Source organism: Puma concolor, chromosome C1 (assembly GCF_028749965.1).
Source record: "Puma concolor isolate L17-30 chromosome C1, mPumCon1.1.hap2, whole genome shotgun sequence".
Taxonomy (NCBI): domain Eukaryota; kingdom Metazoa; phylum Chordata; class Mammalia; order Carnivora; family Felidae; genus Puma; species Puma concolor.
Window position 1 is genome coordinate 142,505,307 of NC_141674.1, and position 72,089 is coordinate 142,577,395.

A 72,089-nucleotide genomic window follows, 5' to 3' on the forward strand; every position below is an offset into this window, starting at 1 on the left:
CAGTTCGTGGGTTCAAGCCCCACGTCAGGCTCTGCGCTGACAGCTGAGAGCGTGAAGCCTGCTTCGGATTCTGTGTGTGTGTGTGTGTCTCTCTCTCTCTGCCCCTCTCCCGCTCATGATCTGTCTCTCAAAAATAAATAAACATTAACAAAATAATGAAAATAATGACATTTCTGGGGGGGTGCCTGGGTGGCTCAGTCATTTAAGCATCCAACTTCGGCTCAGGTCATGATCTAACAGTTCATGAGTTTGAACCCTGCGTTGGGCTCTGTGTAGAAGATGTTATCACTGTTCTTATCTAATCTAAAAAAAAATCTCATTTTATAGCTGAGAAAATGAAGGACCAGAGACACTAAACAATTTACTTAGGTCCCGCAGCCTGATATCTTTCCTCAGTACCCTGCTGAACTGTCAGAAGATAATTCTGTTTTTATTGATTCATACCTAAACCTCACCCATTGTCCTGAAATCTATAAACTACCAAACAGTTAAAAATAATTTTGTTTCCCCATGATATGTTCAAAAACTGTCACCATAGTATTGTTCGTGAATACAATGATGATTTCCTCAATAATTGAATTCAGAAGAGAGTTTTGGACATCTTATATTTTATAGTTATGAAAGTACATATCAATGTTATTGAAATGTAGAATCTAAGAAATCAATTGTGGAAAATAAATTGTGCTGTTGCCTCTCTGTGGCTCATAATTGTGTTCTTTTTATGTATGCTAATTGCTTGATCACCTATTGTAGCGTGGCCCTAATTTTATTCATAGTTTTTTGTCCTTCCTCTGGGAAATGTATGGATGGCTCTGGCATGCGTCTTCCTCTCTTTTGAAATCCCTGAGACCAATAATCCATTTAATTATTTTTAGTAATGACTTTGGTGAATGCATTAGGCATTGTGCTGTTTTACAGCTCACTCTGGATTTGGATGTTTTGCTAGTGCTAAGTTACACACTGTACCCAGCCTCATCTTTTGGTAGTGCTTGAAAGACAACTGGGGATTTGTGGAGATGCATTTTGGTTTCCTTTTGCCATTTCAAACAGTTTGCATGGCTTCTTCTCCATTTTAGCCTGGAGGTTACAACCTTGAGAGAACCAGAGGTTGACCTGGCACATGGAAATGCAAACAGAAACGTGTTTTAGGTATCTTTCCTCATGCTGATTTCCCCCATCTCCTTCATTTTGGTTCTTCCTTTTTCAGTGACCCACCCAGAACTTCTCCCTTATTTCCTAATGCCCATGATAAATTTTTCCTTACCTCTGTAAATTATTCTCTTAGAGTTAATATAGGTAATAAACCTAATTAAATAACAATATTATAAAGCATTTAGAACAGTCCCTAACACATAGTAAATGACATGTAATATTTATTAAAAATAAACCAATTAATCTTATTTATTTTATATAGACTCTTCCTTAAGAATATTTGTATTAGGGTTCCTGGGTGGCTCAGTCGATTGAGCATCCGACTTCAGCTCCAGTCATGATCTCACGGTTTGTGAGTTCGAGCCCCACGTCCAGCTCTGTGCTGACAGCTCAGAGCCTAGAGCCTGCTTAGGATTCTCTGCTCGTGCTCTGTCTCTCTCTCAAATATAAATTAAACAAAATAAAAAAAAAAAAGAATATGTTTGTATTAAAACAAGGAGTTTTGGTTTTCTTTTTTTTTTTCCAAATTTCCGCTTACAAGGTGTTTTAATGACATAGCCTAAAAGGTAGGAATTTTTATACTAAGACCATAAACTGGACATTTTGGTAATCATAAAAACACATTTTACAGAAGCTACTTACTCCATTTATTTTAGTCCGAGGTTATACCCCTCACATTCAGAAAGAATGTACAACCTGGAAGAAATCCATTTCTCGATCTGTTCACTATGCATTTCTGCTGCCCCAAACTCCTACATTTCTCTAGTTTAATTGAGCCTGACTATGAAACTTTATGAGACTTGTCCTCATCTCTATCCTTGCTCTCTTAAATACAATAAGGATGACTTCAAATAATGCCAGTTATATGATGATGCATGTCTGCATGTGACACAGGTGCAAACAGCAATGAAATCCTTGTGTGTGACAGGGTCTTAACTTTTCTATAATGGGATCTACAATCTCAGTGACAGTCCTCTTACTAAAATATGTGCTCTCTCATGTACAGTTTTCTTTTGAGGTTTTAGATGGACTGTCTTATCCCTTCTTCTCTTCCCCATCTCAGTAATAGAGGTAGAAAGAGTATCATCAACTATAGCCTATATACATTGAAGTTCTTGGAATCCGGTCACTAAAAAGGCTTACCAGGAAAGCTATCACAACCACAATGCTCTTTTCTTTAGGTGAAGCAAGAAAGAAGGAGAAACTCTTGTCATAATCTCATGGAACATTTCCAACCTCTTCTCTGCCCATCCACGTATTTCCTTTCTTCTCTCCAAGCAGGTAGACTTCCCCACCTCTGTGAAGCCTTTGATGAGATGTCACACCCACACCAAGCACTTCTTTCCTCTACATCACCTGCTCACCTGCACAAGCTAATTGGGAGGAAGAGCTTAAGCCGGGAATAAGAAGACTGGCTGCCAGTAAGTTCACTTAAGTATATCGGCCCTTCTGTGACTCCATGATTATCATCCTCAACTAAATGAGGATAAATTTAGTCCCAGGAGTTGTTTGTAGGAAACTCGTATGTCAATGTAAGATATAAATTCAGTATTTTTGACCAGATTGAAATTTAGTTCATTTCTATCAGGCTCAATATTTAATTAAGTCACTGAATGTTAGAGCTGCCAGGAACCCTAAAAGACATCTTGAGAAATAACATCTTCAATTTATAGGTAGGAAATAGGAAGCCTAAAAGATTAAATAAATGTCCTTATATTCCACCATGAGCAAGTGGCAAAAGGCATTAGTCTCTGTGTGTAAATACATATGAAGGTGAGAAAATGCAGTTCCTCCCATAAAGAAGCTTTAGGTCCGGGATGTGGGTCTGCCGAGAATTTAGCTAAGCTACTCCGTGGTATAGCTGCCTTGGCATCCATGCTGTTTGGTTCAGCGGTCTGCATGGACCTTAAATTGACACCAGCCCCTCATACAAGCACAGGCCCTAGGGCAACAGCCCGCAGAGTTATAAGCAAGTATAAGTCCCTGGGATAACTTCCCCAATAGCCCTTGTGATCAAGAGTCCCCACCACCCAGCACCTTCTCCTCGTGCATACCTTAGATAAGATCGCCATGGGGCTTACCAAGTCCTGCTCTTTTAATCTGAACTGACCAATCCATTCTTAATCCAGGAATCCCAAAGACTCCACCCACAGACCCTAATAAAGGGATGTGACTCAAGTCTTATTAATCTCCCCATGTGCACTTCACCTTGACCTCCTGTGTGCCCCCCACCTTCCCGTGTGCTCCCCCTGTGTGCGTGCTGGGGACTTCCTCCAGGACCTGTGAGTAACAAACTTCTCTATTTCATTCTCTCTGTGGTCTCTTTTTGAACTATGGCTCAACGTACAGTACCATGTGCTCCACTTAATAACTGTTAACGTGGCAGATGCATTACAAGGACTTTCCTTGAGTTCCCACTATCATTCAGTTCAGGGAATAGTTGTGGATGTTGACCATCCTTCATTTCTTCACCTGTGAGCTAGGGCTGTAAACATAATTATGACAACTCCCTTATCTTAGTCTATTAAGAAAGGAAAGAACAATTTACAGTATATTAAGTGTCTGTATATGCGTCTAAGTGCTATGTCAAAGGCATATACAAAATATTGTAGAAGCAGTATAAAGGGAAGGATTGTTTCTACCTGTATGGATTCAAGGTAGGATTTAAATGGAAGATATTTGAGTTGAACCTTGAAGAAGTCAGACCCCAATGCCAGTTTGGGGACTTCCTATCTAGAGAAAATTTTCAGTCTGTAAGTTAGGTTTCAGAAAGGGCTTAGGGTAAGCAGTATACTGGCCACTCCAAAAATGTCCACATCCTAATCCCTAGAACTTGCGAATGTGTTCTGTTACACAGCAAATAGGAATTAAGGTTGCTAATCAGTTGATCTTAAGATAGGGAGATTATTCTCAGTTATACTAGTGGGCCAATGTAATTACAGAGTCCTTAAAAATGGGAGAGGGGGGCAGAAGAGGCCAGAATAATGTGATGTGAGAAGGACTCAGCCATCAGTGCTAACTTTGAGGATAAAAGAAAGAACACCCAAGCAAAAAAAAAAAAAAAAAAAAAAAAAATGTAGGAACCCCCTAGAAGCTGGAAAAGGCAAGAAAACAATTCTCCCTAGAGCTTTTTTCAGCTCTGCCGAAACCCTGACTTTAGCCTAGTAACACCCATCAGACCTCTGACCTACAGAACTGTGAGATAAAACTGTTGTTTTAATCCACAATGTTTGCGGTGATTTGTTACAGCAGAAACAGAGAACTAATTCAGGACTCTACAGTTATTTGATAACTGAAATAACAGCCACATCCCCTTTGCAATGCCACTAGGGTAGGATTTATACTTGTGGCAGAGAAAACAAGAAGAAAGTGAAAGGTGATCTCTCATTCTTTTTTTTTTTTTTTTAATTTTTTTTTTTTATTTTCAACGATTATTTTTGGGAGAGAGAGAGACTGAGCATGAACGGGGGAGGGGCAGAGAGAGAGAGGGAGACACAGAATCGGAAACAGGCTCCAGGCTCTGAGCCATCAGCCCAGAGCCCGACGCGGGGCTCGAACTCCCGGACCGCGAGATCGTGACCTGGCTGAAGTCGGACGCTTAACCGACTGCGCCACCCAGGCGCCCCTGATCTCTCATTCTTAAGTTTCCTCACTTTTAGAAGTCATCTTTTGCTCCAAGCATTTATCCCATTCAAGTCCAAGCTACAAGAGTAAACACTGTACTTCCCTTTTCTTTGGCAATGGGAAGACTCTGCCAGGTGGATAGACTAAATAATGTCTCTAAGGGATTTTCCTGACACAGGCTTTGTTCCCACCCATGCAGCCGCTGCAAGGTTTCTAGTTCAGAGATTGAAAGGACCCTAAAAGACCGTCCTAGAAGTCTACATTCTTTTTTCCTTCAGGCCCAGGGTACTAGCTTCAAAACATGCACTACCTGGCTGGTTTTTATCTCCCTGCCATTTCCTTGCAGTCTGGAGAACACATTCCCTGAGTCCTCACTTCTGTGTTTTCAGTCATTGCTTCAACGTGACTTCTAGAATGGAACTGTCACAGCCTAGGTTCCCCACAAAGCCCAGCCTGAGACAAGAGCTTGAGTGCAGGTAGTGATCCCAAGGATGGGAGCTGGGGCTTGGGGCAGGTGAAGCCGGGAAGGTGGGAAAGCCAGTGCAAGGTCACGGTGCCAAGCTGGTAGTAAGTCAGGAAGCACAAGTCCCAGTTCCAGAGAGGACTCAAAGACCGAAGGGGGTGCTCCAGAGCTGTAAACTGCTGCACACTGCCAGGTTTGTGCAGGCTGCCTGGTCCCCCACAGAGGTCCGCCTGAACAGAACATGAGCTGACTAGTGATACGGCGGAGGCCAGGAGCCCCCAAGTCACACCCACTGCAGCCAGGCTGAAGCAACTGCTGGAAGAAAGAGGAAAGCCGAGGGGATGAGAGGCAGGCAGAGAGTTTTCTGATACAAGAGGCCTGCAGCTTCATGCCTGCTGTCCCCAGACTTGCATTTTTTATGTTGCCGGATTCTCCCAGATAGGTTTCCAGCCTTGTCTTGAACACCACTGCCCTCCATGGCCTCAAGGCCTCCTGATAGGTCCTCTCCAAACATGGCTCTCAACCAGGTGCCCAAAACACAACAGAACACAGGAGACAGGGTCCTGGACCATGAGAACCAAATATACTATTTGCTAGATATTCAGAGTGTTGGTAACTCACAAGCACACACATGCTTCTAAGGCACCACTTCCTGCAAGTCAAGAAAATGATGAACATCACTGTCTCTCAGTACAGTAAACAGGTAAGCAAAGCTTGGCATTTTTCAGTGTGCACTTTCACGAGACTGCATTGTTCTCTGTTTCTTTATTGTTCTCAATGAGAACTTGGTAACTGATGCCAAGAGAGAGGAAGAAGGCAGGGTATCCTTGCTCGAAGCTGGTGGCCCCTCTGAGCCTTACTGAAATGATCAAACAGGTCCAACTTGAAGAATCAATTTTAACATTTTTTTCCCCTAAACATTCTTTACAGCTAACCAACATTTAAGGGTCTTAGCACAGGCTCACAGCAGTGAACTGAGAGTTAACGCAGGCTTCGTGACACACAGTTCTTCAAATGAGTAGCACGTTTGAACTAGATTCCATGACCATTCTCTTATTTGAAAAAAACAACTTTCTTCCCTTAGAGTCCCCTTCGAGGGTTTCCCTACGAATGCCTTGAGCAGCAGCCACGAGCAGCAGCCACGTCCTCCGGCACCGAAATGGTGGCAAAGCTGCGGGCTCCCCCAGAGAAGGCTGCTGCCATCCGCCGCCTTTGATCTCTCAACTCATGCCAGACCATGTGCAAAGCTGCTATGCTAATGCCTCTCCTCAGAGCATTCTCTATCCCCAGTGGCAGACACTATACAATGTTCAGAAGCCTTTTCTTTAACTGGCACACGAAGCTCAGAAGATTACTGTTAATTGCATGGTACATATTGATTACCCTTGCTCCCGGACTTCACAATTTTGCATACTGCAAGTCAAACGAGGCATATCCTGACTCCTCATAAAGGACCTGCCTCCTTTATATTTTTCAGTTCATTTTTCTTCCTTTCTTCTTTCTTCCTTTCTCTCCCCGTGCTCCCTCTCTCTTTTTCTCTCCTTCCTTCTCTTCCCCTCTCGCTCCTTCCCTACCCCTGTCTTTCTCTTTCTATTCCCTGTGTTCTCCCTCACTGCCTTGCTCCTTCTCTCCCTTCCCTCCTCCCCTCCTTTCATCTTTCTTCCTTCCCCTCTCTTTCTCTCATGCACACCATATGCACATATACACGAAACTCAAAATGCTCTCCCCCTCTTCCTCATTCACACACGAATGAAAAACTTCCTAGTGATTAAGAGAAGCCTACTTAAAAAGCAGACATCAGATTCATCTTACACACTTAAACGTCACTTCTAAAAGTCATCAAGCATTAAACTGGGTTTTATTTTTAAATACATGTTTTAGAGAGAAGAAAGAATTATTACTTATCAATTAATTAGCTGCCTGGTGTGTTGAAGAAGAGTGGTGGAACATTCATGTGTAAATCTGTAAAGGAAAAATCCTTGGAGAAGCTCATGTGCTATGTAATTAGAGTTAATTAACACATTTGCTAATTGACTATTATTTAGCACTCCAGCTGCTGAGGAAAAATCCATAGGCCCATTAAATATTAATTAGCAAAAGTCTATTGTCTGATCCTGTCAGATCCTGTATTGATGAGATTTTTACAAGCACAGCTTTGTTAGGCCGAGTACAGAGTAACACACAGTACTCGGCTATTGAGGAATAAAAAAAGGAGAGTCTCATAATAAATACATAAGCCCTGTATTTCAGTCAATTATTTTTCTCCTTCAACTGATTGCATTGTCCAAAATGCTAGAAATAAAGTGTCTCATCTGTGTTCGCATAGGTACCTACCACCTTGAGATTTATGTGGTTCCTGTTATATCAAAGTCTTGGTGTTTACTGAGTAGCCTGTGTGACAAACCCTTTGGAAAACTAAAGTAAAATGAACTTACAACTGCAGGAGAAGAGTGCTCTCCATAGCTTTTTTGAAGAGCTTTACGGATATCTAATTCACACAGTATGCTATTGCCCCTAAGTGTCTGTAACTCGATGGCTTTTGGTTTATTATGTTATTAATTTTTTTTAATTTATGAATTAATTTAATGTAAAAAATATATGCAACATAAAATTTGCCACTTAAACCTTTTTTTGAGAGAGAGAGAGAGAGAGAGAGAGTGCACGCACATGCATTGTGGGGAGAGGCTGAGGGAGAGGGAGAAAGAGAATCTCAAGCAGGCTCCATGCCCAGTGCAGAGCCGATGCAGGGCTTGATCCCACAACAGTGAGATCCTGACCTGAGCCCAAATCAAAGAGTCAGATGTTTAACCCACTAGACACCCAGGCTCACCCATTTAAACCATTTTTAAGTGTACGACTCAATTACATTCACACTGCTATGCAATGTCATAGTTTTTATTAGGTCAGTTTATTTTATGCCTCCTGTGACTAAAGGTACAATCTGAGAAAAGATCCATCTGCCCACCCTTCTCTAAAAAGCTTGCTTCCGTGTGGCTAAAATATTTCACTATTCACTCGCTCACTCGGCAGCGCTGACCCCCATGAAAACTGTTCTTTGATTGGAAACTGCTCTGTACAATGCCTATCTTGTTTTCTCCTTTCTTGCTTGCCTCTGCCTCCAATGTGCACAGCTGGCCAAGCAACTGTACTGAACAGGAGCCATGTGCCCTTGTGTCTGGCTCCCAGATGGGAGTCCCCCTGGCAATGCCAGCTTAAGCAAACAGAAGCATCTCCAGGTATCCCAAGACTTCACTTGACCTGTACCACTTTTTCTCTCCTATCGCCTGCCACACAATCCCGTCCTCATCCTTTATGCAGAGGAAGTCTGCTAAGGCAACAGTCCCATCAATGGGATCACAATGAATATAATAGTTTAATTTATAAGCAATGCAGCATTCTTTTCCCAGTCGTCCTGCACAAGTTCACCAGGTAATTAACCTGATGGAAAACTGCTCTCTTTCTTCCTTTAGCCATCCTGGAAATACCAAAAACAGGGCACAGAAAAGATGGCAGTTTCCTCAGAATCCTATTAACATGTTTAATTTGTATTAAAACAAAACAACTTCTTGCAGTATCAATTTGTAGTCATAATATGAGGCTAGAATAATAATAGCTACGGTTGATCTTTGAACAATGGCAGGAGTTAAGGGCGCCACCCCCTGCATTGTTGAATATGCATGTATAACCTTCAACTCCCCCAAAACTTAACTACAAATAGCCTACTGTTGACTGAAAACCTTACTGATAACATAAACAGCCAATTAACACATATTTTGTACATTATATGTATTATATACTGTATTCTTGTAATAGAGGAAGCTAGAGAAGAGGTAGTTTTATTAAGAAAATCATAAGGAAGAGAAAATACATTTACAATACGGTATTTATTGAAAAAAAATCCCACATGTAAATGGACCCATGCAGTTCAAACCTGGGTTGCTCAAGTATCAACTGTAATAGTTATTTTTTAAATTGTGGAAAATTTCTGTCAGGTACTAAACTAAGTGCTTCACTTTATATCTCACTTAACTTACAAGAGATTCTAGGGGTTATAGATTATGACACAGCTGTTAAGAATGTTGGTGCCACACGGATCTGAGTTTGATTTCTGGTTCCCCAGAAAAATAAAGCCATTGTCCTACAAAAGGTTTACTAGGAAATGTCCTTTGGTGCCACCCAGAAATTCCAGGCAAAAGAGTCTGTGGGTACACAATCTCCATTCTAACAACATTAAACAGAGAGGCATTGGGCAACCAGTGCAACTCTCTCATGCACTGGGAGAGGGATTTATGAGGTAACATGAGAGTGACCTCACATGGAATAAACATGTTGGTTCAAGTCCAAATTATCTGAGCTCAAGGCCATCTGTTTAGAGAAGTGCCAGGAAATGCCAGCTGCCCACTTCCCTAGTACCTGGAGTTCGTGGTCCCGGTGGGGAATTAAGTCTATGAAGAATGCTCCTCACTTAGGGAAAGAGAAGCTTCTAGTCTCAGCCAGCTTGCTGGGAAAACAAAAACAAAATCAAACACCACAAAGAGCTCCCAGGGTAACTTCTCCGACAGTACTGTCTGTCACCACAGCTGGGTAACCTCAGGTCACACCTCAGCCTGCTCACGGTTCAAGTGGACATAATAACAGTACTTTGCTAGAAGTGTGCTTGTCAAATAAAATTACATAGTAAAGCACTTAGTCCTGAGCTTGGTACACTCTAAATATGAAATAAATGTTGGTTCCTTTGTAATTCCCACTTGACTGTTGAGGAAATGAGACTCTGAGAAATTTAATAAGGTGACCTCAGTCACACAACTCGTCAATGGTGTCAAACCCAAGTCTGTCCAAGGGTTGGCTTTTATCTCTATGCTCTATTGTCTACCCTTCTCACCAAGCTGCCAAATTCCTGATGAAGTCACCCCATTCATGACCCTGATATGTGAGGACTCTTCATTTGGAAAGCCTTGATGCTGTGGTCAGACGCAGGGTCACTTCCTCCCAGACAACTGCAGTTATATGCTCCTGTAATCAGACTGGAGGGCCAGTCAATAATTCCTGGCCACCCCCAGCTACCTGCCACCTAAGCCATACCCTGTTTTATTTTTATCTATGTCTTCTGACATCATATTATTTACATTTTATTATAATCTGCCCTTATTGGGCAGTAAACTCCATGAGATCCCACTCTATTTCAAGTACCTAGAATAGAACCTGGAACATAGTAAGTCCATACTAAATCTCTGTGTAATGAATAAATGAATTTAAACCCCCAATACTAATAAGCCAATTCTGAAATTATTTATTCTGTCATTATGGAAATATTTTCTACATCAAATGCTTGTTTTCCCTTAATTCTGTTGCCAAGATCAGATGGTCGAAGTAGAGAGGGGTACAATGATAAATTTATCCTCCATGCTAGCAACTCATATATCTTGAGTCAGCTTTGTGGATGGGACAGCTACACTGAGGAAGTTAAATTCCATGTGGCAAGTCAGGGGTGAGTTTAAGATCCTTAATAAAATTTCTGCAAGGCAATTTTAGAAATTCTTTATTAAATTAAAAGAATAGAGCTGAGCATCTCTTTTTTGGGGCCTAGTGGTCGAAGCTCATAGTTTATTCAAAAGTAATTGATATATCCATAATGAAAAAGATAATATTGAGAACCCCAGGATTCATGTACCATAGGTCATTTGATTGGTAATTAAATGAGAGGTCTAATGGACTGATGTGGCAAAAAAAAAAAAAAAATGGTTATGAAACTGGCCAGTATTTAAGTTTGCAAAAAAAAAATCAGAAAAAAAAAAGCCAAAGACAGTGTTGGTTTTACCCTTGGAAGAAGACTAAGACTAATCACAAATATGAGCATAGTAAAAATGTTCATCTAAGGTGAATTTTGGCATATCAGAAGGGACCATTGGCTAATCAGGACCCCCCTATTCTCCCACTGGTTTATGCATGAGCTTTTACTTGAGAAAGTGTTATTATAATCACCATAGAATCATGATATAATAGTTAATCAGCAAAGCATCAAGAAGAACATCTGAAATCTCAAATCCTACTTGCGCTGGGGACAAGGAGGCAGGATAAATGGACGAAATGTGGGGTAGAATTGTTTTGGGGATAAGGCTCATTCACAAGAGACCTCTCTCCCTTTAATGACCTAAGATGCTTTTTAATGACTTCACATCTGGTTCAGTACTGCTGTGAAAATAATAAATATAAATGTACATTATTGTGTCTAAAGATTATAAAGATCAAAGATATGTTTATTAATTGGGGCGCCTGGGTGGTTCAGTTGGTTAAGCATCTGACTTCGGCTCAGGTCATGATCTCACAGTTCGTGAGTTCAAGCCCCGCCTCAGGATCTGTGCAGACAGCTCAGAGCCTGGAGCCTGCTTTGCTTTCTGTGTCTCCCACTCTCTGCCCCTCTTCCTCTCTCTCTCTCTCTCTCTCTCTCTCTCTCTCTCTCTCTCTCAAAAATAAACACTAAAGAAAATTTTAAAAGGCATGTTTATTAATCAAAATAATATATTATAAAAATATAAATCCCCCCAAATTAATTTAGAATAGGCAAAAAAAAAAAATTAGCTAAGAATGTTAGAGCTTAAATAGAAAGTCTGCACCCAGACGAAAAACATCTTTAATACTAATATTTATACCTCAAACTAGGATGCAAAACACCATAGAAGGTAGATGACATATCTCCATGGAGCAGATGGAGTCCAGAAACCTCAGCCTGGTAAATGCCTGGCAGCTAGAACTCATCATCCCAGCTTCTGTCATCACTGTCTCATCACAAATACCATCATCAGTTGAATGAGAAACGCTTCATGTCAGCTGTCCAAAATGTAACAAAGACCCAAACCACTCTCCAAAACAGAACCCTCTAGGAGTGGCTCTGCTATGTCCTCACCCTCTCACCAGCCTCAATACTCTGACATGTCACATCTACTCAGAGGGCACTCATTTCTTTGCCAGTATCAAGTGAACTGGAATCAAATGACAACTTCCCCATCCTTCCTCCCTCTCCTCCCCATCTCTCTTCCTTTCCTTGAGTCTAAAATAGAAGAAGAAGAGGAACTGAAATGTCTACATGCTACTGTTTTATTTGCTTTAAGTTCTATCTCAGAGAAACATGGTTAACAATAACCCTGGAAAAAAGAAAAGTTAAGAAAACTTAAAAATGGGTTGAACCTAATTCTCTCCATACCCCATACAACACTGGTTGCATAACAAACTTGTGCAACCACGAACAATGAAGGAAAAGAACAAAAGTAGAGATACTATTTGGGAAAATACAGTAAGGATAGAGAAACATGGATCCAGAGAACACTGCCTTGTAAAACCTAGTTACCTTCTGTGACTGCACTTCAAATTAAGAATAACTTATTAATTTAAAAGTACAACTATCCTTTATGAGAGATGATGGATAAATAATCTATGACATACCCAGACAATGGAATATTATTCAGCACTAAAAAGAAATGAGCTACGAAACCATGAAAGGACATGGAGAAACTTTAAGTGCATCTTTCTAACTAAAAAAAGCCCCTTTGGTTAGATTTATTCCTAGGTATTTTATGGGTTTTGATGCAACTGTAAATGGAATCGATTCCTTGATTTCTATTCGTTGCTTCATTGTTGGTGTATAGGAATGCAACCGATTTCTGTGCGTTGATTTTTATATCCTGCAATGTTGCTGAATTCATGAATCAATTCTAGCAGTTTTTTGGTGGAATCTTTTGGGTTTTCCATATAGGGTATCATGTCATCTGCGAAGAGTGAAAGTTTGACCTCCTCCTGGCCAATTTGGAAGTGTTTTATTTCTTTGTGTTGTCTGATTGCAGAGGCTAAGACTTGCAATACTATGTTGAATAACAGTGGCAAGAGTGGACATCCCTGTCTCGTTCCTGACCTTAGAGGGAAAGCTCTCAGTTTTTTTCCCCATTGAGGATTATATTAGCATTGTGTCATTCATATATAGCTTTTATGATCTCGAGGTATGCTCCTTCTATCCCTACTTTCTTGAGGATTTTTTTTTTTAATTTTTTTTTTTCAACGTTTTTTTATTTTATTTTTGGGACAGAGAGAGACAGAGCATGAACGGGGGAGGGGCAGAGAGAGAGGGAGACACAGAATCGGAAACAGGCTCCAGGCTCCGAGCCATCAGCCCAGAGCCTGATGCGGGGCTCGAACTCACGGACCGCGAGATCGTGACCTGGCTGAAGTCGGACGCTTAACCGACTGCGCCACCCAGGCGCCCCTGAGGATTTTTATCAAGAAAGGATGCTGTATTTTGTCAAATGCTTTCTCTGCATCTATTGAGATGATCATATGGTTCTTGTTCTTTATTTTACTGATATGATGAATCATGTTACTTGTTTTGCAGATATTGACCCAACCCTGCATCTGAGGTATAAATCCCACTTGGTTGTGGTAAATAATTTCCTTCCTGGATAGGAAGAACAAATATTGCTAAAATGTTGATACTACCCAAAGCAATCTACATATTCAATGCAATCCCTATCAAAATAACACCAATATTCTTCTCAGAGCTGGAACAAACAATCATAAAATTTGTATGGAACCAGAAAAGACCCCGAATAGCCAACGCAATCCTGAAAAAGAAAACCAAAGCTGGAGGCATCACAATCCCAGACTTCAAGCTACACTACAAAGCTGTAATCATCAAGACAGTATGGTACTGGCACAAGAACAGACACTCAGATCAATGGAACAGAATGGAGAACCCAGAAATGGACCCACAAATGTATGGCCAACTAATCATTGACAAAGCAGGAAAGAATATCCAACGGAATAGACAATCTTTTCAGCAAGAGGTGCTGGGAAAACTGGACAGCAACATGCAGAAGAATGAACCTGGACCACTTTCTTACACCATACACAAAAATAAACTCAAAATGGATGAAAGACCTCAATGTAAGACAGGAAGCCATCAAAATCCTTGAGGAGAAAGCAGGCAAAAACCTCTTTGATCTTGGCCGCAGCAACTTCTTACTCAACATGTCTCCAGAGGCAAGAGAAACAAAAGCAAAAATGAACTACTGGGGCCTCATCAAAATAAGAACCTTCTGCACAGTGAAGGAAACAATCAGCAAAACTAAAAGGCAACCAACAGAATGGGAGAATATATTTGCAAATGACATATCAGATAAAGGGTTAGTATCCAAAATCTACAAAGAACTTATCAAAGTCAACACCCAAAAAACAAATAATCCAGTGAAGAAATGGGCAAAAAACATGAAGAGACACTTCTCCAAAGAAGACATGCAGATAGCCAACCGACACATGAAAAAATGCTCAACATCACTCATCATCAGGGAAATACAAATCAAAACCACAATGAGATACCACCTTACACCCATCAGAATGGCTAACATTAACAACTCAGGCAACAACAGATGTTGGCAAGGATGCAGAGAAAGAGGATCTCTTTTGCATTGTTGGTGGGAATGCAAGCTGGTGCAGCCACTCTGGAAAACAATATGGAGGTTTCTCAAAAAACTAAAAATAGAACTACCCTATGACCTAGCAATTGCACTACTAGGCATTTATCCAAGGAATACAGGTGTGCTGTTTCGAAGGGACACATGCACCCCAATGTTTATAGCAGCACTATCAACAATAGCCAACGTATGGAAAGAGCCCAAATGTCCATCAATGGATGAACGGATAAAGAAGAAGTGGTATATATATACAATGGACTATTACTCAGCAATCAAAAAGAATGGAATCTTGCCATTTGCAACTACGTGGATGGAACTAGAGGGTATTATGCTAAGCGAAAGTAGTCAGTGAGAGAAAGACAAAAATCATATGACTTCACTCATATGAGGACTTTAAGAGACAAAACAGATGAACATAAGGGAAGGGAAACAAAAATAATATAAAAACAGGGAGGGGCACAAAACAGAAGAGACTCATAAATATGGAGAACAAACAGAGGGGTACTGGAGGGGTTGTGGGAAGGGGGATGGGCTAAATGGGTAAGGGGCACTAAGGAATCTACTCCTGAAATCATTGTTGCACTATATGCTAATTAATTTAGATGTAAATTTTAAAAAAGAATTAAAAAAAGAAAAAAAAGTCCATCTAAAAAGGCTACAAAATATATGATTTCAACTGTATGACATTCTGCAAAATGCAAAACTATGGAGACAATAAAAAGATCAGACAATAAAAAGATAGCACAGGGACTTTTAGGTCAATAAAAATACTCTGTATGATAATGGTGGACACATGTCATTATACATTTGTCCAAACCCACACAATGTGGGTTCCCAAGAGCGAAACCTAACATAAACTATAGACTTTGGGTAATAATGATGTGTCCATGTAGGCTCATCAATTATGACACATGCATTACTGTTGAGAGAGATGTTGATAATGGGGTATATGGAAAACCTCTAGTCCATCCACTCAATTTTGCTGTGAACCTAAAACTGGTGTAAAATAGAAAGTCTATTAAAAATAATAAAAAATAAAACTCCAAAAATGTACATCCTTGGGGTGTCTGGGTGGCTCAGTCAGTTGAGCATCTAACATCAGCTCAGGTTGTGATCTCACAGCTAGTGAGTCGGAGCCTCGCATTGGGCTCTGAGCTGTCAGCATAGTGGTGCTGACAGCTCAGAGCCTGGAGATTTGGATCCTGCTTTGGATTCTGTATCTCCCTCTTTCTCTGCCCCTCCCCTGTTCGTGCTCTGTCTGGCTCTGTCTCTGTCTTTCTCTCTCAAAAACAAACATTAAAAAAAAAAGTTTTTGGTTTTTTGTTGGTTTGTTGGCTTTTTGGGTTTTTGTTTTTTGGTTTTTGTTTTTTGATACACAGAAGCTCTGGAAGGCAAAAAGTATTTTTTTTCTGTGCCCTGGAGTAATATGAGAAGCAATTATTATAGAATTGGTCTTAGGGAACTCTGGCCAGGAGACTAAGACAACTCTCCCCTCTCCATGTGTCTACTGACAGCATGAGTATCACGAGTGCTAGGAAGGCTTCTGGGATAAACAAACTGTGCATAGGTGGTGTTGAGACCCGAATAACAGCCTAGGGAGATTATTGTAAAAGAGGAATTGGAGAGGGAGCAATGGGGAGACTGAAAGAGAGCTCACCAGAAAGAAAGATGAAATTGCAGAGTGAACTAAAACTGCAATAACTTAAACAGTGGACGATAACAGATGCTTCTGGTTGGATGGGAGCATGTTCCATTTCTACCCAGGGGTATGCACTGTGGAAGGCAGCGACGGTATGTCCACTGAGAGAACGGTCTCACTAAGCCTGCAAATGATTAAGAGCAAAATCAACCTTGCAATGGCATTTCCCTGTCCTTACTCCCCAGTGAGCAGGGACACAGGATTGCCCTTCTCACCTCACAGGATCTCTGCGGCTGGGCGCCGATGACCAGTTCCAATGGTACTGAGATAACGGTCATGGCTGCTGAAATATGCCAAAGGCTCTTTGAGCCTCGGGCAAGGATGGCAAAGTCTCAGGGTGACCTTCCATGACAGTTAAGGAAGGCAAGGGCTCATTTGTGGACTCAGGTTTTCTCTTGTGTTTACTCCAAGAAGTGCTCGGGGAGGGTTTCTCTGCAAAAGCCTAAACACACAGCCAGGCAAGTGGAAATCAGAAGCCACTTACGTTTAGGCTTTTATGTACTTTGTGCTTACCAGTTAATAAAACCCATGACAAGGATGGAGGAAAATGGATCCTGAGAAAACTGCCTTAACGAATCCACATTACCTTCAGGGACTCGGCAAGATGGCAGGAATGTATTTAGAAATGCTCAAAGGTGTGGGGAGAAAAAAAAAAAAAAAAAAAAAACCTTCAAACTTAACTGCTGTCTAAATTATTACTCCAAAGGCCAAGTGTTGCTTAAGTTTCATACCCATGCTTAGCATCATGCGTGAGTTTACAAGCTGTAAACAAGCCGCAACTTAATCATAGCATTTTTTGTTGTTTGTAAAGCTTACTGCCAAAGGTCTTGGTATTATTTTATTCATCAAGCTTCCTTTTCCCTTTTGAAGTCGGAGTACACCCAGGGAGAGAGTTACTATTGTTGCAGTAATCTTTTATTCAAATAATCAGATAAATATTTCAATGATACAGAGTGATAAAGGAAGCACTTCATTACCTTCAGGCTGAAGATTCTCAGAGGGATAAAAGGAACAGGGAAAAAAAGTAGCGAACGTGCTGCTGTTGAAAATCCAACACTACCCACATGACTGGGCAGCTCTACTGCCAAGAGCCGTTCTTGCCCCTCATTATAGGAATGGTCATTAATGTTTCATACCTGCTGGAAGAGAGAGGGGCTTTGTGAGCTATGGGCTCGGAGACTGGTATTGTCTTCTTCCCTGGTATTTATGGAGCTTCAGGGCTCGAGTGACATTTCCATCCCCCTGGTCGAGTTCTCCCCACGGCTGATTTCTTAAAGGCAGAGGAGCAGGTTGCTTTTCCCATCTGCCTCTTCCTCTGATCTCCAGGCTTGGCAAATTAGTTTTCAGACAAATAAAAAATATTTTGATAGTAAATCCTTGTTTGTAATATCCCCCTGGGGAGGGAGTAATCAGCCTTAGAATATCAGGCAGGCCATCAGTTTAACCACAATTTGAGTCCTGCAATCTGGTGAAACATAATTTCCTCTCTCTTTGTTGCTGAATATTTTTTTATTTTTCTGCTTTTTGTTCTCTTCAAAATCCCGTTGTCCAAATAATAATATTTTGGAGGATTAATCATCATGAAGTAACCATAACCACTGGAAAAATCACGTCCTTGTTTTTTTCTCACTTATATCAGAAAATAAGTTTGAATTCATAAGCCAATAGTGTTACCTTTTGGAGCCCTGTAAAAACATGAAATCTACATATCTGGGTGAGACTGTACCTTTGTGACTGTTAAATAAACATGTACACAAAACTCCACAAATACAAAATCAGTTCTCTTAACTTATTAAAAAGGAACAGCTAGCAAATGACTAAGAATTATTTTTTTTAGTTTATTTATTTTTAGAAGAGACAGCACAAGCAGGGGAAGCACAGAGAGAGAGGGAGAGAGAGGATCCCAAGCAGACTCTGCACCATCAGCACAGAGCCCAATGTGGGGCTGGAACCCATGAACCTTGAGATCATGACCTGAGCCAAAATCAACAGCTGGACGTTTAACCAACTGAACCACCCATGCACCCCACAAATGACTAAGAATTATTTAGAACCATCCTAAACCAACCTAAATATCAATTTTTTATGAATTAAATGGTAGTGATACTGACTTACCTCTGACTATAATTAAACAAACTAAACCAACAAACTATTCCCAGTGTACTAGTAGGTCTTTTACATTTTGGAGAAATTTGCTTTCAGAATATGGGAAGGCAGATAAAGGCAGTGGACGGAAAACTACTTGCACAGAGACCCATGAAGGACAGGAATTTATACATTAAGGAGAAAAAATATAAGCAGTAAGAAAGAAAAAAAAGATGGTAATGAATCAAGCAATGAAATAAATAATAGCATGGCTGTGAAAAGAAAGTAAGTATGTACCTCCCATTCTCCATTCATACTTTTCAAAGCATTCCTGAAGGCATGAACCACAGATTCCAAAAACAAACAAATAAACAAACAAAATCCAGTAGAGGGCATGGTCTGAATAGTGGAGTCACTGAGAAAAGCTGGTGATGATCCCAACAACTGAAACCAGGAAACGTGACTCAAGTAAGCCATTGTTCTGTAAGAGAGATGTGCAGAGATCAGACGGTGGGTAGAGTTGGAAATATTGGCTTCCTGTATAGATATTAACTTGTAAAAATATATTAGTTTTAAATGTTGACTTAATGAATATTCCAACATTAATATTCCAACAGTTTGTGATTAAGAAGGAAGAAATCAAAGGAAACAAACAAACAAGAACCCCACAAAATCTTACCCATATTTTAAATTTACTATTGGGTGCTTGGGAGTGGGGGTTGGGAGGAGAATTGATCATCAAAAACCAAATTCTGTTAAAGTAATTACCCAAAGAATTCCTTGAGAAAACAACAGAAACAACAAAACAGAAGAATTGATATAGGTATTATATAATAAGTGGGCTATTTTCAAGTGATACATCAGCAACAATGTACACAGGTTGGAATAAAAAGAGCATTGGTACAGAGCAACCATTTTGGAGAATGTAGCTGATGAGAAAAGAAATATAAGGGAAGAGATACACGTGAGTCAATTTAGAGGACAAATCCTCAGAGTTAAATATGGAGGCTAAGAAAAGAAAGCCAAGATTTTCCTAGTAAATGTGTTATTTAGTAACTCTTATGGAAATGACCCTTACTCCTATCATATTTCTGGGAAGCAGTATTTCTGCAGAGGTCCTAGGATAGCCCTATGGATATATATGACACATTTCCCCTTCTTTCCAAGTGTATAGGTAGCTTGTATTTATTTACAAATGAAAGCCACTTTTCTTGGCTAAATGAGCTAGAGAGTGAAAACTAAATTAGTAACTTTAGGTAGTAAAAAATAACCCAAGTGAGCCCTCAGATTTAGAAGCTTGCCAAAATTGAGGATGACTCTATTTTTAGGGTTTGGCTTTATTTTAATTCTCTGAAAATAAGCAATGAACATGTATGAAGCAACATATGTAAAGGTTATTTATCAAAAGCACTGTATATACCAGTAAAAATTGGAAGTAATCCAGCTTCCCATCATTAAGGAACTGCTTAAATAGATTACTGTACATGCATGCCATGAGAAATACTATAAAACTGTAAGAAAAAAAAGGCAAAGCACTTGAAGTATGGGTAAGAAAAGATCTTCAAGAGGTATAGTTAGGTGAAAATAGAAAAATACAGAGCAGTCTATAGTGTGCTACATTTTATGGAAGAAAGAGTGGAAATAATATATATCTGCATTTCCTTGGTCTTGCATAAAGACATTCTGGAAGAATACTCAGTAATTAATAATATGGTGACCTGCTGGTGACAGAAAAAAGTGGGGCTGATGAGGGTTAAAGTGATAGATAACCTTTTTACTGCACTTTGTATTATATATTTAATCATGTAAAAATACTCCCTATTCAATTTTGTTAAAGAAAACAAAATGAAAAATTAAATACAAACTTCAGTACACAGAGACTATTCAAAGGTATTATATTTTATAATTTCATGGTTATTGTTTTCCTGGCACATTATCCTTCACTAAGAATATCACCGTTTACTTCTTGGTTTTGGTTCTCTAGTTGGGTAGAGAACTACTACCCAACTCTACTGCTTTCAAATGTCTACTCACATTTTGGGGGTAGACACAGAAAGTTTATTCCATAAGCTGATGATGTTTCAAAGAAAGAAAGTGTTCTGATCTTAGTAAGAAACTGCCTCTGCTGGAATTGAAATATTGGCCATGGTGAGACCCCGTTCTGAGTCCATTCTGCCAATTCAGGGAATTCAGCGAGAAGTAGCAACAATTGAGAACAAGGTACTTACTCTTAAAGGGAAACCTCACAATTTTGCAAGCGTTATAAGTTCTATTTGTTGTTATCTACAACCTGTTTGTCATAGTTTTCTTAATTTCAATTATTTTCTAGTGAAAAAACTGCATGATTAATCAGGAAAAAAAAATCCAGTATTTTAGACCGTTTATCACTTCATGACTCCTTGTGCCTCCCCCCAACCCTTCTCTTCAGAAATCTTTGTTTATATATTTTCAAACAGGTATTGTTTTGAAAAGTGTAAATTCTTCACTTATCCTTGAAAAAATCATTTGAATCTTATTAGTTGTATAGTAGTCTTACATAGTTCTTATTTGGCATCCACCTATTTTTATGTCTTGCCTCTTGAGTGGTTTTCTTCCTTTGTCATCATTGATCTGGCTAGTGACTTTTAGGACCTTATAGCCTAAATTACTTGGGCTGGCTTCAAGGTTACTTCAGATGTCTGTTGTAGGAAAACGAAGTGGAATTTATGGTATGATACATAAAGCAATTTGTTTGCTTTGGCTGCAAGTAGCAGAAAACTGAACTAAAATTAGCTTAAGCAAATATATTGATTCACTTAAATAAAAAAGTCAGCTGTAGGGATCTACAGCTGACTTTTTTATTTAAGTGAATCAGCCATGAGCCAAGGGTATGTGACATCATCAGAATTCCATCTGCCTTTCTCTGTGATTTCCTGGACTCTGCTTCCTTCTTATGTCAGCTTTGCCATTAGGCTGCCTCATGAGGCAAAAATGGCTGCAGCTCTTCCAAGCCTCACCTCCATACCCTACCATTTATGCTAAGTTATGTTGCAGAAAAAAACAACTCCCACATTTCAATGTCTCACATCAACAAAAAAAAGTATTTTTCATTTACTATTCATTTCCATTATAGGTCAACTATGACTCTATTTCACACAGCCCATATTCCAGGACCCAGGCTGATAGAGCAACCCTGATGTGGGACGTTACCAGTACTATATGAGGGGGCAGGCATGGTGCAAACACTATGCGGGCACTTAAAGCTCCAACTTAGACATGCCACACACTACTTCTTATATATCATTGACCGCAGTTAAGTTGTATGCCCTAATCTGAAGTCAGTGGGGGCTGGGAAATAGAATCCTATGTTAACTAAATGAACAGAAGTGCCTTTCCCCTGGCATTCCAAACTAAGTCTTGGGACTCATACTGATTAGACAAACTAAGGTTGCATGCTCAATTGTTGAACTAATCATTGTACCAGAGGAACAGAAAGATGATTGGCTCCACCTACATCACATGACACACCATTGAAACTGGGGTTAAATTTTGCTTCCCTGGACACAAATAGATCCTCTCCAAAAACGTGGAGGTCTCTGTGGCAAGACAGGGGACATGGTTGCAGGGGATGAAACCTGGCACCCAGTATATAGATCATATTTAACAATGTTTATATCAAATTTCTTAAAGGTAATTCAATGATTACTAGAAACTAAAACAAAGGAGAATTATATCATACCATCTCTCCAAATCTGAAGTCATCCTGTCAGGGTTTGTCTCCCCAAATTGATAAAAAGAATATGGGTTTGGGGATTAGACAGACCTGTGTCTCTATGAGAAAGACCACTATATCTCTGTTACTTATTGGCTTTGTGATGGTGGATATGAAAAAATCCTCTCCTTAGCCTCATCTATAAAACAAGTTAGTAATACTTAAAAGTGAGCACAATAAACAACATAATAATAATACTTAATAGTGCTATATTAAAAGAGACAACATATACAAAGTGAGAGAAAAACACAATGAGTGCTCCAAAAAATTGTTGTCTTCCCACTCAAGGCCTGATAGAAGGTGCTAATGAACTGCAAATGGTGGTCAAGGGAGTCTTCTTTTTTATTATTATTTTTTAAATTTATTTTAGAGAGTGCACGAGCAGGGAGAGGGACAGAGGGAGAGAGAGAGATAGAGATAGAGATAGAGATAGAGAGAGAGAGAGAGAGAGAGAGAGATAGAGGGAGAGATAGAGGGAAAGACAGAGAGAGAGAGGGAGAGAGAGAGGGAGGGAGGGAGAGAGAGAGAGGGAGGGAGGGAGAGAGAGAGAGAGAGGGAGAGAGAGAGGGAGAGAGAGAGAATCTCAAGCAGGCTTCACACTCATCATGGAGCCTGACAGAGGGCTCAACCCCACAACCCTGGGATCATGACCTGGGCTGAAGTCAAGAGTCAGACACTCAACCGGCTGAGCCACCCAAGCACCCCAAGGGAGCCTTCTTTTAGCAAGGAAAAATTAACTAAATTTCATAAACAGTGCTTCAGCTGCCCTTTCTTAACCTAAACAAAACAAACAAACAAACAAAAAACACTCAGTGTTTTGCTGTTGATAATACCATTCCATTAAAAAAAAAAAAGGGCAAAACTCACATTCTTTTTCAAACTGAGATTGGAGACAAGACAGTGGAAGGAATTTAGAGACCTCTTTATCATTGATAATATATATTTATGAAAAGAAATGGAAATATATAAATGGTAAACACACTGTTAAGCACATTCTTATATATCTGTCAGTATGCAATTTCCCCTAGAGAAGGTCATATGTCAATTATATTATGTATATGACTTGGTTTTAAGCGAAGCCTACTCATCTGCAATTATTATTTTACACATAGTGCTTAAAGATCATTAAATAAAGTGTGAAAGAACTTCAAGGCTTAAGAATGACTCTTAATTATACATGGATATCTACTTAAACTTCACCAAGGACAGGCTGATGTGATTTCATCTTAATTGCTATTTGAAAACTGGTGCATATAATGTGTATGTATGTGAATCAGTGGTTCTTGTATTCTCTTTGTGGAGGATGCAGCAATGCAGCTAATAACTCCCTAATTTCGGTTCAAGCCACAGGATGAATGGTCGCAAAGTCCAGGGAAAAATTATAATTACAGATTCATTCACCTTATGATCTGTCCATCCTGATTGTATAAAACTTTGTCCACCCATCCCCCAATGAACAGTATTCCCAAGGAAAAGTCCTATTTAGGACAAGGCACCGTAGATTAAAATGCGAATATTAAAGAAAATGAATTGCAGTGTCGGTTATATAATGAAGCCACTGTCACCTTGAAAGCTTCTCTTCCCACGTGAACACAAAGCAGAGAAATCAGCAGCTTTGGTAGCTGTGGCAACCGCACCGCCAAGCCTGGAGAGCGAACTGTGTCCTACGCAGGTTTTGTGCCCCTCTGGCACTTTGTAGATTTTGCTAATGTTAAGGCCTCTCAGATTCTCAACTTGGTGCATTCACCCAGCTGGGAAAATTAGAGCTGTGATCAGGAGACAAAAGGAGGCTTGCTTTGTGTCTGACAAAGGTAGGAAAACACCCTTCAGTTGAAGCTCCTAATGACCACCCACAACAGCATCACAAATAGCAAATATTTATCATGCATATTCTTTGTTTAAATTCTGGGAAGAATACAAAGCCAGTTTACTTGGGTTAGACAAACCACTGGATTAATTGCCCCCAAAGTCTGCAAATTTATGATGAATGTCAAAAAAATCTGCATGTCACGCAGACCCAGAAGTGTGTGCCATGGTGAAGAGTAATTACTAGACATTTGTTGAATGTTCTAACCCTGTAGTGTAAGCATCACAATCCAGCTACACCTATATAATTGTTTTCTTCAACAGAACAAAACGGTGTTCACAAATGAACAAGTTTCACATTTATTTTTATCTTCTGTAGTTGTTTAAAATTTTTTATCTCTTTGTACATATTTCTTGTATGAGAGTGATGAGTATGAGATAAAGTAAAAAAGAAATCGTCTTCCTGACCGCAGGGAACATCCCGATTTGTCAAACATTTACAGTTTACTTATGTCACCACTGATCAGGAAAGCAAAGCAGACACTTGCTGTGTCCCTGCAGCTACAGTGAATGGGGAGCCTCACATTTATGCATGCATCACATGGACTGAGAGGGGCCCACAGTAGCCATCTTCCTTCATTCCCTATTAACAGTATCCCTAGATTTGGGGGAGCAGTGATGTGAATGTCTCAAAGATTACATTTCCCTTGCAGAAGACGGTGACCTTTCAATGGGTACCACTTCCAGAAAAGCTTTTCAAAATAGCCTGACCACCTACTCCACTTCTTTCCTCTTGACTGAGCTACTGCAGCATTTTGTATCTTTTCAAGTTGTGGACCAGACCTGAGGAACTGAAGAACGGAAAGCTACAAGGGGCCACTGTAGCAACTGTGAACTCCCTACCTCCTGACACTTCATTACATGAGAATGAGTATCTGTCATATTCAGGCCACCATAGTCAGGTCTCTTATAAGTAGCCAAGTGTACCTCCTAACCTATACAGAATGAAATAACCATAGGAAGCTAAAAGGGTTAAATTATGTGTTACAGACTCTCAATTTGCTGTTAGAATTGAGATAGAAAAGGTTGTGGGATGAAGATTTAATTATTAAAGAAGATTTCACAGAGGAGATGTGAGTAGGCTAAAACTTGAGCAGAATGGGATTTATCTTAATAAAATGTAAGACGGCTTAAAGATAACAGGTGGCTGCAGAAAGGCTGGGGAGCACTACAGAGTTTAGACTGACTGGAGCACAGACGTCACGGCAAGACTTGATGCACAAGAGCTTATTTGTTTGTTTGTTTTAATGTTTATTTATTTATTTTGAGAGAGGGGGAGAGAGAGAGAGACAGAGAGACAGAGAGACAGAGAAAGAGAGAGAGAGAGAGAGAGAGAGAGAGAATCCCAAGCAGGCTCCCTGCTCAGCAGAGGGCTCAATCCCACCAACCGTGAGCTGAAAATCCAGAGTCAGAAGTTGAACCAACTGAGCCACCTGGTGCCCCAAGAACTTGTTTTATATTTGATGAGTAACCAAGAACAATTATGGTCATTGGAAAGTGACATAATGGAAGAAATATTTTGGGAAAAATAATGTGTTAGGAAGATGCGACAAAGAAGAAAGCAAAGAGGGAAGAGGAGAACATTCTGAAGGCAGTGACAACAATTCTGGAAGGAGGAGCTGAGATCTGGGCTACCGCAGTGGTGCTGGCAGGCAGTGTTGCTCAGGGACTGGATACACACCCAGAGGAAGTGATGTCGTCAGGGTCCAGCATTAATGGAGTGGGAGAAGCCACTGGCTTCAGAGGAATGTGGACAGAGAGTTCACCCGGAATTATGGGGAGACAGATAAATTAAGACTGAGGAATTTGCACCAAGATACATTTCCAAAAGTGAGGTGAACCAACTGTGGTTGGAGTTTGCCCAAATAGAAGGAAGTCAAAACAGAGACAGAATTGCTTATGCTCTACTCCCAGAGTTCCTGGCAGCGGGATTCCCACTGATGCTAATAAAAGTAAATAATCCACATACAAATAAAGCAAATGGTAATCAGAGGTAGAATATCAAGTGGTCTAGTTATCCACACCTTGGAGAAAAGACAGGAAGAGTTTGGGAGGGTTCTCTTAGGCACATCAAGACGTACTGACAGAAATAATTCTAGTGATATATCAAAGGTTTGCCATGAGCCTGCACACCTGAGAAGTTGTCTGGGTCCTACTGATACAGAAGTTCTCCCATAACAATTGACAGTCAGTTGAGGAATAAATGACATAGCTGCACATTCTCTCCACCTAGTCCACACCTCAACGTCACTGCCTGGGGCTGGGAAAAGGCAGAAGTGTACTCTGAGTACCCTCTAAGAGGTGGGCTGCTCTTCCTCTTTCCCCAGGAGGACGGGCCCACCTAGCATAAGGAGAAGAGCAAGATGTCACCCATTGCTCTAGTAAACAGTGTTTAGTATAGGGAAACAAGCAAACAAACAAAAAGTAATGTAGAAAAGGGTTAGTAACAATATTAAAAAAATACGTCAAACATTTAGTAGTTTTGCCACTAAATCGATACTACATAAATGTTGAGGTAGCTAAAAAAAAAAAAAATAGAGTAATCTGAGACCTGCTCTTGCCCTATATCACAGAATTTTAATTGTCTGCAATGCCCATTATCAACAGAAAAACTAGATATCAGCTAAATCAAGTAGAAAGGGAAACATTTTATGTAAATATATACCAGCCATAAAGAGATCACAGCCTAAAACTTGCACTCTTAGTTGGACAAATAAGACAAAAAAGAATGTCAGAAGTCATGCCCACATGCTAGTAGGTATAGAGAGGATATGCATCACTGAAGTCAGGAAGATTTAAAACAAGCAGGGGAGGGGCAGACAGAGGGGGGGAAAGAGAATCCCAAGCAGGCTCTGTGCTGTCAGTGCAGAGGCTGATGGGGAGCTTTAACTCATGAACCATAAGATCATGACCTCATGATCCAGGAGTTGGATGCTTAACCGACTGAGGCACCCAGGCTCCCCTCAAATAAAATTTTCATTAAATACAAAATAGTATAAAATGGAATATCATGAACTACATGCAGAACCCAAAGGCAATTCTAAAACCATGAAAGCCATTATTATTTGTAATAGCAGAATTCACTGCATATGTGTAAAGATTCTTCAGTCTGGATCATATCCATTTAAGAGACTCAAAAGAAAGCTATCCTTGGCTTTCAATCTTTTCTCACATTTCAGTCACTGAGTGACTGACTAGTGAAACTCCTCTCCCAGATGGCCCATGTGGGCTGGGTCAAACTTCATGTAGTCAAATATTAATTCCCTTGAGGCAATATGCAAATGAACCAAGTATATATGCAAGTCAAAGCCATAGTGAATAATTCCAGCAACATTTTTTTTTCTCAACTATGCCAAGTAAACTACCATAAAAATCTTCCATTCCATTAAAATTAGTGAGTTATTAATGGGTAGAACATCAGAAATATAAACAATTATTTTTGAAAATATATATTTAACTTTCTACTCTCAAATGCAACATAGTAACACAGACACAGACATACCCACACCACATCCACACCCCCACCACACACACACACACACACCATTTAAAGGAATAATTCTAGTTGTATGAATATAAGTTACATGCCTAATCTGATCACAAGTTTCTTCTGAGCAGGAAGCACATTATACATACCATTTTCTGCGCTCACAGAAACTAGTTCATTTATGAATGCAAATCATTATCCACTAAAAAACTGATGAATTGTCAGTTTAAAAATATGCTAAATAATTTTTCAAGTGATTAAAGGCAATTTTATTACAAGAAAATAAATAAAAGAATAATTCTAAAGTAATCAAGAAGAAATTTAAAATAAAAGTAAACAATGGGGAAACAAAAAAACCAAAGCAATACCAGAACTTTAACTGACTGTGCAGTTTATATTTTTAGTTTAACTTTTGAATTTGTAACACATTCACATAGTTCAACATATATATACATACATATATATGTATATATATGTACATATATATATATATATATATATATATAGTTTTTTTTTTTTTAATTAAATGTCTACCCTGAAACATCTTGCCTCTCCTCTCTCCTGCCTTTTTCCATCTTCTCAGGATCTCTGGGTAATTTCCATTTCTCTTCTAGTTCCACTAAAATCCTGTGAGGTTAACAGGTAAAATAGAAAGGACAGAAACAGATGTACATGTGTAAACTCACCCATACACACATATATAAATTTAATACATGACATAGAGAACTTTTCAAATCAGGGGCAAGGATTGACTATTCAGTAAAAAACCGTTGAGTCAGCCGGCCAAACATCTGGGGAAAAGTTGTTCTTATTTTACAGCATAGAAATGTGAACAAATAAATATATTCCAGGTGAATTAAAGATGTAAACCCTAAAACCATAACATTAGTAGCACTAAATATAGTATAACTTTTACCATCACCCCGAGGTTAGCAAGAATATCAAAAGCAAGCCCAGAAACATAGAAGGAAAGACCACCAATACTACTTAAAAATTTAAAACTTTTATTCAAGAAAAGACTCTACAACAAAAGTTAAATGACAGAAAAGAAAAATATATATATATTTGCAATGCATACAATAGGCAAAGTTTTAATCAAAATCTATAAGGAGTTCCTATTTCTATATTATGTAAGAAAAAGAAAACAACACAATGGAAATATGAGCACAGGTTATAAGCAAGCCATTCACAGAAAAAGAAATACAGTAAATATATTTAAAAAGATACTCAGCCTTACTAAGTATCAAAAAATGTACATTAAGCCAAAAAGACACAAATATTTTACCCTTCAGATTGGTAAAAAAAATTAATGAGATATATGGAGTGTCAGTAAGAACAAGGAAATTTTGAGTCTTATACCTCAGAGGTATAAATAAATAAATAATATATTTACATATTTGTTAAGATGGAGCAAATTTATGTACCAGAATTCCCAGGAGGTTAAGAAGGCAGACCAAACTGGCAAGAACCACACACCCCACTCACAGCGCACCCCCCCCCCACCCCAAGAGTAGGAGTTGTCTAGAGCGATTGCACGACACTTTTACAGGGACTTCCAGACCAAGAGGAAGGTCAGGCAGAAGGCAGCTGGCCTTTGGCAAGCACTGAAGCAGAAGGAGAGCCAGCAAGAGGGCAGAAGACCAAGTAAGGAGTGGGGGGGGAGATGATATCATTTATTATGACTTCTCTTTTCCTCAATGAGGTTTCAAAGCTCAGGAATTTGGAGTATGATTGGCTTTTTGGAGGAAAACACTGAAAGCGAATAAACTTTACATACAAATAAAGCATTGTAAAAGAAGTAAAGGGCTGATTCATGGGGCAGCTTTGAACTGCCACAAACTCTGGCATTGGAGTTTGGTCCAAGTTGAACTAGTCCCTTACAGGAAGGCAACTTCTAGTATTCAAATTAAAAAATAAGAATTAAGATAAAATAAGAAATATACTATGCATGTGTCTTGCATATGTGTGTGTATACATGCCTACTTAATTTAGCATGAATTATTAGTTTTTGTGTTTTGTGCATAAATATATTTGCACTACTGAAAAGAAATCATTATTTGTTTTTACTCATGACTGGCCATCTATTTTTACTGACTGAATACTCTCAAGGAGCAAAGGGGTTATATCGTGCTGTCCTTGGAAAAGTATTTGCTCACAATCTGTTTGTGCTACCAATGGCTTTCCTTATTATTTTTATTCTTATTTGCATCAAATAAAACATACATAGTTTAATAGGCTTATTTAAACTATAAGGCTAGCCACTTTCCCCATACTTCTCCCCAAGAAACAGAAAGCAGTATCTTCCCTAAGCCCACTCCTTTTCCAAATCTTTCCCGGGAGCAACAAATTTTAATTCCCTTAACTGTTTTCTCTTCAATTTACCTTCACATTCACACATTTGGCTTCTATTTCTATATATTTTTTCAACATTAAACATCATCTATTGATTTCTTTCATAGAAAAAGAGGATTTAATTCTCTTAGATAACTACCCCAACTCATAATTCCCCCATGTCCTTCTCAAAACAGATAACCACAATTTTTTATTAAATGAAAATACTGTGATTATATTTTCCAATTTAATTGAGATATAACTGACATATAACATTGTGTACGTTTAAGGCATACTATGTGATGATTTGTTAAGTGTATGTATTATAAATGATTACCACAATAATATTAGTGAACATATCCATCACCTCACGTAACTACCATCTTTTTTGTTGTGGTGATGATTGCGAGAACATTGAAGATCTACTGTCTTAGCAACCGTCCAGTATATAATTCAGTATTGTTAACTATGGTCACCATGCTGTATGTTAGTTTCTCGAGAACCTATTCATCTTATAACTGGAAGTTTATATCCTTTGGCCAAGATCTACTCATTTTCCCCACCCCCAAACCCTTGGCAACCAGCAATCTGCTCTCTGTTTCTGAGTTCAGCTTTTTCAGATTCCACATATAAGTGAGGTCAAGCAGTATTTGTCTTTCTCTATCTGACTTATTTCACTTTGCATAATGCCCTCAAGCTTCATCCACATCGTTGCAAATGTCAGGATTTCCTTCTTTTTTATGGCTAATATTCTACTGTTTATATATAGACACCAGATTTTCTTTTTGCATGTCTTGGCTATTTTGAGGGACCTCCATACTGTTTTCTATAGTGACTCCACCAGCTTACATTCCACCAATACTAATACAATCGTTCTCTTTCCTCTATTTCCTTGCCAACACTTGTTATTTCTTGTCTTTTTGAATAGTAACTCCGAAAGGTATGACGTGATATCTCATTGTCGTTATGATTTGCATTTCTCTGACAATTAGTGATGTTGAGCACTAATTGCCTACTAATGACTTGAATATCTTATTTGGAAAAATGTCTAATCAGGTCAATTGCCCATTTTTTAATAGTATTTTTTTTTTTTTTTGCTATTGGGTCATATGTATTCCTTTGGATATTAACCTCTTATCAGATAGGTGATCTGAAAATATTTTCTCCCATTCCATAGGTTTCTTTTTTACTTTGTTATTTCTTTTGCTGTGCAGAAGCTTTATAGTTTGATATTGTCCCACTTGTGAATTTTTGCTTTTGTTACTTGTGCTTTTGGTAACATATCCAAAAAGTCATTGGCAAGACCAACGTTAGGGAGCTTTTTCCCTATCTTTTCTTCTAAGAGTTCTATGGTTTCATGTCTTATGTTAAGTCTTTAATCCACTTCAATTTTTGATAGCGATCCAATCATTCTTTTGCATGTGGATATCCAGTTTTTCCAGCACCATTTATGAAGAAATTATCCTTTCTCCACCTTCAGACCAATATTCCTGGTGAATATAGATGTAAAACTCTTCAACTAAATACTAGCAAACTAAACATAACAGTACATTAAAAGAATACATGTCATGATCAAGTGGAATACATTCTTGGGATGCAAGAATGGTTCAACATATGCAAACTGATAAACGTAATAAACCACACAAATAGGGGCGCCTGGGTGGCGCAGTCGGTTGGGCGTCCGACTTCAGCCAGGTCACGATCTCGCGGTCCGTGAGTTCGAGCCCCGCGTCGGGCTCTGGGCTGATGGCTCAGAGCCTGGAGCCTGTTTCCGATTCTGTGTCTCCCTCTCTCTCTGCCCCTCCCTCGTTCATGCTCTGTCTCTCTCTGTCCCAAAAATAAATAAACGTTGAAAAAAAAAAAAATTAAAAAAAAAAAAAACCACACAAATAGAATCAAAGATAAAAATCATATTATAACCTCAATAGATGCAGAAAAAGCATATGACAAAATTCAGTATCTTATGATAAAAATTTTCAAAAAGTAGGTATAGAAAATAAAAAAAATTTTAGTATTATCAAGTAAACTATATATAAACACAACAAAACAAGACTAAATTTTAGTTTATAAGATGCATAATTATTCAAGAAAATCAAACATGAAAGTAATATACAATAAAATTAATGTACACATTTCCTCAGAGGGAAGGAGGGAATGTAGAAGGAATTTACCTCAACATAGTAAAAGCCATATATACAAGCTCACAACTAACATCTTACTCAATGGTGAAAGGTTGAAAGCTTTTCCTCCAAGATCAGGAACATGACAAGGATGTCCACTCTCACTATTTCCATTCATCATAGTAGTAGAAGTCTTAGCCAAAGCAATTAGGTCAAGAAAAAGGAATAAAAGGTACCCAAGTTGAAAAGGAAGAAGTACAGTGGCCTCTATTTGCAAATGACATGATCTTATACATAAAAATTCGAAAAGATTCCACAAAAATCTTTTAGAACTAATAAACACATTCAGTAAAGTTTCAGAATGCAAACCAACATAAAAAAAATTCTGAGTTTCTATAAAGTTATATTATAATACTAAGACAAAAAGTGTTTTGAGCTGAACCACATAGTATATTTTGATTACACATTCTTTCTTGCACAAACATTTGTTTTAACAGAGCTAATAACTGCCTCTGTTTCATATTGGCTACATTTATTTTATTTAAATTTTTACTGTAAAATATTCATATCTAGAGCGAATGACATGAGATATCAATATATAAAGCACATCTATATACACCACTACCCTGGCCAAGAAAAATATTACCTGTAGATCTCTTTTCCAAGCACATTTCCTCCCTCTCTCAGAGAAAACCTACACATTAATTTTATTGTATATTATTTTCATGTTTTACTTTCCCAAGTGATTATGCATCTTACAAACTAAAGTTTAGTATTGTTTGGTTGTTTATGTATAATTTACTTGATAATACTAAACAATTTTCCAAAATATTTGTAGCCACTTACTTTGCCATCAGCAATATGTCTTTGTTCCTTCATATCCTTCCCAATATTTGAAATTGCCATATACGTATGGTTTTTATATATTTATATTTAATATTATGCATGTTTATATTTATATTAATCTCTAAATTTATATAGAGACATATATATGTTATCACTGGAATAGCGAAAATTATATATATATTTATTATATAATTATGTATCATATACACAATTTTTGGTGTTCCAATGATTATGTTGTGGTGTCTCACTGTCGTGTAATTTGCATTTTTTTGATCCGATAAGGTTAAGCACTTTGTATATGTTTACTGGCCTTTTGAACTTTCTCTTTGTGGACTGACAGTTTAAATCTTTTGCCTTTTTGGGGGGGGAGGGGGAGGTTCTATTTTATTCTTGTTACTTCTTTTGTAGAAGTCCTTTTTGTATTCTTAGTTGTATTTTTTACAGATTATCTCACTACATGGATTGAATTTCACTTTATTTGTGGTGTCCTTAGTAAACTAAATTATTTATTCAGTATCATTCCAATACTCTATGATTGGCTTCTCTCCTTCTTATGCCTTTTTTCCCCTTTTCTTTCTTTTGTGCCCTTAAGAAACTGTTTCCTACTTTGAAATTCTGAAGATATTCTCCTATTTTATTTTCCAGAATATTAACTGTTTTGCCTTTCACATATTAAAATAAAATTTTATAATTGATTTTTATGTATGGTGATTTGTAGGTGTCTAGTTTCATTTTCCAAAATGGATATCCAACTGCCCCAGCACCTTTTGTTGAAAAAGCTATCCCTTCTACTCAGCTTTTCAGTGCCATCCTTTCTTTTTTCTTTTTAAAGATAAAAGCTCATATATCCTTGGGCCTATTTTTAGGTCCAGTAATTTGTTTTACTATCCTATTTGGGATACTTCTACCACTACTATACTCACTTAATAGATTTGTAAGTTTTGATATTTAACAGAATGTTTCCTATTATTTGTATTCTTTAAGTTGTCTTAGTTATTCTTGACCCTTTGCATTTCTATTCTATCAAAAAAAATAAAATAAGATAAAAATTCAGATTTTGATTGGGTTTGTCTGAGTCTGTATTTCTGTTTGAAGAAAAGGATATCTTTAAAGACTGACATTCTAGATACGAAGATGATCGTAAGTACACAGCAATATAAACTCTCCAAAATGAAACACGAAGAATAAAACCACTAACATAGCTTAATATATATACTTTAATCTCTAAAGTATTGTGAAGGAAACAAATATTGAAGAAATATTTGCAGCAAAATTTCTAAATTTGATGAAAACTATAAATTCACAGATCCAAGAAGCTCAACAAACTCCATGCATCAGAAAGATGAATAAAACTATTCAGTTCAAAACATTGAACTTACGTTATAGAATATATGAAAAGAAGACCTTTAAGCAGATGAAAAATAATACCAGGAAAACACATAGATCTACACAAAGAAATGAAGAGCACCACAAATGTAACTACACAGGTAAATACAGACTATGTTTATAAATATTTCTCTTATTTTATTTATATAAATCTCTAAAATATAATCAACTGTTTAAAGCAAAAATAATAATCAAGAAGTATGAGATTTTTAACATATATAGAAATAAAAACATATGACAACAGTGCATAAAGGCCTGGAGGGAAGAAATAGAAGTACAACTTTGTTAGTTTATCATATTATTCATGAAGCAATACAATGTCACTTAAAAGTAGGCTGTCGTAAGTTAAAGAGGTATGCTACAAGGCTTAAAGTACTTCTAAAATAACACCAAAAAAGTGTCTCTATTAAGCCAACAGAAGAGATAAAATTAAATCATTTCTTTAATTCCAAAAAACGGCAGGAAAAGAGAAAAACAAACAAAAGAACAGATAGAATTTTAAAAAGCAAACAACAATATAGTTGAGTTAAATCCAACAAAAGAATCATCACATGAAATCTAATTACCTAAAATCTAAAACCTAAAGTACCCAAACAGCCCCATTTAAAAGTAGAGTTTGTCATATTGGATAAGAATGTAAGACCTAACTGTAAGCTGCCTATAAGAAATTCACTTTAAATATTAAAAACAAGAATAGGTTAAATGTATAAAGATGAGAAAAGATACACCATGATAACACTAACCAATTCCCTTATTAATTTCTCTTACTCTTCACCCCAGGACCCTGAAATTACATTCCAAATAAACTTTCATCCAAGCCTTCATTCAAGCTCCGCTTTGAGAAAAATCCAGGCTAGCTAGCCACTATTACTTTTTTATCTACTTTCTTAATTTCATCATTTTTAAAAGACCCATGTTCATAGAGTATGTACAAACCCTCTATTAGTTATCACACCAAAATAGAAATTAGAGTTTTCATTTTCTCTGAAATTTCTGAAAATTCTTTTTTTAAATCTCCAATTTTTTTTGTTAATAAGACTAGCCTAAGAGGCGGTGAGCAAATGACAAGCAGCACAGCACTGTTCTGGAAATGTTTTTTGTCTATTCTTCAGATCCTTGACATCATGGGCTTATAATTTGGTAATTAATGCACTTTTTCAGCTATAACAATGACAATTCCTTAAGACATTTGTGCTATTACCGCATCTTGACTTTATTTTTAAGATGACCAACTTAATACCTGAATATCAAGGAATCATAATGTCTATTTTATTACCTATGAATAGAAGGGTCAGCTAAAGAAGATATATCAATAATTAATATCAGAAGGCATCACAGGGGCGCCTGGGTGGCTCAGTCGTTTAAGTGGCCGACTTCGGCTCAGGTCATGATTTCACGGTGCGTGAGTTCGAGCCCGTGTCAGGCTCTGTGCTGACAGCTCGGAGCCTGGAGCCTGTTTCAGATTCTGTGTCTCCCTCTCTCTGACCCTCCCCCGTTCATGCTCTGTCTCTCTCTGTCTCAAAAATAAATAAACGTCAAAAAAAAATAAAAAAAAAAGAATAAGGCATCATAAGTCCTTCATTTACTATTTATTCAATCAAACTACATTGAACTTTTAAGGACCTGGTGTGGTTAGTTCTGTGAATTGTACATTGACACACTAGCTAGTAATGAAGGTCATGGTTGGAAGATTTTAATATTTTTCTATAAACCCTTAATCATGCTATTTTAAGGATATAATCCAGTGTTATACTCATTAAAATAGCCATATGTTTAAAGACCCTAAAATTAAGTAGAATTTTGTTTCCCAGTTACCCAAAATGAATAGTAGCAGACAAAACATACATGCACACAGCCAAATTCAACCCAACTGCCTTTGATGTTTCAAGGCCAAGATAAATTCACTCAGCTACTTGAAGCTAAGCCAGAACCACTTCCTTACTAAAATGGAGCTTTCCTTAAGCTACCAAGACCAGTTGAGAATCACCACAAGTTTGCTGAGACCCAAACTATTGATAAATCTGGTGTTGTTTAGAGTTGACTGTAGAATATATCACTGTAGAATGATTCACCATTATAAATAGAAATAAAATAACTAGTTGGATCTTTTTAAATAGATGGGTTGTAATAAAGATGACACAAAGAACTGTGGTCTGCTTTCCAAGTAATAGCTATAATAGTACAACTTTATAATCTTACAACTGGTATACAGTAGGTATAATCTTACAACTGCCTAACTATAAAAACCTATCACTAGGCAATGTTCTTTCAAAGTAGGATCAAAAGCCTGATATTTTGAAATGGTATGAATTTATCACTAAAAATACATGGGGAGGGGGGATTCTTCATGGTAAACTTATGTATTGAGATAGAATATATATACATTAAAGATCACTGTTTATATAATAAAGAGCACAGCTCAACAAATTTTTATGAATTCAACACACTCAGGTTACCATGTAAATTAAGACCAAAGCTATTATCAGCACCTGAGAAACCTCCCCCTGTCCTTTCTCAATCAGTCTCAATCATTATTCCTCGAAAGGTAACCAATTCTGACTTCATCACCATAGATTAGTGGGTTTTTTGTTGAACTTTATATAAATGGAATCACACATTATCTTATAGTATGTACTCTTTTGAGTCTGGCATTTTTGCTCAACATTTTATCTGTGAGATTGATCCAAATTTTTACTTGTAGCTGTAGTTGGATCTTTCTTCAGTGTCTATTGTAAAATATACCACAACTTACTGAAGAACATTTGGGTTATTTACATTCTGGAACTCTTGCAAATAATGGTAATATAAACATTTTGTATATGTTTTTGGTGAACATATGTATGCATTTCTGTTAGGTGTATACCTAAGATTGGAATTTCTGTGACATGAGGTTTATGTGTATTTAATTTCAGTAGATACTGCAAGTTGTTTTCCACAGCAGGGGTACCAATTTACATTCCCCCAGCAGTGTGTAAGAATTCATTATTCTACATTCTTACTACCAATTGGCGTTACCTGTTCTTTTTTTTTTTTTCTTCTCATTGTAGTCACTGTTGAATGGGTGGTGCTATGTCATTGTAGATATAACGTGCATAACTCTATTAATTAATGATGTTGAATGTCCTTTCATATGAACAATTTGCATATATTCCTAACTGCCAATTCAAGTCTTTTGCCTATTTTATTTGGATTGTCTTCCTATTTCTTTATTACTATTTCTTCATAGTAATCTTTGCTAGATATATGCAATTTAAACTGCTTTTCCCCCTCTATGGCTTAAGTTTTAACTCTCTTCATAGTATCTTTTGATTAAAGGAATTTTGTAATTTTTTAATCACACACAATATGTCAAGTTTATCCTTTATATAGTGTTTCTGTGTCCTTTTTTGAAATCTTTCCTCAACCAATGGTCATGGAAATCTTGTTGTATGATCACCTTTAAAAAACTTACTGTCTTACTTTTCACATTTAAGCATATTACATTTAAGCATTCTATATTTAACTAACTACATACATTAAATCAATCCAGAATTAATTTTTTGGGGGCGCCTGGGTGGCGCCGTCGGTTAAGCGTCCGACTTCAGCCAGGTCACGATCTCGCGGTCCGTGAGTTCGAGCCCCGCGTCGGGCTCTGGGCGGATGGCTCAGAGCCTGGAGCCTGTTTCTGATTCTGTGTCTCCCTCTCTCTCTGCCCCTCCCCTGTTCATGCTCTGTCTCTCTCTGTCCCCCAAAAAATAAATAAACGTTGAAAAAAAAAATAAAAAAAAAAAAAATTAAAAAAAAAAAAAAGAATTAATTTTTTGTATGGTATAAGGTAGGAGTCAAGATATTTTTTTCCATGTGCATAATCCAGTTCAATTAATCTAGTTCAATTTACTTTTTAAATCTTTTCCTCAAAATTAAATTACATTAAAATTACATCTCTGTAATTTAAAATTACATTGCATTAAAATTACATCTTTGTTGAAAGTCAAGTGACTGTATATGTGTAGATCTATTTCTGGACCCACTATTCTGCTCAATGGTCTATTTATCTATCTTTGTGCCAAAAAAATAATGCTTTAATTTTAGACTTTTATGAAAGTATTGACATTTGGTGGCTTACGTCCTCAAATTTTGATCTTCACATTGTCTTGACTATTCTAGATCTTTTGCTTTTCCATAAAAATTTTAGAATTACTTTATAAATTTTCATTTATAGAAGTGCTAGTGGAATTTCTTTAAGCTTATTTATTTATTTTTAAGAGAGGGAGGGAGAGAGAGAGAGAGAGAGAGAGAGAGAGAGAGAGAGAGAATCCCGAGAAGGCCCTGCACTCAGCGCAGAGCCCAATGCAGGGCTCAAATTCATAAACCATGAGATCATGAACTGGGCTTAAATCAAGAGTTGGACACTTAACCAACTAAGCTACCTAGACACCCAGAAGTGCTAGTGGAATATTGATTGACATTGCATTAAATCTATAAATCAGTTTAGGGAGAACAGATATCTTTGCATTGCATTTTCTAATCTTTAGAAATAGCATATCCCTTCTTTTACTTAGTTCTTCTTTCATTTACCTCAATAATATCTTGTAGTTTTTTGTTTGATTTATTTATTTCTAGGTGTTTAATGTTTTTATGTCATTGTAAAGAGTATCATTTTTTAAATGAATTATCTGTATATTTATTGCTGCTATATAAAAAATAGGTTTTTTTATAGTTACCTTGTATTTAGTTACCTTGCTAATTCATTTATCAAGCCTAATTTATTTTGTTTATAGATTATTTTGGATTTTCTATAAACATAATCACATCATCTCCAAATAATGAAATTTAAAATTTTTCAAATTCTTAAGACTCATTTTTTTTTGTCTGTTGCACTGGCTACACCTTCCTGTACAATATTGAATTAAAATGGTGATATTGAACATCCTTGTGTTATTCCTGACTTAGAGAAAGAAGGCATTTACTATCTCCCTATTATGTATGTTTTTTAGAGATATCCACTAATAGTTAAGAACAGTTCTTTCTATTTCTAGATCCTAGGAGATTTTAGCATGAACGGTATTGAATTTTATCAAATGCTTTTTCTGAATCTACTGAGATGACCATGTGGTTTTCTCAAATTCTTCCTGTGGCATATTAATGATGATTGAATTTTTAATATTAAATCAACCATGTATTTCTAGAATAAACTCATCTTGGTCATGAAGGGTTTGATTTGCTAATATTCTATTTAAGATTTTTAATCTATACTTATATAAGAAATTGGTTTTAAAATTTTCCTTTTTGTAATTTCCTTACTAGGTCTTAATTTACAAGTTATGCTGACCTCATAAATTTGCTGACCTTCCATTCTTGTCTTTTTTCCTAGGGGATGGCCCTTTAGGAATCTCACATGAAAGTCAGATGTATTTATGAGGGACCCTTCTTGGCAAACTTGAATTCCAGTTTTTTCTCAGTACCATCAATTTGTCAAAATACGTACAGCTTAGCTTTGTCGCCTCTTTACAACTGTATTCTGCTGAGTTTCTATGTGTCTCATCCTGTGCACATACAGCTTAGAAGTAAGCAAATGAGGGGCGCCTGGGTGGCGCAGTCGGTTAAGCGTCCGACTTCAGCCAGGTCACGATCTCGCGGTCCGTGAGTTCGAGCCCCGCGTCAGGCTCTGGGCGGATGGCTCAGAGCCTGGAGCCTGTTTCCGATTCTGTGTCTCCCTCTCTCTCTGCCCCTCCCCCGTTCATGCTCTGTCTCTCTCTGTCCCAAAAATAAATAAACGTTGAAAAAAAAAAAAAAAAAAAAAAAAAAAAAAAAAAAAGAAGTAAGCAAATGACTCAAAGGAAAACTGCACAAAGAGTGCTGCATGCGATTCTCTGCAGATTTCTCTTTTCAGTACAAAGATCTTTCAGGTCCTAGTTGTCTTAGTAGCTTTAAATTCCAAATTTTTATTGTACACCCAGTGAGGCTGCCAGAACTCAAAAGACATTGGTTTCTTTTCAGCCTGTGTGGCATGTCCTGAGGGGGTAAAAGCAGCAATGAATATAAAACTCACTTCCACATATTTTTTTTTTCTCAATGAGGTCTTAGCCCCTCAAGTCCTGGCTGTCTAGTTATTCTTCAATGAGTCCATGAAGATTTTTGTTTTTGTTTGTTTACCTAGAATTTTACCCATCTTTTATAGTTGATATCAGAAAGAGTAGGTTGGTAAGAGGTACTCCATCACAGCTAGAATCAGAAGCCCCTAAACAGAGTTCTAAAATAGGTGACCTTCAGCATCACCTCTCACTCCATCATTGCACATCTGGGAACAAACTGCTCCTTTACTGAGTCCAAGAATTTGGGCCCCAGTCAGGGGCAGGATGAAAGACTGTCTCATTCTCCTGAGCCCTGTCATTGTTCACTAACTGGGAGTCATCTTCATGGTCCATTGGTATTGCCTCCAGACAGCAGAATTTTTTAGTAATATTTACAGAGTTATTCTGAGGCATAATTTTACCCAAATTATATTTCTAAATTGTGCCCAACTGATACTAAAACAGGAGATATCATATGACTATAAAGTTTGTTTTTGTTTTTCTGTTTAAACGGCTACTATTTCCTCCTATATAGAAGGGGGATAATATTAACCCATAAATCCAAAATATGAATCTACCACCTGAGTAACAGCTTATATACTTATGATTGATTCATTACCGGTAACTTTAACAGTCACAGTATTTCAAGATATGTTGATAGCACAGATTTCTTCCACATGGGCCCCAACCCATGTCCTATTAATATTGACTATAGTCAGAAATTCATAATAGAGACAAGAGGACTCCTCTGGACAATTTATTTTCTGATTTCTCTTGGAAGAATCTTATTAAGCCATAGCATATGTTAAGTTTTAATTTTTTTAATGTTTATTTTTGAGAGAGAGAGAGAGAGAGAGAGAGCGTGAGTGGGGGAGGGGCAGAGAGAGAGAGAGGGAGACATAGAATCCGGAACAGGCTCTAGGCTCTGAGCTGTCAGCACAGAGCCCAACGTAGGACTTGAACTCATGAACTGAGAGATCATGACCTGAGCCAAAGTCAGACGCTCAACTGACTGAGCCACCCAGGCACCTTGCATATGTTAAATTTTAAAAGGAACAAATACCTATAGACTGAAATACTCTTCTGTCACTGTAACCAAGAGCTACACAAAGACAAGTTTGCCTAATCTATAATAAAAGTCTTTCTTAATTTCAAAAATTAATTCTGAGCCTCTGATTTCCTGAATTCCACAATAGAAAAACATTAACTTGGTGGTAATGGCACTGAAAAGCTTACTGGCATTCATTTCTGAAAAGCCATGAAAAGGATAAAAATGAGGGGTGGGTGGACTTTGGGGTAATGTAATCATTTTGCAAGTAAGACATTTGGCCCTGGTTCTAAGCCATTTCCATCTTATTTCAAAGCCTACTTATCTCTTCAGCACCTCACTCCAACTTGTTGTTAGGCTGCAAGGACTTACTGTTTGTTAACATCTGAAACACTGAAGCCTATGGACTTAAACTGCTTTGCCAGGGTGTTTCATTCATGACGATACAGTCTTAAATGGTTTGGCTATTTTTGGCATAGCTCTGACAAATAGAGTTCTTGCTTCAGTTCTACCAACAGTGAACAATACAGTCTGGGACCACCCTCATATGCAGCTCTTTATTGAAGACGTGACTAAAATATCACCAGCCTTTAGAGTAGGTGACAGGTGGGAACATGTCACATTTCTGCTTAGGGACAAGGGATGAATTAATAGCTATAAAATGCTAATTTCCTTCCTAAGAGTCTCTGATTAGAAAATGCCATATCATCCACTTACGGTAAAAAAAAAAAAAAAAAAAAAATGCTATCTCACCTATTGAAGGACAACATCACAGCATGGGAAAACCCAGATGTTTTCCTAGAAAATTTCTGAGACATTGGACAACAGGAGAAAACAATTCACAAAGACGAGAAAGTAATTTCTTCAAGATCTTAACAAATGTGTACTAAAAGCTGCAGAGGACACAAAGACTTACAGAACATTGTTCCTGTTCCTTAAGGAATTCATGGACTAATTAAGAAATAATTAAAATGGCATCTGTGGAACAACACTGATAACACGTTTACATGCATCCATAAGAGCTGGAGAATTCCTCCCAAGTCTGACTGCTCTCATTGGTGATATAACACTATTTTTAATTTGAATTTCTCTGCTCAAATACAAGGTAAGTTTCTTGAGGACAGAAACTCTGCCTTCCTTATAAAGCCTAGAACAATAGTCCATCAATATTTGTTGTCTGAAAAGGTTTTTGATGAAGCCAGGGAACTCTGTGCAAATTTCCTTTTGAAGCAAACTTACTATTTTTTTTATATTTATTCATTTATTTTTGAGAGACAGAGAGAGACAGAGTCACAAGTGGGGAATGGGTAGAGAGAGAAGGAGATGCAGAATCCGAAGCAGGCTCCAGGCTCCGAGCTGTCAGCACAGAGCCCAACGAGGGGCTCGAACTCATGAACCAAGAGATCATGACCTGAGCCGAAGATGGACACTCAACCGTCTAAGCCACCCAGGCGCCCCACAAACTTACTATTTCTAAGTGCGTGCACAAATATGACAAAGGGGACGCTGTTCTGATCCCCAGGGTGTAGTGGGATGTAATGTTATTTCTGTGGGAGTACTATTAACATCAGGAAGGATGAAACTGCTATTCATGCTATCTATTTCTTCCAAAATGATTCAGAAATTAATTGTGAATGATTCACTAAATGTTCTTAAAGTTAACGTGGGTTTAGTTAATGCTGCCAAACATTCTGTTTGAACATTTGCATTTTTCCTTTGGGGTTGAAAATCAACCCCCCTCAATGTTCCCAGTCTGACTTGTCTAATGAGGACCAGTGTTCCTGCAACTGCAGCAAAGGCTAACTCCCCTAAGCAGAACCATATGTAGAAAGTAAATAAAGTTCAAATATGTAAAAGGAGGTAATAGTTGTTCATTAAACAAGTTCTTTTTTTTTTTTTTTTTTTTTTTTTTTTTTACTGTTTATTTATTTTTGACAGAGAGAGAGCATGAGTGGTGGAGGGACAGAAAGAGAAGTAGACACAGAATCCAAAGCAGACTCCAGGCTCTGAGCTGTCAGCAACAGAGCCTGATGTGGGGCTTGAACTCACAAACCATGAGACCATGACCTGAGCAGCAGTCGACTCAGCCACCAGGCAACCAAATAGGAAGTTCTTAATAGTGCCTAAGGAAGAGTCCCTTTTACACTTTTTGATGCAATTCTCTCTTGGGAAAATTCTTTCTTCTGTTACCATGACTAATTTAGAACTGTTAGGGCCTAGGTAAACAGCTTCCTTCCTTATGGATTGTTTGAGGTTGTTGGCTTTCACAATCCTCTCTGCTACTGAAGAATATCTAGGTTTCTCCCAACTGTACATTACCGTGACTAAGATAATACTTGGCATACAAGACCAGCTCAGGGGTGCCTGGGTGGCTGAGTCATTTAAGCATCCAACTTTGGCTCAGGTCACCATCTCATGGTTCGTGAGTTTCAAGCCCTACATCAGGCTCTGTGCTGACAGCTCAGAGCCTGGAACCTGCTTCAGATTCTGTGTCTCCCTCTCTCTCTCTCTGCCCCAATCCCCGCTCACGCTCTGTGTCTCAAAAACAAATAAACGTTGAAAAAAAATTTTAACAGAAGTCAGGAAGACAGAGAAGAGTTATTAGAAAAGATAACCAGAAATCCCTCTACTACTAAAAAAATAATAACAAAAATAACAAATGCAGGAAAGGTCTATGATTCCCAGAACTTTGGTTTTCAAGAATATATATCAGATATACCTTAGTTGCTTTGTGGGACTGAAACTCTGATTAAAAGCCAAGGTTCTTTGTCAGTAGGGAAAGCATTTTCATATAAAGAACTCACAGGGATTACTTGAAGTAACATCAAAGACTACTTCTCTATCTGTTACAAGCATATTTAGATATGTACATGGATTTCATACATGCACATATTAATAAATCTATGTTAACAAACACATGTGAGGTTTCTTTTTTTGTTTTTTAACTTTATTCAATTTCAGAGGAGGTGAGATTTTGTGACTGGGAAAGACAATGACATTTCAGGCTCTACTTGTAAAATAAGAAAGGATGCTAGAGAAAAGAAACAATGCTAGAGAAAGCTTTGAAATAGCGCATTCTAAAATACTAATATTTTTAATACTAATATTTTAAAATAGCACATTTTAAAATACTAATATTTCAAAATAAAACATACTACCTTCTCTGTATTGTACTGGGAAAGTTCTTGTTTGTTTTCTCTAGGGGAATTTCAATTACAGTAAGCAACCACCGGACTCCACAACTGAAGTAAAGTAGGGCATTCTAAGTGTAAAAGTCAGAGGACTTCACACCTGTTTTATCACCCTTAGTTCTTGCTTAAATGCTGCCGGTAAATATGCGTGGGCTTCACCTCACGGTCTTCTCAAGAGACCAGGAACTACTCAAAGGAAACACTTAACTCACAAAAGTGCACCACTTCCAGGCTGGAAGCTTCACAAGTATCAGTTCCAGTAGCTTTTCCAAGGAGAAGTCTCTTGAATGAGTCCTCTATTTGATTACCACTGGTGACAAGAAGTTCACTACTTTGCAGAGTGCATATTTGCAATGAAACTGTTTTAACCCAGCTGAAGACAGCATTTCATATCTCTAACCATTATTTTTTTTTCCAAAGTTCAGTGGGCATTTTGTTTATTAAGGATCAGTCAATACGAACTTGCTTAGGTTTAGATAAAGACCTATACAATTCACAATTTAAAATGCAGAATGTTAAAAAATAGGCATGCCAAGAAGATAAGTATCACTTATCTTCTTAGTGGCCCTCTCTTAGCATATCTAGTATCTATATAACTTCCATTTTATATGGGCATTTGGAGACCATTGAGCCATTATCACAATGGTTTTCAACATGCTGCTGGATATAAGTAATTTTGATTTTTACATTTATCTTTGATCTGTAGTTGGTTTTACAGGGCATTCTTTCTTTTTCAGATTTTAATATCAAGATTATGATTATAAGTAAATGTAGACATTTTCCGTATCTGTTTCTTTGCTTTGTAACAGTTGGATTAGGATGAGATATATCTGACCTGTAATGTTTGTTTGAACTCACTTACAAAACTATCTGAGCCCCATGCCTTCAAAGATACGTCTTTAATAACTCTTGCTGTTGTTCAATATACAAATTTGTAAGACTTTATTTCACATATATGTATAGCCTAAAGAATAATAATGAAAAGCTTACACATGTTCTCACCACTCAGTTTCAGAGAAAGAACACTATCAGTGCCTTAGAAACCCACTCAAATCATCTATGTATGCCTCTCTCTGATAATCTCCTCCTCTCTGCGCCAACCCCCACCTATCCTGATTTTGGTTTACCATTACTTTGCTTTTCTTCACAATTTTACTATCTTTGTATGCATTGCTAAAGATTATATTCTTTAGTTCAACCAGATTTTGAAATTAAATAATGGAATCATACTCTTCTATTTCTTTTGTGACTTCATTTTTTGTTCTTGCTTTGCTCCTATATTTTTGTTTTGAGATTCATTTATGTTAATAGATGTAGCTGTAGGTCATTTTCACTATTTTATAATATTCCACTGTATGACTATGTCAAAATTTATTTATCCATTCTGTTGAGGGACATTTTGGTTGGTTTTAGTCTGAGGCTTTATTGTTGCTGCTATATGACCATTGTGGTACACTGGTCCCAGAACTCAAGTGCCAGAATTCCTCATATATATGCACCTAAAGTGCATTTGTTGGGTTGTGAGATGCACATATGCTCAGCTTAATAGAATGTGCCTAATAATTTTCCTAAATAGCTTTAATAATTTTTTCTCATTAATTTTTTTTAATTTTATTTTTTAAAATTTACATCCAAATTAGTTAGCATATAGTGCAACAATGATTTCAGGAATAGACTCCTTAGTGCCCCTTACACATTTAGCCAATCCCCCATCCCACAATCCCTCAGTTTGTTCTCCATATTTATGAGTCTCTTATGTTTTGTCCCCCTCCCTGTTTTTATATTAATTTTCCTTCCCTTCACTTATATTCATCTGTTTTGTCTCTTAGAGTCCTCATATGAGTGAAGTCATATGATTTTTGCCTTTCTCTGACTGACTACTTTCGCTTAGCATAATACCCTCCAGTTCTATCCACATAGTTGCAAATGGCAAGATTCCATTCTTTTCTATTGCCAACTATCACTCCATTGTATATATATACCACATCTTCTTTATCCATTCATCCATCGATGGACATTTGGGCTCTTTCCATACTTTCGCTACTGTTGATAGAGCTGCTATAAACATTGGGGTGCATGTGTCCCTTCGAAACAGCACACCTGTATCCCTTGGATAAATGCCTAGTAGTGCAATTCTTGGGTCGTAGGGTAGTTCTATTTTTAATTTTTCGAGGAACCTCCATACTGTTTTCCAGAGTGGCTGCACCAGTTTACATTCCCACCAACAATGCAAAAGAGATCTTCATTCTCTGCTTCCTCGCCAACATCTGTTGTTGCCTGAGTTGTTAACGTTAGCCATTCTGACGGGTGTGAGGTGGTATCTCATTGTGGTTTTGATTTGTATTTCCCTGATGATGAGTGATGTTGAGCATTTTTTCATGTGTCGGTTGGCTATCTGCATGTCTTCTTTGGAGAAGTGTCTCTTCATGTTTTTTGCCCATTTCTTCACTGGATTATTTGTTTTTTGGGTGTTGACTTTGATCAGTTCTTTATAGATTTTGGATACTAACCCTTTATCTGATATGTCGTTTGAAAATATCTTCTCCCATTCTGTCGGTTGTCTTTTAGTTTTGCTGATTGTTTCCTTCACTATGCAGAAGCTTTTTATTTTGATGAGGTCCCAGTAGTTCATTTTTGTTTTTGCTTCCCTTGCCTCCGGAGACGCATTGAGTGAGAAGTTGCTGCGGCCAAGATCAAAAAGGTTTTTCCTTCTTTCTCCTCGAGGATTTTGATGGCTTCCTGTCTTACATCTAGGTCTTTCATCCATTTTGAGCTTATTTTTGTGTATGGTGTAAGTGATCCAGGTACATTCTCCTGAATGTCGCTGTCCGGTTTTCCCAGCACCATTTGCTGAAGAGACTGTCTTTATTCCATTGGATATTCTTTCCTGCTTTGTCAAAGATTAGTTGGCCAAATGTTTGTGGGTCCATTTCTGGGTTTTCTATTCTGTTCCATTGATCTGAGTGTCTGTTTTTGTGCCAGTACTCTACTGTCTTGATGATTGCAGCTTGTAGTGCATCTTAAAGTCCAGGATTGTGATGCCTCCAGCTTTGGTTTTCTTTTTCAAGATTGTTTTGGCTATTCGGGGTCTTTTCTGGTTCTATACAAATTTTAGGACTGTTTGTTTTAGCTCTGTGAAGAATGCTGGTGTTATTTTGATAGGGATTGCATTGAATATGTAGATTGCTTTGGGTAGTATCGACATTTTAACAATATTTGTTCTTCCTATCCAGGAGCATGGAATCTTTTTCCATTTTTTGTGTGTCTTCTTCAGTTTATTTCATAAGCTTTCTATAGTTTTGAGTGTATAGATTTTTCACCTCTTTGGTTAGATTTATTCCTAGGTATTACGGTTTTTGGTGCAATGGTAAATGGGATCGATTTCTTGATTTCTCTTTCTGTTGCTTCATTGTTGGTGAATAGGAATGCAACCAATTTCTGTGCATTGATTTTATATCCTGCAACTTTGCTGAATTCATGGATCAGTTCTAGCAGTTTTTTGGTGGAATCCTTTGGGTTTTCCATGTAGAGTAGCATGTCATGTGCGAAGAGTGAAAGTTTGACCTCCTCCTGGCCGATTTAGATGCCTTTTATTTCTTTGTGTTGTCTGACTGCAGAGGCTAAGACTTGCAATACTATGTTGAATAACAGTGGCAAGAGTGGACATCCCTGTCTCGTTCCTGACCTTAGGGGGAAAGCTCTCAGTTTTTCCCCATTGAGGATGATATTAGCGTTGGGTCGTTCATATATGGCTTTTATGATCTTGAGGTATGCTCCTTCTATCCCTACTTTCTTGAGGTTTTTTATCAAGAAAGGATGCTGTATTTTGTCAAATGCTTTCTCTGCATTTATTGAGAGGATCATATGGTTCTTATCCTTTCTTTTATTGATTTGATGAATCATGTTAATTGTTTTGCGGATGTTGAACTAGCCCTGCATCCCAGGTATAAATCCCGCTTGGTCGTGGTGAATAATTTTTTAATGTATTGTTGGATCCAGTTGGCTAATATCTTATTGAGGATTTTTGCATCCATGTTCATCAGGGAAATTGGTCTACAGTTCTCCTTTTTAGTGGGGTCTCTGTTTGGTTTTGGAATCAAGGTAATGCTGGCCTCATAGAAAGAGTTTGGAAGTTTTCCTTCTATTTCTATTTTTTGGAACAGCTTCAAGAGAACAGGTGTTAACTCTTCCTTAAATGTTTGGTAGAATTCCCCTGGAAAGCCATCTGGCCCTGGACTCTTGTTTTTTGGCAGATTTTTTATTACTAATTCAATTTCGTTACTGGTTATGGGTCTGTTCAAATTTTCTATTTCTTCCTGTTTCAGTTTTGGTAGTGTATATGTTTCTAGGAATTGGTCCATTTCTTCCAGATTGCCCATTATATTGGCATATAATTGCTCATCATATTCTCTTATTATTGTTTGTATTTCTGCTGTGTTGGTTGTGATCTCTCCTCTTTCATTCTTGGTTTTATTTGGGTCCTTTCCTTTTTTGTTTTGATTAGATTGGCTAGTGGTTTATCAATTTTGTTAATTCTTTCAAAGAACCAGTTTCTGGTTTCATTGATCTGTTTTACTGGTTTTTTTTTGGTTTTTTTTGTTTTTTTTTTTTTGGTTTCAATAGCATTAATTTCTGCTCTAATCTTTATTATTTCCTGTCTTATAGTGGTTTTGGGTTTTATTTGCTGTTCTTTTTCCAATTCTTTTAGGTGTAAGGTTAGGTTGTGTATCTGAGATCTTTCTTCCTTCTTTAGGAAGGCCTGGATTGCTATATACTTTCCTCTGATGACCGCCTTTGCTGCGTCCCATAGATCTGGTTTGGCTACCCAAGGCTTGGCACAGGCTCTGTCATCTGAAGCCCCCAGCCCTCCTTTGGACCCCAGGAGGCAAGGCCCAACATATGCCGGCTCCTGTCAAGGCAGGGCCCTGGAGACACAGGCAGGCAGAGCTGGCCCCAGGGCCCTGGGCTTCAAACTAGGCTGTTGATCACCACCTTGTTTGGGGCTGGGCTGGGTGGGGTCTGGCTGGCCACCAGGGCTGAGAAGGAGCAGCGCAGCAGCAACAGTGAACGGAGGCCTTGAGCCAGGCGGCCATGGGCCAGGGTGACTTCAGCCTGCTGAAGGCGGGGGGTTGGGGGGGACAGGCTCGCTGCAAAGCCGACTTCTGGGTCAGTGAGTGTTGATGTACTTTGGGTTCACTCACTGCCCCAACATCTGCCCAGATGAGCTGGAGAAGTTGGTGCAGGTGGCACGGCAGCTGGAGGCTGAGCCCGCCTGCCCCTGGTGCAGCCTATCTTCGTTACTGTGGACCCCGAGTGGGACACTGTCTCAGCCATGGCCCACTACCTACAGGACTTCCACCCATGGTTGCTGGGCCTGACTGGTTCTGCTGAGCAGGTAGCCCAAGTGAGGCACAGCTACTGCGTGTACTACAGTGCAGGCCCCAAGGACAAGGACCAGGATTACATCGTGGACCACTCCATTGCCATCTACCTGCTCAGCCCTGAGCTGAGCAGATCTGAATTTTCTGTCCAAATCACAAACGCCTCCTCCTCTTTACTCAATTGATTTACTGTATTTGCTAATTAAATTAGAGCACCATCCCAAGCACGCAACATTAGCTAGGATGGAGAGGGGATGGGCATTCTCAGTATTTCTTCTGGGGAAGGAACACACTGCTCTTTTAGCATCATTGATCACAATTGATTACGTTGCTGATGTTTTACATCTCATATGTTGCTGATACTTCAAGTCACCAGATCAGTAATAGAAAATGAAGTTGAATGTAGATTTGTCAGTGTGTGTGAGACAGAACTTAAACTTCAGAGGTTTACAGCCTTGGTTCCTATCTTCATTTCCCTGCTAGGTGACTTAGGAGAAATTACTTCACTCAACTACATCTTAGTTTCCCCTTCTGTAAAATAGGGAAATACCAGCACCTGAATCAAAATATTTGGGTTGGAATTTCAAAGAGTTGATGTGTGTGAAGTTCTTAGTATGCCAAAATATTATTATTTCTATAACAATAATGTTTTTATTGTATAAATAGTTATTTTATTTCATACAATTATCACTTATAATACTATTTATAGGTATAAATATATCAATATTAAATATTTCATATTTATAAATATAATAACTAATCTAATTTTTATTACTGTCATCATTACTACACCAAGTATTATCGACTCTAAAACACCCAGATATTTTCTGTGTCTTTTACTCTGGCCTCAGAGCAGCATCTGGGAATGAAGCCAGATGCCTAGGGCTGAGGAAGGCAAGTCTTTTGTTACTAATAGAGAGACAGCCTGACTGGAGCACAGAAGCCTCCAGAAAGCAAGTCCCTCAGGGGCAATCATCTCCCCTCTCTCACACCCCTGGCCACATGCACAACATTCTTCTAACCTCCAAAGGCCAGTGTAGGGCCCAGCTCCTGGGGTTTATTTTGATAAATGTTTCAGGCCACAGAGCACTAAGAAACTTGATTCTTTCACTTTTCAAATACCAAACCTCTACCTGAAGAAGGAATGCTTAGATTAGAGCACAGAGATGAAAAGTTTTAAGTTAAACATGGAGTTGTCCCCTTAACCTATTGTCTGCTATGTTCCTCAACTCTGGAAAGTTGGAAGAAAAATATCTTCAGATAAAGACTATTATAAATCACTATTGAAAAGTTAAATATGATTTATCAAATGTTCATTTTATCTTGGAAAGCAGGGTTTTAATGGAACTGCCTTTACAGTTAAGGCCAACAATGCTCTTGAGGGAATTGTATGTATTTTAATAAAATCACTCTGCACAGTAACATAGCTCAAATTCTTTACTGTAGTTCTAAATTTTTTAGACCTCATGGTCAAAGTAAGTTTCACCTGGTTATTGTAAGAACACTGTATCTTTCTTTTTCACTGGAAAGGAGAATTATTTCTTGAGTACCTGCTAAGTGACATGTGTTTCACTTATATCGTACTAGTTAATACAGCAAATGTGCACCACCTTTACAGACCAGCAAGCGGACATTCAAAAAGATTAAAAAAACTCTCCTGAGTTCATAACACTAACAAGTGAAGGACGTAGGATTTGAACATAAGTGTGTGTGATTTGAGAGCCAAAGTCTTTAACGAAAACTGTAAAAAGGCTTCGTATTTCGACTGCGGTGTTGTAGAGCACTTTCATCTCATTGCATTCAACAGTCCACATACACAGCAGCTTATCTATAATTTGCAACAATTTATGCCTCTAGGAAAACATATTTTTGAAGTCTGAGAAAACCTCAATATGAAAAGTTGATCAGGTACCATCAGCAGTGAATGATCAATTCTTCTTCATGTATTTGCTTGTTTATTGACTATGTTCCTGCCATACTGTAGGCTCCATGGGAACCCAGCTTTATCCATCTTGGTCATCTCTGCATTTCCACCACCTAAGACAATTCTTGCCACCAAGAAAAATCTCAGTAAATATTTTTGATTAAAAGCATGAATGAATGACACATTTCTAACATGCCCAGGATTATGAGTCAATAGGAATTCAAATCAATTCTGACTTTCCCTCTGGAAATGAATGATGATGGCAATACTTCTAGTACCTTGTGGCATTTTCTCATTGCAACACATATAATAGAAAAGAAGTCTTTCCTTCTTTTTTGAAAATACCAGTCAAGGGGTGCCTGGGTGGCTTAGTCAGTTAAGTGTCTGACTTCGGCCCAGGTCATGATCTCACAGTCTGTGGGGTGAAGCCCTGAGTCAGGCTCTATGCTGACAGCTCAGAGCCTGGAGCCTGCTTTGGATTCTGTGTCTCCCTCTCTCTCTGACCCTCCCCTGCTCATGCTCTGTCTCTCTCTCTGTCTCAAAAATAAACACTAAAAAAAATTGGTTTAAAGAAAAAAAGAAAATATCAGTCGCTATCTATCAAGTCCAGAGACTATTATCATTCCCTATGAGTTTGTGATGGCACCAAATCTACACTGTTGAAGCCTGAAGAATTTTCTAACTTTGTAAGACATATCAAAAATTTCTCCTAAAAGGATGGTTTCCAAATTTAGTTAATGGTGACAACTGAAGCAGTGATGCTGGGGTGACATGATAACATGTAATGCTTTAGAGTTGACATCAGGTTTCTCTCATAGGTTTCTTCCTTATTAGTTAGCTCAGTTGGTTAGAGTTTGATATAATGAGGTCAAGGTCATGGATTCAAACCCCTGGTGGAACAATTAGCTTCAGCTTGTTCCCTGACATAGGGTTAACTCTGAGCCCTTCTATTCCCCTTGACTTTGGTTCTATGCTTCAGAAAGGCCAGGATAAACAGTCACACAAAGTAGAACAGATGCTTAGTGAAGGAATTGGAGGAGAGTCATCTCTCTATAAAATCTTCAGATTTCATATTCATACTCTTCAAAGAGCTGTGCTACTGACTCACACTTCCTTAACAATTGATTTTATACATTTCCTAATTATAGCTATAAACAGTGGAATAAGTCATCTATAAACAAGTCTATAAATAACCAATTGCCTTATATAAAATTAAATATGAAAAAATACTTCCAGTGACCAAAAGTAACCCTTTGGAATAAAACTTCTACTGAAATACATTAGCCAAGAGTTTGTCTTAATGGGAAAATAGCTACTCAAGTTATTGTATGGGTGAATACACACTTATAATAAATTTTATATATAGATTCTCAGAAAATTATTAGTGACTTTATAAGCAATAACAAGAATGCATCTCATTAACTGAGAACATTTAAGTCCTGGAGGAGATCAATTCCAGGAGACACACAGCCAAGCAGTCTACTTGCAATAAGGACTTATTCAATTTAAGTCAAGAGCTGAATAAGAAATTGGACCTGAATCTGGCCCACAGAAAGATGACTCCCTCTACTAAAAAAAAATGGAACGTCTTTAAAATGAATCCAGATCACATTAGCTTGCTGAACCAAATGCCAAGTGTTTATTTAAATATAATTTGCTTTTCTTACTGGAACCTCCAGAGAGTGAATGATTCCACAATTCATCAAGTGAAAAAAAAAAAAAAAAAGGTGAGGGGTAGTGAGTGGAATGTTTCCTTTGGAAACCAATGTTGCCCTTGAATTTGGCCAAGCTGCCATCCATGAAATGAGGACACCCCCACCCCCGTCACTGCCTTGGTTATCACCATACTCCACGAATGAATATTTTGGTTGTCCTTTTTTACCATAATAAATTCTTGGCTAATACCTGGGTAAATACTGATTGAGATGACATTTGGAGAAGCTAAGACAATCTCTAATATATTACTTTTTTTTTTTTTAATTTTTTTTTTCAACGTTTTTATTTTTATTTTTGGGACAGAGAGAGACAGAGCATGAACGGGGGAGGGGCAGAGAGAGAGGGAGACACAGAATCGGAAACAGGCTCCAGGCTCTGAGCCATCAGCCCAGACCCCGACGCGGGGCTCGAACTCACGGACCGCGAGATCGTGACCTGGCTGAAGTCGGACGCTTAACCGACTGCGCCACCCAGGCGCCCCTCTAATATATTACTTTTAACGTAAGTCATTTTCTTAACTTTTCACTCATCGCTCCTTTTTTAGAGACAATGCCTTGGGTCTTTCTTTCTTCTTCCCTAAGTAGTCTTGCACATTCAATTACAGACAGACATGGCCAACACTAGGTATAATTGAGAACCACGTAGTGCTCGCATTTGGTGTTCGCAAGTTTCCTCTTTTCACGGGTTGAGTCGTTCCAGCAAGCTCATCCTCAGCCCTGTGTCTCCTCAACCTGTCCCTCACCCTCACATTCCTACCCTCATTACAATCTGTGCACAGAGATACAGTCCTATCAGCTGTTCACATTTGAATGCAATTTCTATTCAGCTCCTATCTTATCAAAAGATTTCTAAACTTCAAAATTCTTTCTCCTTATTAAGATATGTAGAGTAGATCAGAAAAAAAAGGTGGGTTTGGATTAGTTTTTGTTTTGATATGTTCAATTTTCTAGAAGAAGCGTGGAGTCATAAAATGAGCAGAGGCTTAGTGACTCCTCAGACCTATGTCTGAACTCTTTCTAAGACTTCATACTGTCTTGACAGGAGGGAATAGTAAGTCTACATAAAGGTGATGTTAATATTACTGAGACCATTTGTAAAAAAACAATAAAAGCACTTCCTTGTACGGCATTCCTCCCATCTGTGGTTTCACTGTCCAACGTTTCAGTTACAGTGGTTAACTGTATGTGAAAATGAATAATCCTCCTTATGACATATCATTATTAGGTCAGTAGGAGGCTAACACCGCATCACGGTACCTACACCATTCACCTCACTTCTTCTCCCTATGTAGGCATTTTATCTTCTCACATCATCTCCAGAAGGATGAGTACAGTCCAAAAAGATATTTTGAGAGAGAGACCACATTTTTATTAGGGTATATTATTGTAATTTTTCTATTTTATTATCTATTATAAGGTTGTTAGTCTTTTACTGTGCCAAATTTATAATCTTTATCACAGGTATGTACATATAGTAAAAAAACATAGTATATATAAGGTTCAGTACTATCCACAGCTTCAGACGTCTTCGGGGAGTTTTGGAACCTATCTCCTGTAGATAAAGGGGAGGGACTACTGTACATAAGATGCAATACATACAACTTGTTATTATCTAAGCAGTGAAGCCCTCTGTTTCCCGTGAAGTGGGAAGCACGATTACCTTTTAAGAGTAAAGTGAATGTAGCACAGTAATAAAATTGCATAATATTGAAGGATTAGAACAGCTGCTATGGGAAGCCTGAACAGATTAGAAGAATAGTCAGTAAAACAGCATCCAACAATGCTATGGTTCTGGCTGAGGTAGAGACTGTATCTTGTTCAGGCACTATCATGCAGGGTGCAGATACCCTGGTATAGGGTCAGAGGGAGCAGACTGTTTGCTTGGTCCAGAGTCTGAGTAACCTCTGTTTGTTAGCCATTTGAAAGACATTCTTGTCAACGACTTCACAGGCTTAGCCCTCCACTGGGAAGGCAAAACCAGCTCTGGAGTCTGGTCTAAGTCAAAGATACACTAAACATTCATTAAGGATGCTTCTGCCTTGGGAAGCCCAGATTCCTGACTCAGCACCTACTTTCTAAGCAGGAAACTGAGAAACCCTGTTTGGTTATGACTGTGGAAGATTTACTTCCTAGCTCCAGCATCCTGCTCAAGCATTCTTTTGTCTCTCTTTCTCTTTTAGATTAAACAAAAATGATTTGGTGCAAGATGTGGGACCCATGTCATGGGTGGCTATTTATCTTGGATCTCCTTGCACTTTCTATCACCATTGTTCACACATTTTCACTCTTGATCAGAGTTGGGTCATCTTTTTTGGAATTTAGATAGATAAGAAATATAGTTTCTCTCTTGGGTGACCTACTTTTAGTAAGCTATTCTGTAAAAAGCCTCAGGATGATTCAGTTATATATTCTCTTTAAATGTGCTACTGTCTTTATTGGTCCATTCACACCTCCATTGCTCCTTTCCTACTACCCAGTTTGGGTAGGCACTGAATCCTCTCCCAAGAACCATCACCGACTTCAGTGAGTAGGATCTGTTGAGGGTTCTTGGAGAGATTAGAGAAAGGATGCACCTTAGAACAGTGTCACAAATTGGCAAAAAGTCTCAGAGATGTGCTGGGGGTATCTAGGGGCATGGAGGCAAAGAGCTGCACTGCATCCCCTCTAGGATGTAGAAAGCTCCCCATCACCTGAAACACTCCAAAAGACACGGTCATCTGAAATGGACAAAAAGGAAATCTCTCAAGGATGCTGTATAGGGCAATCCTGTGTTGAGAGAGTTTAACACTTCCTTTAGAAAAGGAAGCTTTTACTATAGATCTCACATAACCACAAGTACAGAGAGGAGGAGAGATACGGTATTCCTTAAGTTCCCTTCTAAGTCCGTGATTCTGTAAACCCAGCTTAATCTGCAGATTTTAGGTGAGGTGGGTAACTACAAGCTGAATGCTATTTTCTCAATTAACTTCAGGCTGTTTCATGTAGAAAAAATTTCAGTGTGTAGCCTGGCTTTGCTGCTCTTCTGGTTTCAAAGAAGTGCATAAGTTTATTGTAAAATCATATCAAAATTCCAAGTTTTCTCATAAGTGGCTTTACAGCTATGACCATCTAGAGCATAACCAGAAAACCATGTCTTAGTTTGAAGATGGTTGTTTTGAAAGTAGGTTTGATTGGCGGTTGATTATCCGTGGCTGTGAAGTCAAGATCCACATGGATAAAGAAAATTCACGTATAACCCCAAAATTTCATGCCAATGTAAACAACAAGGGAATAAAGCCACCAAATAAAATTCCCATCCCTGCCTGGTTCAGTCTTCAATGGATGTGTTAATAAGGAGTGAAGTGGGCAGAAGGGTCACCAGTGGGAGAATGTCTGGGTAAGTAAGGATCCTAGCAAATCTATAAGCTTGGATAATAGAATGGTACAGTGAGAAGTCCAGATTCAAGGTGATTGATTATCCACAGTTTGCTGTTGAGAAAATTATCTTCTCTATTAACACAACTGAGGTCCAGAATGGTTTTCACACAACTCAGCTATGGTATTTTCCTCAGGCATCAAATCAGCCTCCTGGAGTTATAACTGTTTGGTCCCAAGGATTACTCAACTATACATACACAGACTCTGTATAGACCCAAACAAAAAAAGCACACTGTTGTCACATAAATAATAAAGCCAAACGTGCTAATGCTTTGCTGCCTTTGCAGTGATCCACTAGGGAACTTTTGCCAAATAGACTGGAATCGAGTCAATGTTACATTTTTAAAAGGAGAAGAAATTCTAAGCATAGAAGTGTGCCAGTTATCCATCTGACAAAGTTGATAGATAAATATATCTGTAAGTTTCTTCTTTTTATGGACTCCAATGGTCTCTAAACTTTTTAAAATACCCCCATCAATATAAAATATTGGAGAATGCATGCCTGGTAAGTATTCGTTATAAAATTATTAATTTACATATGTATGTGATATTAAGCTACTCTAAAAAATATGTTCTAGATGCAATAATATTTAAAAGCATTTAGGGGCGCCTGGGTGGCGCAGTCGGTTAAGCGTCCGACTTCAGCCAGGTCACGATCTCGCGGTCCGGGAGTTCGAGCCCCGCGTCAGGCTCTGGGCTGATGGCTCAGAGCCTGGAGCCTGTTTCTGATTCTGTGTCTCCCTCTCTCTCTGCCCCTCCCCCGTTCATGCTCTGTCTCTCTCTGTCCCAAAAATAAATAAAAACGTTGAAAAAAAATTAAAAAAAAAAGCATTTAAAATGATGTAGTAAGCATAAAATAAACATTAAAAATGTCTTGCAAATTATTATACCTCCATACTACCACTGACTAATATCCTAACACATGGTATAGACCGAGTTTGATGCATTGTTAACTGGGGTTGACTTAAATCCACATTTTAAAATAGATGTACTGATATTTGTGAATTTTTACTGACTTCTTGTCAGATCCTCTTAATGTGGCTGATAAAGAGCTCCTACCAAGAGCAGAAGTGTCAACTCTGCTATGGTCTTGTTATTGCCTTCAGCTTGCATTATTTTTACTTTGCATTTGAATTTTCTGTGCAAGATATTTCATGTCATTTAGCTCCATAATTGTGAATGTTAACCTTATAAATATATACATGAAAATATAAAAATAAAAATATATAAATGACATAAAAATATGACCCCCAAATGCACTTATGGAAACCCTTGAATTACAAGGTATTACGAAGCACTGGTAGTCATCAATCACACGAAGCTACCAGGGACAGCTCTTCGTGATGTGGAACTCCTATCCTACCTACAAGACAGCTTCCACACTAGCTGACAAATGGGCAGGTGGTGGCATCACTGGTACTGCATACAGTAAAATTAGTTGTATATAATAACAAAAAACGGTAAGTTAGACTTTATCGAAGTTTTAAAACCTCTGTACATCAAAGGGCAGTATCCACAGAGTAAAAGGACAATTCACAGAATGTGAGTAATATTTTTAAATCACACATGTGATAAGGAATTAATGTCGAGAATACATAAAATCCTCATCATTCTACAACAACAACAACAAAAACGAGCAGCCCAATTAAAAAATGGGCAAAGGTCTTAAGTCCTTTCTCCAAAGAAGATATACAAATGGCCAATGAGCACATAAAAGCATTCTCAACATCACTAACCATTAGGAAAATGCAAATCAAAAGTTCACTGAGATAATACTTCACACCCATTAGGCTGGCCATCATAAAAAAATAAACAAATAACAAGTGTTGGCAATGTGGAGAACCTGGGGAGACATTGGAAATTCGTGCTCTGTTGGTGGTTATGTAAAATGCTGCAGTCACTGTAGAGACAGTTGGGAGGTTCCTTGAAAAGTTACACATAAAATTACCATATGATCTGGCAATTCTACTACTAGGTGTATACCCCAATGAATTGAAAACGGACAAAAACAATACTTGAATGCCAATGTTCACAGCAGCATTATTCACGACAGCCAAAAGGTGGAAACAACTCAAATGTCTTTCAGTGGATGAATAAATAAATCATCGTGGTATACCCATACAATGGAATGAAATTCTGATACATGGATGAACTATAAAAACACTAAGCTAAGTGAAATAAGCTAGACACAAAGAATAAATATCATATGATTCCATTCGTATGAGGTACCTAAAATAGGCAAATTCATAGAGACAGAAAGTAGAATAGAGGTTACCATCAGCTGAGGAGAGAAGGGAATGGGCAATTATTATTTAATGGGTCCAGAGTTTCTGTGTGGGATGTTAAAGAAGTTTTTAAAGTAGATAGTGCTGATGGTTACATTACATTGCGAACATATTTATTGCCACTGAATTGTATTTAAAAATGGTTAAAATGGTAAATGTTATGTGTTATATATTTTACCACACAAAAAAAATCACCAGAAAATTAGTGAAGCTTAATTTTTTAAGGTTAATTTAAATTAAATTTTTATTATATTCTTTTGGCATAATTATAGGTCGCCTTATACTCCCTTTATAGTTCCTTACTCTGGAGACCTCTGATTTTAAATCAAACTGCACTTATTAGTGATTGGAAGGGGACTTACAAATAATGTAAGGTTTATGTATGCCTTGGAATTGTCACGTACATGATACCTCCTGGGCCCCCACATGTTGTTTTACAAGTGTGCTACACAATGGTGTTTCCTGGCTGCTGCAGAGGGTGAATGGGTCTGAAATCTAACTTGTGCTGCACTCTCCAAGCCATGAGCTTCATCTACATCATCCTGGATGAAGGGGTGCAATTATTTAAATCATTTTGAAAAGTGTGCAAAATCATCATATGTGTAATAACCAATAGTTCTTGCTATTACTATGTAAGTTTGAAAACCTAATGTTGAAACAAATAATTTCATGGATTTCATACCAATATTCAAATGCATCTTTCTTGACATGTCTAGAAAAAACTGTTGGCCAGTTGATATGCCATCTTGTTAGCCAAGGCAGTAAAAATCCTTTGATTTTTCTGAATGAAAAATGGTGACCACAATCGTCAAATGGAGCAGGGTAAGCTGTTAAGTATCCAAGTTCCTAATCAAACCCACATTCAAGAGATGCTCAACATCACTCCTCATCAGGGAAATACAAATCAAAACCACACTCAGATATCACCTCACGCCAGTCAGACTGGCCAAAATGAACAAATCAGGAGACTATAGATGCTGGAGAGGATGTGGAGAAATAGGAACTCTCTTGCACTGTTTGTGGGAATGCAAACTGGTGCAGCCACTCTGGAAAACAGTGTGGAGGTTCCTCAAAAAATTAAAAATAGACCTACCCTATGACCCAGCAGTAGCACTGCTAGGAATTTACCTAAGGGATACAGGAGTACTGATGCATAGGGGCACTTGTATCCCAATGTTTAGAGTAGCACTCTCAACAATACCCAAATTGTAGAAAAAGCCTAAATGTCCATCAACTGATGGATGGATAAAGAAGTTGTGGTTTATATACACAATGGAGTACTACATGGCAATGAGAAAGAATGAAATATGGCCCTTTGTAGCAACGTGGATGGAACTGGAGAGTGTGATGCTAAGTGAAATAAGCCATACAGAGAAAGACAGATACCATATGTTTTCATTCTTATGTGGATCCTGAGAAACTTAACAGAAATCCATGGGGGAGGGGAAGAAAAAAAAAAAGAGGTTAGAGTGGGAGACAGCCAAAGCATAAGAGACTCTTAAAAACTGAGAACAAACTGAGGGTTGATGAGGGGGTGGGAGAGAGGGGAAGGTGGGTGATGGGTATTGAGGAGGGCACCTGTTGGGATGAGCACTGGGTGTTGTATGGCAACCAATTTGACAATAAATTTCATATATTAAAAAAATGAAAATAAAAACCCACATTAATTAATTAATTAATGAAACTGTATGGCAAATCCACTTTGTACCAAGGAAGTACAGAAACTGGGGGCTAAGAGATGAAGTGAGGTCTCCAAGTGAGGTGGTTAGTGTGAAAACTGGCATAAGAGTCTGGATCCCCAAGCAGCTGAGGCTCGTGTCACAGTCAGTGTGGTGCTCCCCAGATTGGGGAGATGAGCACATAGAATCCAGCCTAGGCATGGCTGGTATTATGGACTCCACAGAGCAGGATGTTAGCACCCTCACTGTAGATTGAGATGTTTGTGACATCTCCAAATGAAGTAGAAGAAAGAAAAGAATAAACAAGGAAACATTTAGTGACTATCACCCACCATTCCACACCATTTTGTGTGGGCCCCTCTGTTCTGCTCTTCTCAGAACTTTCCATAGTATCTGTATTGTGGATATGCTAAAGGCAATACAAACATTGTCTTACATGTATATATGCAATACATTATAGGTATTGTACATAGATATTTATATATTTATTTTTCTACCATTTACATAATAAACCATACTTTTAATAAAACCCTAATTTAACTTAATGAATATTCTGGAATTGCAAATGTTCCCCAAAATAAGGAACCAAAACCCACTTCCCTTAATAAGCTGTCTGTGTCCCATTTTTGAAATATAACATGTAGATGAAGTAAATGAATCTGGGGTGGAAGAAACAAAATTAAGCAAAAAAAAAGTATTTTTTCCCATTTGACTGGTAATTCTCATTCCCCCTCTCCTTTTCTCCCTCCTCTCCATGCCCCCCATATGTTTATGTCACTTCTGATTTCAGATTCCCTGAATGAAATTCAGTGGGCTATAAGCTAACTGACTGACAAACACTGGCCGAGTTAAACAAAGGTGGGAACAATGAGAAAGGCCCAATTGCTCTGAAGAGTTTTGAAGTGAAAAATCTTCACCTCTGGGTTGAATTTTTCATGGCAGCTGAAACTAACCTACTCGTAATGGGTCAAGAGCCACGCCTTCCTTTGCTGCTGTACACACGGATCCATTTTGTGTGTTCTACCAAGGAATGGTTTGGAGCTGGGTAGGTCTTCCAGAGGTCATCTTTTCCTAAGGCCTCCAGGCAGTTTTCCTCTAAAGCATTCCAGATTTTTCATTCCTTAATTCTTTAAAATGCATTGAGCAATTGATAGCTAAACCTCTGATGTCTACAGGAAGAAATGTTAGAGTCAGCGGGTCTTAATTTTACTCCTAGGCAAATCTGTGTGTAAGGCGAGGATGCCCTTTAAAGTCAAATTTAGTTTTGCTTTCTTTATTCTTACATTGTGATAATACTTTAGGAAGCTGGCATTAAAGAGAGGTCAAATCACAGGCTAAAAGAAGAATTATGTCCATTTTGAACAGAGACTTTTAGACAACAAAATGATCATTTAGTGCCTATATTAGATTCCTTCCTGAATTTAGCCTTTCGGCAATCGGTTTATTAAAGGATTCTAAAAGCATTTGGCCTTTATGTGAATGGGAGTAAGCTCTACAGAGCTTCTAACTATAATGAAATCAGAAGGGTCATAAACCCTTGTGCTGTAGACATTAATTAACGGCCAGCTTACCCCAGAGTAAAGTGCTGGGATAGCAGGTGTGTTTGGGGGAGGTACATGACTGCCTGGGAAGCAGCTGGACTTGGCAGTTTTTGGATTGAGAACAGAGAGGTAGGAAATCTCTCGCACAGGGGCAGTTTGTCCATCCCTTTGACCCCCACATGCCTTAAGTGAACTCCTCTGTTTCTTCCAAATTTTGCATCTGCATGTGGAAAACCATGCATTTCCCATCTTTTAAAGGAAGTAGTTGCTTTCCCACTCTCTCCCTTTTCCCACACCTGGACTGGACATTATTTGTCTTGAGGCAGAAGAGGGTTCAACACACCATGTGACCGTATTTAATGGTCTCCAAAATTACTTCTGTGAAATATCCACCTACTTGCCACAGCTTGATTTACTGCATCACCGGGAAATAACAAATGTAATTACTTTGGAATCAACATAATATGAGGCCAGATTTCCTTAACATTCCTTTTGCTTGAGAGGAACTTAATATGAATGAGAACCAGCTGTCTGTCTGTCATCATGTGCATTTGGTCAGCTTTCATAACTGATGACAGATATGGCTCTTTTGGAAAATACTTTAAAGTCACATAATTGTAATGGCCATTTTTCCTCTGACAGCTTTAAGATCTATAATGAATCATGTAAAGCACATGGATCTTACCTGAAACCAAGAGATAACTTTGTGTCCTCCCAGTGGTTACCTCCCCCAGAATAGTTTCCCCCAGCCTAATGTTTTGGATTTCTTTGGGTAGTATGTTCTTATTCAAGAAGAAAACACAAATGAAGCCTGTGACATTGTGACTATAGAAATGCATTAGTAACCTATGTAACCTAGAGCTTTGGATGGCCAGCAGGGTCTTCTGTGTGTGTGTGCGCGGGCATGTGTGTGTGTGAGATATCTGATTTAATTAGCCTTAATACACATCGACTAATTACCAGACTATTTGTCAGACACTAAGATTTTTACAAGGACCTGGCATTTTGGGGTCTCTACTTTGTGTTAGGCTACTGACATCCATTTTCTTTTCTTAACCTTCACATCAAACCAACCTCATGAGTTAGATATTATGACCTGCTTATTTCCAAAGAGAACATTGAAATTTAGTGACACTAATAACTTTTTTAGGGTCACGGAATTTGTTAATTAATAAAGTTGAGAGTAGGAACTAGGCCTCTTTGATTCAAGTCAGTAATGAACCATTAATGAAAGACTCAGCAAGATTGGTAAATACAAGCTCATTATACAACAACTGATAATTGTCTATGGACCAGGAATAACTAATTAGACAATCTAATACAGAAAAATGATCCCATTCCTAAATCAGAGAAATGATAGTGCAATAGACAAATAGCTCAGTAAAAGTGGAGCACAACCACATGTGTGGACACTTAATATTTGACAGAGGTGCAATTACAATGGGGTAAGGATCTGCTAATGAAGTAGTGGTGACTGGAAAATAAGATAGCCATCTGATTCCTTACTTTACACTATATAAACATTCAATATTCCAGGAAGATTAAAAACCTAATGTGAAAAAGTAAAGCCTTAAACATTTCATTTTATTTTTTTAGAGAAAGAAAGTGCATGTGATCAGGGAAGGGGGTAGAGGGAGAGAGAGAGAGAATCCTTTTTTTTAATGTCTATTTATTTTGAGGGGGAGAGACAAAGCGAGAGCGAGAGCGAGAGCGAGAGCGAGAGAGAGAGAGAGAGAGAGAGAGAGAACAAGTGGGGGAGGGGCAGGGAGCGAGGGAGAGAGAATCCTATGCAAGCTAGAGCCCGACGCAGGGCTCGATCCCATGAACTGTGAGATCACAACCTAAGAGACAAATGCTCAACTGACTGAGCCACCTAGGTGCCCCGAGATAGAATCTGAAGCAGGTTCCATGCTCAGCACTGACAGAGCCCCAATGCGGGGCTTAATCCCACGACTCTGGGATCATGACCTGAGCCAAAATTAAGAGTCAGACACTCAACCAACTGAGCCACACAGGCACCCCAAACCTTAAACATTTTAGAAGAAACTAAATGATGTTGAAGTATGGAAGGAGTTCTTAAATAAAACACAGAAAAGCACAAATGGCACAATGAAAGATTAACAAATTCACTATATTAAAACTAAGGCTCTTTTAGCCTAAATGTCCATCAACTGATGAATGGATAAAGAAATTGTGGTTTATATGAAATGGAGTACTACATGGCAATGAGAAAGAATGAAATATGGCCCTTTGTAGCAACGTGGATGGAACTGGAGAGTGTGATGCTAAGTGAAATAAGCCATACAGAGAAAGACAGATACCATATGTTTTCACTCTTATGTGGATCCTGAGAAACTTAACAGAAACCCATGGGGGAGGAGAAGGAAAAAAAAAAAAGGAGGTTAGAGTGGGAGACAGCCAAAGCATAAGAGACTCTTAAAAACTGAGAACAAACTGAGGGTTGATGGGGGGTGGGAGGGAGGGGAGGGTGGGTGATGGGTATTGAGGAGGGCACCTTTTGGGATGAGCACTGGGTGTTGTATGGAAACCAATTTGACAATAAATTTCATAATTGGATAGCACTTCTCTCTGTGCTTCCACATTAAAAAAAATAATAATAATAATAAATAAGTAAATAAATTAAAAAAAAAAACTAAGGCTCTTTTTTTTTTTTTTTTTTTTTTTTTTACAATAAACACAATGCAAATAGTGAAAACACAAGCCACAGACTGGAGAAAATATTTGCAACACATATAACTAACAAAAGAATTAGTATCCAGAACATTTAAAGAAATAAAAATCAATAGCCCAAAAGAAAAAACGGGCAATTCGCAAAACAGGAAACTCAATGTTTATTTAATATATAAAAAGATTTTTTAATCTTACTAGTAATAAGGAAAACAAGATTAAAGCAATGAGATCTCATTTCACATTTATCAAATTGACTAATTTTTAAAGTCTGAAAATACCTATTGTTGATTAGATGTGATGCAACAGGAATCCCATTTATTGTTGATGAAATTGAAACAACTACTTTGGAGCACAATTTGGTACTGTCTAGTAAAGCTGAAGATGCACATTACCTAACACCAAGCATTTCCACCTCTGTGTAAGTATCTTAGAGAAGCTGTCTAACATGCATACATCCAAGGGAGACATACAAAATGTTAATTTCAGCATTATTTCTAAAAACAAAACAACAGGAACTCAACTATATTTAAATTTTAAATGGATATATTTTGATATATTCATAAAATGTGAAACCATGCAGCAGCTAAAAGGAACAGACTAAATTCTACCTTCTTGTAGCAACATGAATAAATCTCAAAAACACAACGTGGTCAAAAAAAGTTGCAAAGCCTTAGAACAGCATGATATATATAAAATCCAAATATATGACATTGTTTCTAGAGACAATTTATGGTAATTTATGCTTTACTGAATAGTGAAACATGCAGTTTGTATTTATATAAAAGTATAAAAGCATGCACATAAGAAAAATAACAAAATAAAATAGTGGCTTTCTCCGGAAAGGGGCAGATAAGAATTAAATCAGAGAGTTTTGTTAGGAAAGGCTCTTAAATTAAAAAAAAAAAAAAAATCTGAGATGAATATGGTGTTGGGTGATTGAAAGAAAAAGAGAAAAGATGAGGCAGGCAGAAGGGAGAGAAGGTATAAAGGAAAGGGAGAGAGGAAGGCAGATTCTGTCTTTCAAGGTACAGTCATTTAAATTAAAAACCAGATTAAAGGAGGAATTTCCAGATTTTCTGAAACACACAATGAACAAATGGGGCTAGGTTTGATAGGACTTAATAAAATTCATTAATTTTGGGGCACCTGGGTGGCTCAGTCAGTTGAGCGACTGACTTCGGCTCAGGTCATGATCTCATGGTTTGTGAGTTTGAGCCCCGCGTGGGGCTCTGTGCTGACAGCTGGCAGCCGGGAGCCTGCTTCGGATTCTGTGTCTCCCTCTCTCTCTCTGCCCCTCCCCCACTCATGCTCTGTCTCTGTCTCAGAAATAAATAAACATTAAAAAATTTTTAATTCATTAATTTATATTAATTAGCAGAAGGTCCATTTGAATTAAACAAATTCAGAAATTCTGAGTATTTAAAGGCATGCAGTTGTAAAACATTCTGTGCCTACAGCTATTCAAACTGACCACAGCAAACAGTTTACCTTTACGTATGTGGCACATTTGTATCTTGAAATATGAAGCAGCTTGGTCTCTGTGTGTCCCCTCTCCTCTCTTACTTGTGCCCTAGGGCAATTTTCCTTCCTCTCATCCAGAAACAAAAATTCAAACAAATCTATGAGCAAAGTGCCTGATTTTCTTAATCTTCATGTCTATACTTCTCTTTCATATAATGTCCATACTGTTTTTCACTATTTTACTGAGCAGTAAAACATTATATTTTTGTTTACCAAAATGAGATCATAATCTACATATCCCCTTGAAAGCTAATTTTTCCAGTTCACATTCATCATTTCAGAAAATGTTCATCTCACCTAATATTAGATTTAGATTCTCCTCATGGCCCTAAATACCCCTTTTAAGACTGATTTGCACAAATCACAGCCCATACATTTCACCTATTTTATTTCTTATGTCTCTTTTCATTTAGAACAGATCCTTTATTTTAATAATGCTGAACTATTATCTTACAGGATATACCACTTTCTAAATCTGTCCAGTTTCTTCATGATGAATTTTAGCTTGTTCCTTACTTCATAAACTGAGAGCTACGTCTAAAGGCTCTAGGGATTCAAGTTGAGCATATTTGGCTAGATAATTCATAAATGATGTTACCAACCTCATTTTGCAACACCTGAGAAAACATGTAACATCTGGCCGAGCCCCATTAATGATACTAAGCTTAACCACTGAATTAGAGTGGTGACAGTTTGATTTCTCTATTTAATAGTTAACATTTTTCCCTTTGCAACCTGAAACAATTTGAATGGTGTTGCTTTGGCATTATACAAGTGTTTCGTTCACCATCATCCATTCCCTTAATGGTTTTAACATCAACTGATAATCCTGAATTAACAATTTCATTATATCACTGGCCTATAAAGCAAGGAATAACACGAGCAAAAATCCCTGCTCTCATGGAACTTACTATCTAGTAGGATAGTAGGATAGAGAAATAATAAACATAAAAAGTTAGAAAAATACTCCATGAAGTATATCATGTGGTACAAAGTGCTACAGAAATAAGGCTGGGAAGGGATGAGGAAATGGAATGGAAGAGAGGACTATGGGATTGTTGTACTGAATAAGGTGGTCAGGGAAGGCATCACAAGGTATCTGTGACTTTTGTGCAGGGACAGTGGACATCTGGGGGAAAGAATAATTCCAGATAAGTGCAAAGGCCCTGGGGTGGGAGACTGCTCATATGTTCAAGGGCCAGCTAAGAGACCAAGGTGGCTGGAGCCAAGATAGGAAAAGAAGAGAATGAAAAGTGGTCAATGAGTAGACAGGAGAGTGTGCAGATCACGGAGGTCTTGAGGGCCAATGTAAGGGCTTTGACTTTTACTCCAAGACAGGCTAGAAGCAGAGGAGCAACTTGGCCTGTCTCACATATTATAGGAATTTCACAGGCTGGTTTCAGCATGGACATGTAAAGAGAAGTTATCACCCCTATTCTTACGACAAGAAGAAACTGAAACAAACTGAAAATCGGTAATCTTCTTGGACCTGTTAGAGAACTGAGGTTGCAGAGCAAAGGGCTACCCTGAAATTTGGAGACACAGGAGAATATGAGATCACAGCCAAGATCTACCTACCAGGAGCAAAAGCTGCTAGAGCCATAACCTGGCAGGAACACCTGAATGGTAATTCTGACAAACTGACAGAAGCAGAATATAGACTAGAGTGACAGTGAATAGCTCCTGGTGGCCTAGGCCGACGCTCAGATTTTCTTGGCTTTTCCCTCCAGGGTCCCCCAGATTCCCACAGGAAAAGGATGCCCTCATAGCTCTGGCAAGAGGAGTAGAAAGGTAACTATTTTGAAATACACCCAGAGTATTCTCCATGCCAAAGGCTTACTCTCCACAAAAAGGACTTCACCAGAGCCTTGCCTCGCCAAGGTCAAAAATCCATATGCACACAAAATAGAGTATAGGACAGGCAGGAGAGGAAATTAGGAAGTTATTGCAGTACCTGTAGGAGGCAAAGATAGAGTTGGCTTTTTTTCCAGCAAGAGTCTAGAAAAGACTGTGACTGGAGGAAACGGCAAAAGAAAGCCAAATAGTGAGTTTGTTGAAAGGAGGATAGTTTCTAGTCATGGACAGGGAAAGGAGAAGGTTAACCATCCCTCTCTGATTACAAAGTGAAAGGGTCTCTCCCTGAGCCATACGGGCCAAGAGATGGGCGAACCATTATTCCCATGGCCAATTCACTAGTCACCTATGGGCAAACTGCTCTTCAGGAGTGCTGACACTTGTAAGTCTTCTGAACAGAGGGCAGAGGATTCAGTTCCTGGAGTGGGGACCAGGGCATCAAGAGGAACATTTCTTCTGTCAGTGGAAGGTGGAACAGGAAGAGAACCTGGAGAAGTTATCCTTGTGCCAACTCTTCACTACAGTTTGCAAGCATCCCTTGTCCAATGCACTGTATGATATTGGAAATGGACACTATTAGCACTCCTCGGCACAGCTACGTGGTCCTAAGGCCACAGAATCATACATTCACATTAGGAATCACCCCTTCAAGTCCCCTCATATCATGACAAATTTCTTGGCATATTTTTTTTTGTCATGGCTATAGCTCATGTGGTTGTGGGTCAGTGTTCCAGATTGCAAAGATGCTAATCACGCCCATCCAAACATTAAAGGATTACACTAAGCCCTGGGGTCTGCTGACCTTTACCCTGTAGTTCCTCAAGCATCTCCTTGAAAGTACCTGAAGTCACTGTAAAACTTATATTTTATCCTTCAGGTATTCTTGTTTTTGTTTTTTGGTTTCTACAAATCCAACATCAACCCTTGTTTCTTCTCAAATTAGTCAAAACTATTTGTCAGAGCACAGCACAAATGACAGCAGCCACACCACAGTATGTAGAATATTCTTTTTTATGAAAAGATTCTCCTGGGGGTGCCTGGGTGGCTCAGTGGGTTAAGCGTCTGACTCTTGATTTTAGCTCAGGTCATGATCTCATGGTTCATGGGTTCAAGCCCCACATCAGGCCCCTGCTGACAGTGTGGAGCCTGTTCGGGATTCTCTGTCTCTCTCTCAATAAATAAATAAACATTAAAAAAAAAAAAAGATATTATCTCGGGCTTGGTATCTCTGGTTTCACTGCCATTTCTGTGACAGCAGCTGGAGATTCATGGGCTGCCCAATTTCAAGGTAGTCTCCAAAGCACAGCAGATGAGACACAAGAGGACTCTCACTTTTAGTAACTCCTGTGCTGGCTCATTTCTATGTCATGGTGACTGCACTCTGAACTTCACAGATAACATTACTGAGATTTGCTAGTTCACTATGAATGGATGGACAGACAGATGAATATCAGAAAGCAATGTTAAATTAACAGTTGAACTCACTTTATAAAAGGGAGCTCTCAAAATACTTCCTTCCAGGCAGAAGACATCCTTATTTTCTACTTCTTATATTTTTAGTAGCAAAATTTGAGAAGTATGTGGGGCTAAAGGAATCATATGGAAGATGACTTCGTTAAGTGATTATTGGCCCTCAATCTGATGGTCTCTCTGACCTAACATACTGAACCTAGAATGAACTAGTAAGTGTAAGCTGATGAAGTGCCCTTGGGCTGGATTTACTCATCAACAAATATCTAAACAAGTTGTAGTATCATTTTTCTAGCCTTAGAAGTTGATATCTGATCACACAGCTGATTCTAATGACTTCTAAATAAAAGAGAGAAATCAAGTTCAACAGCTAAAAAATTAGGGAACTATTACTGAGATACTTACCACATGTTGTTGTGAACCAAACACTGAAAAAGATACAGGTAGGAGTTTTTTAAAATAAAAAATTCCTCAGAGTTGATATCATAGTCTACTGAACTTTATGTTTTGACTGTGGTATTTTACTTTCAAAACAGATTAGGAAAATAATATGTAAAGCTAGAAATAACAAGGGAATCTATAAACCTGAAGGTCCTATGGAATAGAGTCAGAACTTTCTCAGCAAATGTGGTGAGTTAACATCTATACACATATAGGAAACAACTAACCAAACATTACAAAGCCAAAAGTTAATTCCACCCTGTTGAGTGTGGCCAAAAGCCATACTATTTTATTTTAATACAATAAAGACTATATCAAACATCCCCAGAATCTGGACCAGAGTACGTAAGAACTAAACTATTCTGACAAAATGCAAGCTGAGTAGTCATATTCCTTTACGTAATTTTTTGCATCAGTCACCCAATTTTGCATCAGTCATACAATTTTTTGCATCAGTATAATGCAAAACACCTTTAGAATGATAGAAACATCTGAGCTCTGCACTTCCTAGTCGCATGGCCAAGAATAAAAAAATCTCCTGAACAATATGACCTACAGCTTTCCCAACTGAAAAACTGAACCATAGTCCCCATCTTGCAAGGTTGTTGAGGAGGTTATAAATAATATGGGTAAAATGTCTGATTTTGAATGCCTACTGCTATTCTTAGAGGGTAGTCTTTCATTAAGTAAATCTGACGTAGGTGTGCTTGGCTACTTCCTGTAACTCTGTGTCCTCCCAAAAAGTGGAAATTTCAGTAGTAATTCGTAGATTGCATTTTCACATAGAAAGCTGGCTACTTTGTATTTATTAGAGATGTGCCACTTAGGTCCCCCTTCCAAAAAGGGCTTGCTGCTCGGCTGTGAGGAGTGTGGTTTGCTCAAGGCCTCCAGCTGTTAGTCCTCCAGGGTATGCTTCAGCTTTCCAACCAAGGTCACACATTTGTGGAGTGGCCCTGGGCCAATGACTGTGCCAGACAGTGGTGGCCAAGAACATGTTCCTCTCACAGCAGCCTCCAGTCAATGACTGAACAAAGCAGGAATACACCCAATGCAGCATTCCTCCGACAGGCAAGCCATGCTCCTGAGCTCCCCTTGGGCAGGCAGAGGCTTGGCCAGGTGGGCAGGGCAAAGCGACAGCTCCCCCCACCCAGTCCCACTCCCTCTCATTCCCATTCACAGGCTTACTCCCGGTAAATATTTTACACCCTAACAGCCTTGGCATCTGCTTCCAGAGAACCCAAACTGGGACACCTAGAAAACGTTTAAGAGATCTGTGTTACCAGACAATGATCACCACCACCACCACCACCAATCCTGCTAGAAGAATCCATGGAAATGCAGAAGCTCTTTATAACTTTGTCTAAAACATCCCAGGCAAGTGTCTACTCTGTTCTTTTTTGTCCCCCAGCTATACTGAGATATAATTGATATGCCACGTGTATAAGGTTAAGGTGTACAACCTGTTGATTTCACACGCTTACATAAGGCAAAATGGCTAGCACCATACCTTAGCTAACATCTCCATCACATCACATGATTACCATTTCTCTTTTGTGGTGAGAACATTTAGGATCTACTCTCCTGGCAACGTTGAAGTATATGACGCAGTA

The 72,089-nt window shown here is 38.2% G+C and overlaps 1 protein-coding gene across 1 annotated transcript; it reads left to right on the forward strand.

Annotated features, from left to right (window-relative positions):
• Positions 1–20,626: 20,626 nt before the first annotated feature.
• LOC112865883 (synthesis of cytochrome C oxidase 2) lies at positions 20,627–50,126 on the forward strand. The gene is given in 7 exon segments (XM_025928923.1): positions 20,627–20,701; positions 21,594–21,672; positions 49,371–49,464; positions 49,466–49,608; positions 49,611–49,721; positions 49,724–49,828; positions 49,831–50,126. Coding segments are annotated over 7 exon segments (903 nt in total).
• The last annotated feature ends 21,963 nt before the right edge of the window (positions 50,127–72,089 follow it).